Source organism: Miscanthus floridulus, chromosome 2, assembly GCF_019320115.1.
Source record: "Miscanthus floridulus cultivar M001 chromosome 2, ASM1932011v1, whole genome shotgun sequence".
Taxonomy (NCBI): domain Eukaryota; kingdom Viridiplantae; phylum Streptophyta; class Magnoliopsida; order Poales; family Poaceae; genus Miscanthus; species Miscanthus floridulus.
In genome coordinates, this window is record NC_089581.1 from 3,873,980 (window position 1) to 3,942,896 (window position 68,917).

Genomic DNA, 68,917 nt, shown 5'->3' on the forward strand with positions numbered 1-68,917 from the left:
AGATGTGTTTACAATCTAAGAACTTCACTTAAGAAGATATGTCTATAGCCTTAAATATTGCTCAACCTAACAAATGTCACATACATTTCATGTAGGAAACAGTTTACATAACCCCCAACGTTTGACAAGTTGTCTACTTAACCCCCTCACATATAAAACCACGTATCTAACACCTTAAACTTTGTAAAACTAGATAAATAACCCTCTTGGAGTACTTGACATGGGATAGTAATGCCACGTAGGAGCTCTGGGCCATTGTCTTCTTATTCAATCCACCAGTTGGTTTCTCTCTCTTGCCCTTTTCAACTTGTGCTGCAGTGCTGCATAGGCTGTGCGCTCTCGCTCGCTATGCATCGTTGGTCCGCTCGAGCACGCCGTTGTTCCCAACCGCGTTAGGAGGCAGCCTCGCTCGCTCGCGAATGTCGTTGCCCGCGATGTCTCCTAGGCGTCCAACTACGGTGACGGCGAGGGCGAGTATGAGGGCGAGGGCGATGACGAGGAGGAGGCGACGGTGGTCGTGCGCATGCCGCGTGGACCTGGCCTGCGACCTCTCTCTCGTGCTTCTCCCGCCCTCGGGCTCCCTGGAGCCCTCGTCAGGGTCCGTCGTCGCGGGGGAGGCATTCGCGACCACCGGAGCTGCGTCGTCATGCGCGTCAAGGGGCGGGATCTTGGTGGATCTCGTCTCGCGCGCCTAGGGCCAAGGGCAGCAGGGGCGGAGCGGGAGCGGGATAGGGCCGAGGTCGGCATGTCGGTCTCCGTCGACGGCAATCACGTGCTCCACGTCCACTGCCTATGCAGAAGGCCTCGAAGAGGGGCTGCATGCATGTGCGCCGGGACGGGGAGGACGGGTTTAGGGGCGGGGGACGCGTGCGCGGGCACATCGAGCGCGCGAAAGCGCTCCACCGCGGGGGCCAGCCGTGGAGGCACGCGTGGGCCTCCGGAGATGTGGCAGAAGGAGTCTGACAGCTGTGCCCCACAGCCAGCGTGTCTTTTCTTGCCAGGTTGGAATGCCAAGTAGGCAAAACCAGATGCCAAAACCACTCCAGGGCTAAATAAACGGTTTGAGAAACTATCAGGGGTTGAAGTAGTCACAGTGCCAAAGCTGAGGGGTTATGTAGACTTTTTTTCATTTAACGTATGAGCAAAATAATTGACTTCTAGCAGTCTGGTTATCTGTGTGGTCATTGGTCAATCCATGTGCTTTGCAAACCATTGCACTAACACCATCTGTTAGGTAATCCATAATTGATGCTGTTGATTGCATAGCTTGGTGTGAGTAATTGCCACTAACACCATCTGTTAGGTAATCCATAATTGATGCTGTTGATTGCATAGCTTGGTGTGAGTAATTGCCCAAGTTAATTTGCCTAAGCCGGACTATGCACTATCCAATCGGTCTTGCTCAAGTTAATTATCACTGCTAGTCCTTAGAATGTACCGAGCACACCCGACATCACAATTTCAGTCGCAAGTCGTACAAAATTATATTGATAACCTGTTCGCTTGAACTTATCAGCCATGATATAATATTTTTCTCTCACAACGAATCAACTTCAGCCGGCTTATCAGCCGCAGAAACAGGGTAGCAAGACGATGGTCATGCCCGTCCCGTATATCCAAATGTAAGCCACATCTCTGGTTGCATAATGGGAATAGCACTGTTCAATAATGGGAATAGCAATGTGAGAACTGAAAACATCCGGATAGTGTTAGCCTATTTGATACTTTTATTTCGTCCATTCACATGATGCTTTGCAGTACCACTGTGCACTACAAATTTTCTACTGGAAATACGGCTCCTTTTAGGTTGCAGAGGCTGCTGCTGCAGGTAACAGTGGATCTTTTAGAATGCAGCACCTAAAACCCGTTTATTAGACCGTCTCCAACAACTCATGCAAAGAGGGACACATACCTAAAATCGGTCATGCACAGTTTTTTAGCCGGCTCCAACGGAAGACGCAATCGGAGCATGCATTTTGGGGACGAGGTCGACCGGGAGGCATATTTGCGTCGTCCTTCTCCAAGACGCAAAGTCTTCCGCGGCAGCCACCGCCTTCGTCCTCTCCCCGCAGCTCCTCGCCCTCGCCAAGCTCAACTCCGGAACCGGCATGGGGGCCGCCACCGCCTTCGTCACAGACAGTGGTGGAGCCCGCGCCGCCGCCGTGGTGGTGGAGACCACGCCACCGCCGTGGGAGCCCCGCGCAGCGCAGGCGATCCGCACCGCCCGCCTAGCCGCGCCGGCCCCCGCGCTGGATCCACCGCGGGGGCGTGCGCCACCGATGCCTGGAGCCGCGTGGGAGATGGCTGCCGCCGCCAGGCGCGCGCGGGCCCTCGCCGCCGGGCACGTGACCAACAGCCGGGCGAGCACATCTCCAGCAGGGGCCACGCGGGCACATCTCTGCCGAGCCCTCGCCGCCACCGGGACCTCCGCCGGCGGGCACATCTCCACCGGGAGAGGTGGACGGAGGGAGAGAGAGAGTGGAGGGAGATGAGAGCCACCGCCGCCTTCTTCTGAGAGAAAAGGGAGGCGGGTTGTTGGAGAAGGAAGGATTTGGATAGGTGGCCTATTTATTGTACATAACTTAAATCCAGGTATAGGTCGTTGATTTAGGTATCGATTGTTGGAGATATTCTTAGACTGGTGGAAGTGGAACCTGCCTTCTCACTCACATGCCTTGAGCATACAAACCAAGTAGCAAGCATGTTAACTTCTGGATATCATTTTCGTTGCACATCATCACGGAGCCAGAACAGGCGGAGCGCGTCCACCATCCTAGTTGAAGATTAACCAGTAAACAACTTCCTTGGCAAAAACCACGCAATTGGCACTAACAATCTAGTTAAATGATGTCAGCAATGTTAACTAAAAATGGTCCCAACCAGGGGTGTTTTACACCAGATGTAATCAAATGGAGGCATATAAAAAAAATACTTATCTGAATGATGCAGCAGCAGACGAAGGCGACTACATTCAAATATCAAAATTTAACAGCACTGGTTGTATTGTAAGTAAAGAGTACAATCATCTATCCCCACGGCCTCCTGCACCATTCGTACTCTTTGTAAACACTTCTTTCATGGCATCACTCTCTGCCGTACCTTGACCGCTTGCGATCATCATGTTCCACATCATATTTGCGTCTTTCTGATTTTTCTTCCCTTCCTCTGTCGGATCTGTCATCGTTTCTCTGCCTCTCATCTCGTAATCTCTCAGGTGACTTGTCACGCCTGTATCTGTCCCGGTCATCTGCTCTTCTATCATCGTGCCTACTCCTAGATTCTCGGTCTCCATACCGCTCTGATCTCGATGGTTCACCATCCCTAGAACTCTGACGACTGTTTATGTTTCTCTGAAAGCATAATTCACAACCATCAGAATAGGATGACAACATGATTACTCTATACTCGCAGAAAAAGGTTACTGATAAGCTACAGGCTCAATTATACAAGGATACATATTTTCACCAAATAAAAACAGAAGCAAAGGGATCACATGATGTTACATTAGCATTAAAAATTTCCACACTCAGAAGCATATGCACATGTGAACAAATAACAGAAACTTTATCACAAGTGTGCATGTTTTTAATTTATAAGAAAAAAAACTTGCTTTGCATTTGTCTAAAGACTTGCAACTTGCAATTACAAGTTTGTAGCATATCTAGAAACAAGGAAACATGGGGTACACTTGCAAGAAACATTATGTTAAATTGACATGATAGATGATACCCATTTTCTAGCTAGTAATGCATCTGAAAATAATGTTTTATAAGAACACAAATTACTGCAAGTCAGGTATTGGTTTGCATACTGTGCATTCCCAGTGAATAATCCTAGAACCAAGGGCATCCATTGACCTACCTGCTCATCATGCGAAAATTTGCAGGATGGGCCACGACTACACTCGCCTTTCTGGAAAGCATAGCACATGCCTCGGCTCTTTGGTACATCACTGTGTTTGTCATGCTCCCATCGTGCACCGCTATCCTCTTTAGAACCCCAACCGGTGTTTGCATTTCTCTGAAAAACAATCCACAAACATCAGAATATGTCACCAAACCAATAACAATAACAAAGCAACATGTTGCTATGCTAATGATTAGCATCAGTATACATATAAAGTAGAAATATGAAATTTGAAATTAAGCACAGGCAATAATCTTTCAGTGCCTGTTTGGAACTTTGGATATGGAGTAACTGGACCCAAACAAATCCCAAAAAAAAATCTATGGTGACAACCCCCACCCCCGGTCTAAAAACGAACAGGGTATTTTGCACAAGCCATAGAATCCCACAACAGTGCCAAGGAATCTCACAGATGTAAATGTGGGTTTCACCCTGATTAGGCCATTCAGTGATTCAACTGGAGTACAGGTTAAGCCATGTCAATACAAAGACCTAGCACATTGAAGCTTATGTTGCTTCCAGCAATCACGAGAAACATCGGTAAACTTCATTAAACATTGGTTGTGAGATGACAGAATACCCAACTCCCCTCAGCGACCAAACTGATTGACAACTGATATATTGCTTCTCAAAGATATTACCAGCATTGGTTTGCTTACTGGCATTCCAATGGATAATCACACCACAGTTTTATCGATGCATTCACAGCACACTGACCTGCTCATCATGCGAATATCTGCAGGAAGCTCCCCGGTTGCACTCGCCTTTCTGGAAAGCGTAGCAGACTCCCCGGGCCTCCCTCTTCTTCTGCTGCTCCTCCTCATCTTCCTCCTCCTTCTTCTTGTACTTGCTCACATGGTCAACCCTTATGATCCTCCCAAGAACTTTAGCTCCATTCAAATTGTCTTCACCATGCGCAATTAGGCAAACAAGAATAATAGATATTAGGACTCGAGCAGGTAATTAACTGAAACTGAATACAGAAGCGACCAAAGAATAATAGGGAGAGAGGGGCGAAAAGGATGCTTACCAACAGCGAGAATCGTGCTTCTCTGGTCCTCGTACGCAAGGAACGCGAACCCCTTGGATTTTCCGGTGCCCTTGTCGCGCACGAGGTTCACGTCGACCACCTCACCGTACCTGCCAAAGGGGGAGACAGGGGACTCGTCAGATCTCCCTGCCGGTATCCATTCGAAGGGGAGGGGAAGGAAGAAGGGAGGGACGGAGGGAGGGGAAGAAAGGTAGGCGTGAAGTGGAGGAGGTGAGGGTTTGTGACTCACTGCGCGAAGATGGCAAGGAGGTCGCCCTCGGTGAGGTCGAAGGGAACGCCGCCGACGTAGACGTAGGCGGAGTCCTTGAACTTGGCGTGCCACGACGCGTCCTCGCCGATGCCCAGGAGCGCCTCTTTCTGGTTGATAACCTGCGTCCGCTTCACCTGCGTGAGGGGATTCATCGCCGCCGCTCCGGCCGCCGGCGCCGACTACTCGAACGGCGACGGATTGGGAGACGAAGAGGAGGCTTTTGGATCGGTGAGGTCGGGCCAGGAAAACCGTGCCCCCACGGCCCGCGGCCCACTCTGGCGGGCTGAAAATTCAAGTCTGGACCACTGGACCTGACCCGGAGATTTTCTGGGTCGGGTCTGCTCACTCGGTCTCAAGTTAAATTAACTTCTAGAATTATCATAAATCAAACTATTTTAAACTTGACAAATTTACAGAAAAAATAAAATTTTATGACACTAAATTAGTATTACTAAATACATCGTGAAATATGTTTTCATAATATATTTATGTGATGTTATTATTATTATAACTCTTTTATATAAAATTAGTCAAACTTAACGTAGAATTGATATCTCTCTCTATATATTCTTATAAAGTTAAATCCTACTGGATGATTTTTTCTTTATGCAAGGTGTCAACATCATTTCCCACTAAGTGACTCACTAGATGTTCTATCTTTTCATGCAAGGTGTCCACATCATTTCTCACAAAGTCCATGTCATCTCTTATTAATTACAAAAAATATCCACGTCATCTCTATCATGTGCTTTCTACCAAATTTGATACAATAAAATAACACACTAGTGCATAAACCTTAACGGAGATGGGCCTTTTGGATTAACGGAGGAGGGTAAACCATCTACCTTTGTCCAAAGGTCACGGTTAATTCGTGAACTACGGAAGCGGTTGCTTTGCACGCCTCGCCCACCTCAATTAATCAATTAACGGAGGCATTAACCGAGGCGGTCTCCGTTAATGTCCTTCAGAAAACCCAAAAAAATTAAAAACTTACGACTTTGGAGAGTCAAATCCATGATTTGTCACTCAACACCACCACGTCTCTACCACTACATCACATAGTCTTTCATGTCTATATGTAATATGATATCTTTTTATATTAATATTCTGTAATATTATATTAGATATTTTGGCTACTAAATGAACTCAAATAAAAAAAACTTTTAACTATAAAGTTTTAAATCTTGTCAAGTACTACAACTTGGTATAGAATCAGAGATAGTTTAAAAAAATCACAAAATTGGGTCTCAAAATATTTGAATTTCAAACACATATTTGAGACTCTAGATAACTTTAAATCAAAAACTTGTCAATATCAAACATGTAGATAAGGTCGACCACCATAACTTTAGTATTAATTGTATGAACATTTGAGATCATTTAGAAATTCTAAATTTTAAATTTCAAAATCAATAACCTTCGAACGCATATTTGGGACTCTAAACATCTTCAAATTAAAAACTTTTTAACTATAAAGTTGTAGATTCTATTGAGAACTATGACTTTTGTGTAGATCATGTCAACATCCAAGATCGTTTGATAATTTTAAAATTTAAAATTCAAAATATGTGCACCTACAATAATATTTTGGGACCCTAAACTATTTCAGTTCAAAAACTTTTGAACTATAAAGTTGTAGATCTTGTCGAGAGCTGCAATTTTGATATAAAGTTTGTCTTCGTTCGAGTTTATATAAAATAATTATGATTTTTTTGTTGTTATAATCAGCCTGTTCGCTTGTTGGTTTCAGCCAGCCCAAACCAGCCAGCCAACAGTGTTTTCCTCTCACAATAAACCAGCACCAGCCAGCCCAAACCAGCCCAGAAACCAACCAGCGAACAGGCCGAATAAGACGTCCGCCTCCAAAAATAGTCGATTAACTGAGGCGGTTGGCTTACGATGCCCGCCTCGGTTAATCCATTAACTGAGGTGGTTGTCTTAAGACAACCGTCTCGGTTAATCATTGCTTTATGGTGATTAACCGAGATGGTTGTTGGGGCGGCTGCCCTGCCATGAATAACTATGACGAGCAACCGGCCCAACCTCCTCGGAGGCCATTTTCCAAACGCATCACATAAATTTTTTTTGTAGTGGTGACATGCAAGTCAAATTCATATATATACAACATAATACTATATAGTAATGCTAAGTATGTAATATATTTATTTTTAAGAAAATCTCGCAGCAACACGAAGGATAGTCTTCAAGTTTTAAGACAGTGATAGTACTTTTTTTTAAGTGCATCGTGTTTTCTCAAGTATAAAAAGGCTATCTCTTCTCCTCATCAACTATTTCTCTCTCTTAATTGGTAAACCGGATATTTAGACTCCTCTAACTTTTGCTGATTTATCTCCCTAAATGGTTTACACGTGACACCACGAAAGAGATAATCGAACTTTCATGCTAATTCATAAGTCAACTAGAATTTATAAAAAAAAAACTATAGAATAATCTTTGATAAAATTATCTAATATCTTTCAAAAAAATATGCATTAAAATTACTCAAAATCTAATTTACTGTTGGATTTTTCGAAAATTTGAAGTGTTTTTAATATGGGGAAATTGTCTGTTGGGTATCGAAAGTGATGGTCATTTGCTAGCGGACACCCACTTTAGAGTATTTTTCAGAAGACACTCTGGTTCGTTGAAATTAGGCAACATGACACCGCGGGCCGATTTCAGCCGGTTGAGGAGAGAGACAATTTCATTTTGGACATCCGGTGCCCCTGAGCCACTTGGGTCCGCTCCCAACCTGGTCAGCCCATAAGAACCGTCCCCGACCCGACGTCGAACACCCCCCAGGGGCTGCCACCTCGACCATCTCCGTCACCTCTGTGTCCCTCCACCCGCCCTGCCTCAGGACGTGGCCCAGCCAGTCAAGATAGCTGTCAATCTAGTGTGGGTTCCTGGACCGCCGGAGGACCGCAACGACACGGTGGATGCCTCCGAGGAGGATGAGTCGTGGCGACGGCTGTCAGACGCCGTGTCGCTCCAGAACTCGATCCAGCGCGGCGCCTTGCCGCCGCAGGGCGCGTCGAGGCTGCGACGCGTGCACGACGTGGCAGCGCCGACAGCGGCCTCGCCAGCGTGCTGCTGTTGCGACAGCGGCGCCACCGACAACGGCGGCGCCCGTGGGTCCAGCGACTAGAAGCCGGCGTCGCGGGTGAAGAAGTGGAGGAGGTCAAGGCCACAACAGAGGATGTGGTCGTCGATGATGAAAAACACTGGGTCCTCCCAAAGGCAGGGGTGGTAGGGCAGGAAGCAGCGGTCGAAGAGCGGCACGAGCAGCGCCGCGCGTCGAATGGCGGCGTGGGCCAGCCACAGCGTGTGGTCGGTGTCAACAGGGCGTGCGCCCCAGCACGGGCCGCGCAGGCGTCGGCGCGCAGCTCCACTGCGCCACGAGTGACTGCGGCGGGCGGCTCCAGTGCGGTGGCCTCGGCGGCGCAGCGCTGGCGCAGGTGAACCTCCACCGCGGCAACGGCAACAACGACTAGACCTCGTACGGGTGAGGAAGCTGGAGGCAACGACGGTGTAGGCGAGGACGTCGTCTTCGGTCCTAGCTGGCTTCCCCGCGTCCTTTCCCTCCTCTGCTGGATTAGCGTCGCCCAAAGCTCCCAACAGGATCCATAGGCGCTGGATCTAGACCGCTCTCCTAGCTGCTCACCTCATAGCTGCTCGCCTCCGCGCTCGCGCCCGCGCCCATGCCGCCTCTTGTTCCACCGCGGAAGACGCGCTCGTCCCGACTTCGCCTGGGCTCTGCGGCTCGTTCCCCTGCTTCCACGGCGCAACGCGGTTCTTACGTGGTCCAACCAGACCGGGTTGGGGGCGGACCCAGGTGTAGCTTAGGGGCATCGAATGTCCAAAACAAAATTATCTCTCTCCTCAACCGACTGAAACCGGCCCGCGGTGTCTTGTGGCCTAGTTTCAACGAACTAGAGTGTCTTCTGGTAAAATGCTCTAAAGTAGGTGTCCACTAGCAAATGACTATCACTTTAGATGTCCAACATACAATTTCCCCTTTTAATATTGTTGGTAGACTAAAACAATTTTTCTTTAATTTTTTAGATGGATCATATTTTAATATTTTTAAATGCATATCTTCCTAAGAAAGAGTATTCGTAGTTCGTGTATCACATGCATAATACATTTTTTATATTTTCAATTTTTTAGATTAGTACTTAGCACATGCAATTATATATTCATTCAAGATATTTACATCATTAAACAATATCATTCACTAACATATTTTTAAGTTGTCCACATCATCCATTATAATGTATTATGATATTTCTCCGTTCATATAAGTAATATAAGTAGTATGATTTAATCGGAATTTCTACGGCAACATGCAGAGTATCGTTATAGTTGAACTTATGGGCAATCATCTCTTTGGTTCACTAGAGGTACGATCCATCTCTTTGGCAGGGGGAAAACTCCAGCAATCCTCCACAAAACTAGCACAAGTCCAAATGACTTAGGCTCTGTTCGGCAGGACTGGAAAAATAAGCTAAAATACCGTTCCGGCTGATTGTTGTGAGAGAAAAAAACTGTTCTGTCTGAAAACACTGTTCAGCCGAACAGTGCCTGTGTGAGTGTGCGCCCCAGCCCCAGCCCAGCATTCCAGCCAGCCGAACGCGCCCTTAGGGCATCCACAAGTAGATGTTGTCGATTTCGATAATGACGTGGAGCGATTCTGAAATGGCCTATAATTTTAATATCAAACACTTTCATTTATGTTGTATGGTCCTTGGCCCTCCATATTCTAAAAAAAAAGTTATATCTATGTTCTCTTGTGATTGATTGCGAGAGCAAAAAGCAACGTAGGTCCACCATATCATTGGGTTCATATATTTCTCGCTAGTGACGAACAAATTGCTAGCGTCCTTTATGTCAGTTTTTTAGCATAGTCAGCAATCAAATCGTTTTGTTAGGGACACTCTTAGTACCGTGATAAAATTAGGGGCTGCCTGTACATTCAATTATCCCTTTTACAAACATGTGGAACGATGTCAATTATTGCTTTGTATTCCATCGGAGATGTGCATTGTCCGAATTAAACAATTTGACGAGGTAAATAAGAAGCGGAAAGTATAGTAGGGGTGAACAGACCATGTTATGGACGGCATACAAACACCAATTTGTTTCACCATAAATCCATGGGATGTACTTTTATAATGCTTTTCTTTATGTTGAAATTATCACTGTATTTCCCCATACTTTTTATATTTAAAAGTTTTTTGAAACTGGATTTAAAAGTATTTTACTAGAACGCCAAGTCTAAAATATAAGAGCAACTCCAACAGAGTCCCTACTTAAAACCTTAAAATCAAATTTAACAATTTAAGACAAAAAAAAGAGAGAGGTCCAATAGGGTTACTACTGGAGCCCTCAAAGTTGAGAAGGCTCTCAAATCCTTCTTCGAGCCCTCATTCCTAGGGGCCTTCGAGGAGGCCTCCAAATTTCTATTGGGGTTGTTGGTCCCTCTTTGAAAGCTCTAGTTTGATTTTGGTTAATTGATAAAACCCTAAGTGCTAACCTAGTTTATCAAAATAATTATGAGATAGGTAGCACTACTCCAAGTGATGAAGCAATGGTGAAGATCATGACAATGGTGATGGCATAGTGATGGTCAAATGCTTAAGCTTGAAAAAGAAGAAAGAGAAATAAAAAACAAAAGGCTCAAGGCAAAGGTATAAAATGTAGGAGCCATTTTATTTTAGTGATCAAGACACTTAGTGAGTGTGATCACATTTAGGATAGATAGCCGTACTATTAAAAGGAGTGAAACTCGTATCGGAATGCGGTTATCAAAGTACCACTAGATGCTCTAACTCATTGCATATGCATTTAGGATCTAGTGGAGTGCTAACACCCTTGAAAATGTTTGTGAAAATATGCTAACACTTGTGCACAAGGTGATACACTTGGTGGTGTTGGCACATCTACAAAGAAGGTGCTTTCGGGAAAAATAGAATGCCTATTTTCTATTGCGCCGGATGCAAATTCTTGTGGTTGGCACATTTGAGCAAGGGTGAAGAAGTTAGAAGTGAAAACGAGTTGATCGTGAAGACGCTGGCGTCGGTCAACTGACCGGACGCTGGGTCTAAAAGCACCGGACCCTAGCAGCGTGCGTCCGGTCAAACTGATGGGTCTGCACAGTACCGAGGGTATTGCACCAGACACTGGTCTGTGTCTGGTCAAGGTGGACCGGACACGTCCAATCGAAGAAATACGTCTTGGGGAGCTTACTGGAAACGACCGGACGCTGAGGATTTTGCGTCCGGTCAGTTTAGCCGGAGCGTCCGGTCAACTACGTAGCCGTTGAAATCTGACGAATAGCGTTTGAAGCTAGTGACACGTGGCATGAATCAGTGGACCGGACGCTGAGTCCAGGGTCCGGTCTGTATGACCGGAGCGTCCGGTCAGAGCGCGTTTTGCCCAGTGAAGGGGTATAACGGCTCTATTTGATTGGGGCTCTATTTATAGCCCCATGGCCGGCTCAAGGGAAATCTCTTGCACATTTTCATTGACATAGCAACCTTGTGAGCTTAGCCAAAGTCCTTCCACTCATCTCCATCATTGATTCATCATCTTTGTGAGATTGGGAGAGAATCTAAGTGCATTGCTTGAGTGATTGCATCTAGAGGCACTTGGTATTCGTGTTGCGCTGCGGATTTTGCTTGTTACTCTTGGTGGTTGCCACCACCTAGACGGCTCGGTGCAGCGGTGGAGGATAGGCACGAGTTGGTGATTGTTCGTGGCCGTCTCCGGTGATTGTGAGGGGAGTTGTACCTTCCCCGGCGGAGCGCCGAAAGGTAACTCTAGTAAATTGCTCGTGTCATTGAGTTACCTCACTTGTGGGTCGGTTCTTGCGGTGTCCTATCGTGTGGACGAGGTTTGTGAAACACCTCTTAGCCGCCGAACCACCAAGTGTTGGTCGACACAACAGGGACGTAGCGTGTTGGCAAACACGTGAACCTCGGGAGAAAATCAATTGTCTCTTGTCTTTGGCATTCTTCCGGTGATTGGCTATATATTCATCTTGTGATTGGTTCATCCCCTACACGTCGGTATAATCACCCTACTCACTTATTTATATTCTTGCAAACTAGTTGACACAAGCTCTTTAGTGTAATTAGAATTGAGAGCTTGCTTTATTATTTACATTCATCTAGTTGAGCTCTTTAGAGTAGCAAGGTTGAGAGCTCTTAGTGAGTAATTACATAGCAAGTTTGTGTGCCTAAGTAATCATTGCAACTAGAATTGTTGGATAGGTAGCTTGCAACCCTTGTAGAGCTAGAGTAAGTTTGCATTACGCTATTTGTCATACTAATCAAATTGCTCTAGTTGATTTGTAGATTTTTAAATAGGCTATTCACCCCCTCTAGCCATATTAAGACCTTTCACTCCTGCTTGAGCACAAATCCACCACCAGATCTCTCCGTTGCTTCCCCATCAGCGATGCACCACCTCTACAACCTCTCCTCTACTTCCCCATTGCCGGCGGACCTCCTCCACTCGCAGCGTGTGGCGCTCACGTCTGCCTGTTCGTGGCGCCTTGCTCCCCACATGCGGCTGCCCTACTCGCGGCGAGTCCTGCTCCCCAGCCACGGTTGCCTGTGCAGCAAGGAACCCGTGCCCTGCTCCCATGGGTGCCTAGGGCCAACACCCTGCTAATTCTGTCCGTGACTACTTGCTACAAGCCGGCCCCTCTCTGCCCATGGATAGGGATGGCCCCTCTCCACCCGCAGGAGACGCATGGCCGAGTTAGTCGATGGGAAGAAGGTAAGAAAGAGGATGACAAGCGAGCCCCGCATGTCATTGTTTACTAGAATGGTTTTGAGGGCCATGCTTTGAGGCAACTGCTGGAGTACAAACGAAAAAATATGAACCTCACAAGTAGGGAATCCATCAAATAAAAAGCAAAGGCATTATTTTGAGGGCTCCTATTGGGGTTGCTCAAAGAGTATACCACACAAGGGCATCCCCTAGACCATGCTCCCGGGCCCCCGGCTGCACGCGCCTTGCGCCGACCCCCGGCCTGCCACAATCGTGTGATGCGACAGCGCGCTTGCTTCCCCTTTGAAAGGTCCTAATATAGCTAGGGGGGTGAATAGCCTATATAAAACTATACCAAATCACTTAGATCAATTTGTTAGTACGTTAAACGGTGAAATGCAATTTTGCTCTAGCTCTACAAGGGTTGTAAGCCACCTACCCAACAATTCTAATCGCTATGATCACTAATTCACACTCAAGCCTAGGTTGCTACTTGCTAAGCTAGTGAGCTCTCAAAGACTAACTAAATAGCCTCACTAACCAAACTAACAAGCTCTCACAACTAGCTACACTAAAGAGCTTAACACTAGGCAAGAAATTAAGTAATGTAAATGCAAGAGAGGGGTTATGATGATTATACCACCACGTAGAGGGAGATGAACCAATCAATATGAATGTCAATCAATCACCGAGAGAAATCCAATCACAAGATGACACATGATTTTTCTCTCGAGGTTCACGTGCTTGCTGGCATGCTAGTTCCCGTTGTGTCGACCAACACTTGGTGGTTCGACGGCTAATAGGTATCACACACCTTGTCAACACTTAGCGCCGTAAGAACCTACCCACAATTGAGGTAACTTAATGCCATGGGTAATTTACTAGAGTTACCATTCAGCTCTTCACCGAGGAAGGTACAAGACCCATCACAAATCATCGGAAGGCAGCCACAAACAATCACCAACTCGTGTCGATGCTTCTCCGCTGCTCCAAGTCATCTAGGTGGCGGCAACCACCAAGAGTAACAAGAAATCCGCAGCCACAACGATCCCCAAGTGCCATTAGATACAATCACTCAAGCAAATGTGCTAGGAATCATTCCCAATCTCACTATGATGTTAAATCAATGATGAAGATGAGTGGAAGGTGTTTGCTTAGGCTTACAAGGATGTATCATAGGTGAAAATATTCAAGAGAGTGAGCCCAAGGCAAAGCACTTCTATTTATAGAGCCCCTAAGACTCAAAGAGTCGTTGGGAGCTTGCAGACACGACCGGACTCACTGACCGGACGCACCCTAGCATCTGGTCCTCTGATGTCTGCCACATGTCACTCCTTTGAATCCCGTGTGTTAGATCTCCAATGGTCAAGTTTTCATGCGTCAGCACTTTAGTTATGACCAGACGTGACCCTTGAATGACCGGACGCTCGACCACCGCATGTCAGATCGACTCTAGAAACTACACCGAGAGGTTTTTCTTAGACCGGACGCATCAGGTCAGAGGTGACCTGACGCGCCCCAGTGTCTAGTCCTCACTGCCTCACTCGCTGTGTCACTAAGCTGCCTACATCAGTGAACATCACTTGCGACCGGACACAGCCACTGTGCGTCTGGTTGCGCTGCCGCTCCAGCGTCCAATCGGCACCTCATGCTACGCCTCCTCTAGACCGAGTGACCGAACGCAGCCACCGTGTCTGATCCCAATGTCTGATCACACTGTGGCCCTCTTGGCCAAGTCTGTACCACCTCGGGTCAACTGACCAGACGCATTTGGTCATATCGAGACTAGTGTCTGGTCACGTGTAGTGACCCCTTTCACAAAATCTAACTCCTCAAACTCTTTACCCTTGCTTCCAAGTTGCTAACCATAATGTGTATAACTTGTATGCACGTATATTAGCATTTTTCAAAGCATTTTATAAGGGTCAATTGTTAGCACACTAGGTCCCTAATGCATATGCAAGAATCATGTCACCTAGTGGCACTCAATAACCGCTTAGCCAAAAATTTCTCCTCTTTATAGTACGGCTATCAATCCTAAATCACTCACACCCTCTATGATGTCTTAAGTGCAAACCAAAAATGGCTCCTATCATTATACCTTTGCCTTGAGCCTATTTTTGTTTTTCTCTTTCTTTGTTTTTCAAATGTGAAGCACTTGATCCATCTTTTTGTGGCCATCACCTTCACCATGACCATCATCTAGCTCCACCACTTGGATTGGACTACCTTATCTAATTCACACACTTAGATCAAATGTTAGTCCTAGGGTTTCATCAATTATCTAAAACCAAACTAGGGCTTTCACCCTTGCATGTGTCATGCCCGCTCATGTAGTCTTGTGTGTCCCGCTACGCCGGTGACAACGCATCCGCACAGTTGTCATGTCCGCGGAGCCCTTGGATGGGAAGCCATGAAAGCCTACCACCAAGGACGTGCCTTGCTGAGGAGTGAGGATGCGACGCACTAGAAACTACTACGTTGTATGGTGCAGTTTCTAAACGTGATTTCTTGCCGACTCCTTTAAGCTATAGAAACTATGTAGTTTTAGAGTTGGGACTCTTCTAAGCTCAAAATGGCAGTGCTAGCGCCGGGACATCTAGATGGACACGCGTGTCCGGACGCCCACGCCTACTGTTGTAACACCCTTGGTGTTACACCATAAATCATTTACTAAAATATGTCATGAGCATCATGTTTATGTGTTAATGCAAGTGATAAAGTGTGTAGATCAATTTCTATAACTCGAAACGATCAACTAAAATGTGGAGCAAAAGTTGATTCGATAGTTATGTTATATCACTTAGGGTTTAAAACCAATTTTTATTAAGCAAAAATACTATAGAACATGTGTGTGATACTTAAATAAAGTTTGAAGTACAAACTTTATAGATGACAATGAAATACTTGCGGTCGAAAAATGATATTACTAGCTAATATTTCCACTAGCTTAGAGATCGCAAATGGAAATCAAATTCAGCTCTAAAACTTAGAAATTTTCAAGTTTGTCGACTGATAGACATTTCTATGTTTAGCAATTTATTGTGAGAGATTGGGTTAAGGAGTAGGGTAGTATTATGGCTTGTTTTAGTAGCCTAATATACCCTCTAAGGTATAGCAAAAGTGGTTGAGGATTGGATCAACAGTTTAGACGTCTCAAACGCTTTAAAATCCATGTATAACATGAAGTAAGGCCGTCTTCTTATGTTGGGCGCAGTCACCAGGCCATCTTGCCCCGACGTTGCGACGTCGGTGTGCCGGGCGCGCGTGCACGTGCGCACGTGGCCACGCTAGCCGATTGTTGCTGCCGTAGCCTAGGCACGCCGCTAGCCGCCAACCGTGAGCCGCCGCGCCCGCCGCTCACCTACGCCTGGCTGTCCTACCGCCATGCCGTGCTGCCGTCGCTGCCATCGTGCCACCTAGGCTTGGCCAAGGCCAGCCATAGTGAGCCACTGGCCCTGTGCCCTACTGCTCTGCCTCGCACTGCCATTTGGGTGCCACCACAGCCACGCTGCCCTGCTGTTGCGTCTGCACTGCTGGCACTACTCACATCACGACGCTGCTGTCATGTCGTCGTTGCGTCCGCACTGATCCGCTGCACCTCTGTGCTTTTGCTATCCCTATGCGTGTCACCTCTGCCATGCGCACATGGGTGAGCCACCGTCGCCATGCCATTTATGGCACTACGGCGCATGGGCCACGCCGGTCGGACGCGCGCACGTGTTTTCCACAGCGTCGACGCTTGGGCCTCCCATGCTCACCACTCGCGTCCTACCAATGCATGGATGAGCTAAGCCCACCTACCACGCTGTCTCTCTCTTTCCCTCTTTCTCTCTCTGTTTTCCGCCGCCATCGCCTCGTGTCACGGTGAAGCCAAAGAGCGAGCACCTCTCATCAATTCCTCGTGCTCGCATCTCCACCTTGATGCCCCTCTCTAGCCGACCCCACCCTACCTTGACTCGTGTCATGCCAAGCTCCAATTTTGGAGCTTTGCCCGCCGCCGTGCCATTAAGCCGTTAAGGCCCGTCGCCGCCCGCATCATGGCCAGTCTCCACCACTTCATCCCGCGCCAATTTTTTTGCACCACTAGCTAGCCTTAGCTTCCTCTTTGTCATGCACACGCTAGTCATAGCTCTAGTGCTGCCTCCTCACCACTGATGCGGTCGTGCCTTTGCGATCCGCCGTTCACCTCGTAGCGCGCACATGGCTAGCCTCGCTCGGGTCATCTCCGGCCGAGCTGGCTTCTCGGTAAGGTCACTGGTGAGTGGTCGTTGCTCACTCGCTACCCCTACTGCCTTGTTGTTGTTGTGGCTCGGCTGAACGCCGTCGCCATTTCCGTAGGGTGCCCACCATCATGGAGAAGTCCCTCTATGGCATCTCGGCTCGTGCAACCGCCGCCCATCGTCTCGCGTCGAACCCTAGGTGAGCGTCAGCCTCGTAGATAGGTCAGCGGGGGTCCTGTGTGGCCAATGTAAGCGCTAGTGCCACCGCTCGCCACACCAGAGCGAGCGGGGATGGCCGAGGACCTTGCCATTGAAAAGAGGAGAAAGATCCGAGGGTTCCATTACAAAGTCGTTGTCTATAGAAAAAGAAATATGGACTACGGGTTGTTTTGCTCATAGTTTAGGGGTATTTTTGCAAGAGTGCCGGCGCGCGCGGGCTTCCTCGACGTGGGCCGCCTACGCGTGTGGGCTATGCCTCGCCCGTGGGCCACCGCGCACGCGTTGCGCCGCGTGGGCCGCGTTGGGCCGAATTGAGTTTATCTTTTTCGTGGCGAATAGAAATAGCTTTTCATTTTAATTCTGAGCTAAACTTTGATAAGTCATATAAAATTAGGTAGGTATCCAAAAATTGTCAAACTAATTTGTTAGTTTCTAAAATTGTGCTCTATCTGTTGGTGTATTTAGTTCATATATATATATTTATTGATACCTAGAACTATTAAATCATTTGAATGTGCTTAATATTATTAGGTTAAATATTGTAGGAATTTTTGTGGCAATATGGTGATAGCTGTAGCTTTGAAAATTTTATAGTAGCTTCATGGTATTATTATGTGCTCACTGTAATTTTTTAGCTTTAGAATAGACATAACATAAGGGTAGTTAAATGCTCTTTGTTTTAAATATACATTAAATCAATAGTAGAAATAAAGATATATCCTTCATTTGTAAAGCTAGGTGTTTGTTAGTTGAACCCAACACTTTACTTGATGAAGATGATAGTTAGTTTAGTATTTTAGTCATTAGAGCTAGCTTAGTAGTTTACCATGTGTATTCTTAATTTAGGAGCTATTGTTGCTAAAATACTAAGTGTTGCATCATCATCGCATACATGTAGAGAATGAGTTGGCGGAGATCGTGACCATCGGAGACCACGAGTTCGAGGAGGTGATCAAGGACTATGAGGAGGAGATCCTCATGCAAGAGGAGGTCTTGAAGTCGCCACTGACTGACTGAGCTGACACCGCGCCTGCCCAAGGTAAGCCCCGGTGCATAACCCTTATTTTGAATGATCGCTGGATATATATATGTGATGTGCATTTATATTATAGGATTTATATTGAAACTATATGCATAGATATACCTACCTAGGAGTCCTACTAGCATAGGTCGAGTACCTGCTATGCTTAGGCTATTGGTAGCGTGAGTAACCTGACGTTACTCACAATAGGTGTGTCGGTGCAGAAAATGACCAACTAGTAAATATTTATAGTTTTGTTGTACGTTGTGATCGGAGGTGGCTTAGCACTCAATGACATAGGATCTATATTGGTTCAGGCAACGTGCCCTACGTTCAGTCAGGGTCGGTTGGTGACTTTATTCCTGAGCCTAGGTGCTCGAAGTTTGCAGTGGGGTTACAAACGAGAGGAAGAGAGATGGGGTGTACAAGAGATTCGGTTGGCTCCGACCAGAAGGGTTGCGGTCGGAACTTGGTGGTTCTACGGTTGTGGGATGTTGATCTAGTGAGTTTGAACTTGAAGAAGTCCGTCCCTTCGCAGGAGGGAGCGCATCCCTTTTTATAGATGAAGGGGATGGCTTTACAGGTGAGAGAAAGAGAGTACGGATGTTTCTAAGCCTTGTTGCCCATGCTGATGAAGACTGGATAATGGTAGGCGCCCTCAATATTGTTGATGTCGCTGTAGAATATCATATGCGCATGGAAGGTCGAGCTATCTTCTTTAGGAAGGATGGACGCCGATACCTGCAAATACTTCTTGATGCCTAGTGGCATGTGAGGAGCCGCGCTATGTTCACCCGGTATGGCAAATCTTGGAGCCCATACTGCGATCGATGTTCAGAGACACGCGGGGGGGCTTTCCGTATGGGAGTTTTTAGCGACCCCTATAACACTTTGTGTCAGGGTGCCTACAGAGCGCTGTTTCGTGCAGGGTATGGTCCCTGGTACAGTGGTTTTGACTTGTGAGCCATGCATTGCCTTTCTCCGCACGTTTTCTGGTTCCTTCCGAATGGGGTGTCCCCGGTTGGATGGCTCCAGTCGGTTCTCAGTGCACCGGTTGGAGAAGAGCGGTGAGCAGGGTTCCCATGAGCCCTGGTCGTGGGGTTGGAGTCGGAAGCAGTGTTTTGGGCCAGGCCTTCCGATTGGAGAGACTACTTGGAGACGGCTGGTGCCTGAAGCGAGTGCTCCGGTCGGAGAGGTGGGCCAAAGAAGTTGACGAACGGGCACTTGTTCTTTTGGGTAGACCTTCTGGTCGGCGACCGGACTGCCCTTTCGGCCTGTTTGTGTTTTTAGACTTTTGGGCCGGCCCATGAACTATATGTTGTTTTCCTAGGCCGAGCCCGAGTGTGGAAGCCGGTCCTCGAGGGACCCTGGGTTTATAAACCCGACAAAGGTGATTATTATTATCACTCTCATGATAAAATGGTGAAAGAAAATGGAGACTGGGCAAGGATATGGTACGTGTATAGATGGGTGTAAGAGATTATGTCCTACAACCAACGGGGCATAGCTTGGTTACACTATTTTCTCTGTCCATATCGGTTGAGGACCGAGCATTGCATTGGATTCTAGTCAGGTCATAGACTTATTATCCTGAGCACATACTTATTTATGGGAGCAGGGAAGGCTCGTTGCTCTCTTGTCATGGGTTCTGACTCTTTTCAGATCGACTGATTGGAGTCGGGGATGGTGGAGGTCTAAGCACCATACTGAGTCCAGGACTCATGAGTGGGGGCTTGAAGTCTAAGTTTAGATGGGGATCTGGACCCCTTGATAGAAGAGTGGTGGGTTAGTCCTGCTTGTGCCTAGGGTACAAGCGAAGCATGTGTTTCGGGGTATCTAGCTAGGCTACATTGATTCATGAATCACTGTATAATATGGTACGACTTGTCTATGATCTAGCACCATTGTAAGAACTGTAAGATGAAAGATGGTGAAATAGATATGATTGCTCAACTCTTGCTTAAAAGAAGAACATGTGCTTACATAGAATGGCTAGATAAATGAACTAATCATGACTGCTAATAAGAATATCCATAAGGATTCACTACTAGTATGGCTTTTCGCAAAAAGGAAACCTAGGAAACCATAAAGCTTATCATATCCTTTGGAGTCAGAAAGTTATTCCCACTAGTCGGGTAAGTCTTGCGAGTACATTATGTATTCAGGGTTTATTTACCTCTATTGCAGGTGCAGCTTGAGGAGTAGCTGTTGAGTGGTGGATTCTTCTGGTGGGCACAGACGGATCCTTGTATCTTATCGTTAGAAGTTTATTTCAATTCCGTTGTTTAAATTTCGTACTCTGAACTTGATATTGTAATAATGCATGTCTGAGAACTCTTGATGTATGAAATGGACTAAGTATTGTAAACTCGTTCTCATTATTGGATCCTAGAGAAAAAATGTGGATTGTTTGAGCTCTCTCTTGGGGTATGCTCGACGGAACCGTCCAATATAGCTTGTTTTCGAGGTGCTTAGTGTCTAGTGGAAGACAAGCGCCTCCAAAGGTGTGTTATTTTGGGTGGTTCTGCCACAGCTGCACACCCACACCCGCGCTTACTGCATGTACAGACAGGGACTACCCGCGTCGCTTCATGTGCTTTCCTGCTTCCCACACCCTCTCCTCCTCGTGCTTCCCTGCTGTGCCACTCCCTTCCACTCCAGCGACGTCGCTCCCTTGCTTTCCCACGCGCATGTGGGGACTACATGTGCCCCTACCACCATCCTCCTCTGCTTTCTACACGAATGCACGGTGCCCCAGCAGCTACAGCAGATGGCTGTGGCAGGTGGATCATATTGCAACATGTGCAATACCGTATCTACTTCTAGAACATCCAGATAAAACACTTGCAACATATCTCGTAAAACAGCTAAAACACTTGCAATAGACGTCTGAAACACTTACAAAAACGCCTGAAACACTTGAAAACACGTGAGTAGCCATTGCAAAACATATGCTACATTCAGATAAAACACTTGCGACATACGTATAAAATACTTGAAACAAATGCTTGCAACATGCATGTTATGCAACATCCAGATCTACTTCTGCAATATCTAGATGAAACACTTGAAACATAAGTCTGAAACACCTGAAACCCTCGAAATATATGCTTGCAACATGCATATATTGTCATTGCAACGTATGCAACATCCTAGATCTACTTTTGCAACATCCAGATGAAACACTTGAAATATCTATCTGAAACATTTGAAACACTAGAAACACGACATCGCGGGGCAACCATGACCTACATGGTGGGGAACTGTGGTAGCTTGCAAGGTCGGGTCAGGGGGGACCTCGAGAACAACGACCCAACGTACACCTAGGCGTAGGAGCACTGGCGGCGACCTCGTCCTGGTGGCGCTGGTGTGGTAGTTATGCGATGAACACTATAGCCACCATAGGCGAGGTGGGATAGGGGCGTGACGAGGGATGGTGTCCCGATGCGAGATGGGGCGCTGTAGGGGACGACAGTCACAACAAGGCAGAGTGGGCGCGGGCGAATGACGTGTCGCGGCCACGGTGGGTGGATGGCGCGGTGGAGGCAGAGCAAGGCAGAGTGGGCACGGTTGAAGCGGCCGCTACGGTCAGGAGTGTGGAAATGCTTGTAGGAGTTAGGGAGGCCAGAAGCTGGTTGCCTGGGCCTGTCCGCAGGCCCAATAAGCAAGCATTCGAGCGGATGGATGCTCGGGTGTAAGCATTAACATACAGAAATGCTATACAACACACATGCGTTTTAGTAAAAAAAACACGAATTTTTTCTCTCTGTCTCCCTCCGTTCTGCTGCTCCGATCCCCAGCTCCGCAACGCACGCACGCGTCTGCTTGCCCGCACCGTGCCGCTGGCTGGACGAAGCACGCAAGCACGCACGCGTCTGCTGGCTGGACCTGCTGGCTGGACGAAGCACGCACGCGTCTGCTGGCTGGACAGGTCTCTCCTCCTCCTCTGCCATCTGTGATTTGTCTTTCCATAGAAAAAAATTGTTTCTTGTGATCTGTGGATCTGTGATCTTGTGATTTGTGATTGTCTGGAGATAGAAGGAGAGTGGAGGTTGTTGAATCTTAATTCTATTGTGCGAAAAAATCTATGTGTTGAAACTGTATAAAACACATGGTTGTTGGGTAGACAGACTTAGCATAAGCTTATTCAATCCTACTACTAGGGCCTTGTTTAGTTGGTGATTTTTTTTGAGAAATGGTACTGTAACACTTTCGTTGTTATTTGGCAATTAGTGTCCAATCATAGTCTAATTAGACTTAAAAGATTCGTCTCGTGAATTTCGTCTAAACTGTGTAATTAGTTTTATTTTTTATTTATATTTAATACTTCATATATGCGTCCAGAGATTCGATGTGACGAAAAATCTTGAAAAATTTTATAAAATTTTGGAAACTAAACCGGCACGGTACTAAAACAAGGGCTACACGTCCATGTGTCGAAACCCTTTTTGACCTTCCTTGCCGCCTGGTGACTTGAGTTTGACTCCAACAGTTCCCGTCCACACTGTACTATTGTACTCCCGCCTCATTTGATTTGAGATTTGACCATCGCCTCCGCCTCCGCCTCGTCCCTCCCGCCGAGCCCGATCGACCTCCCTTCCGCCGCACGCCGGCTTCCCTCCTCCTCCGCGCCCCGAGGCCGCGGACCGCGGCCGCGTTGACCCCCGCGCCTCCTCCTCCTCCACCACCACCACCGCATCACCCCCTTTACGTCCTCCCCAAGCCCCTTCATGCCGTCGAAAGGCATCTCCTCTCCCCTTTCCCCACCGCCCGCTTCCCCCACCGCCTCTCCCTTTCCTCCCCTCCGTCTCTTCACCTCCAGCCACCGCCAACTCCGCCGGACGCCGCTCTTCTTGCTCTGGGGCCGGACGGCAGGAGGCCTCCTCCTTGCAGGTAACGCCAGCTTGTTCTCGTTCGTTCGATGATTTCGATCATGTCCACGGACTCGTGCATGCTGTGCCCGCCGCTGGTGTCCTGATGGGATGGGGGTGGACGCGTTGCAGTTCCAGGTCCGGCGGCGTCCATGTCACTGGAGTTCAGGTCCGAGTGCGATGACATCGAGGAGGCCAAATCCCCCAGTAACACAAGCGTCGCCGCCGTTGCCGTCAAGAACGCCGACGCCTCGGTCTACAAGATCATCCACGGCTACCTCAAGCAGAAGAACAACTCCATCATCAGAGTCGCCGCCAATGTCGCCAGGAAAGCGGCCTCCAACAAGTACGTTTAGTAATTAACACCCCGCCCAATTTCTCTGTGCTACGTGCCTACGTTCACCCGGGAATTGTTAGTTTACAAATTGGCCAATCGCTTCGCGTGATGTGTCCAGATTATCGAGGAAGACCTCTGATGTCTTCGACACCTTGCTTCAGAAGCAGCAGAGCAAGTTGGGAAACAAGGCCGGGCCGTTGCTTTCTGGGATCTGTTACTGCATCGCCTCCTGCAGCATGATATTGCTCAACAAGGTGGTTCTCTCCAGTTACAACTTCGATGCTGGAATATCACTGATGCTATACCAGGTGATTCGGTTTATTCTGCGGTTTATTCATGCGGCCTGAGATTTTGTAGTTCAATGCCAAGCAACTGATCATATTTCCCTTTGTGGTTCAGAACCTTATAAGTGTGGTCATTCTTCTGGTACTTGAGCTCTTCCGTGTCATTTCAACGGAGGAACTCACATGGAAGCTGATAAAAGTCTGGATTCCGGTGAATCTTATTTTCATGGGCATGCTACTAACTGGAATGTACAGGTACTTCCTGCTTCAGACTGCATATACATGTTACATGATGATCTGTTGGTAACCTTTAGGTGGATTAAACCTGGAAGGCAAATGTCACAGTATTCCACCTTTTTTTCATTTCAAGTTTAGTTGTCTCAGTTCTGAAGTAAACTTTATTGGTATGGTAGGCTTGCAGTAATATTGATTAGCCCTCCTTTTCTTTTTGTCTCTGCAATTCTTCAGTTTGAAGTACATAAACGTCGCAATGGTGACAATATTAAAGAACATGACAAATATTATAACGGCTATAGGAGAGATATATATATTCAGGAAGGGTCAGAATAAGAAGGTTTGGGCTGCACTGTTTCTGATGGTAGGTTCATTCTTGCTTGCAATGCCCCTTCTTTGACTTCCATATATCAAAGTAATGACTTCACTATTGACCTTCACGAAGATTTCACCTCCAGAATAGCATGAATTTTTTTTACCTGAGCAGTTTATGTCTCTCTTCCTTTGCAGATTGTATCGGCTGTATATGGGGGGATTACAGATCTCTCTTTCCATCTAGTTGGCTATACGTGGCAAATTCTGAATTGCTTTTTAACAGCAGGCTACTCGGTTAGTTCATCTTGTGCTAGTAGTTTTACACATCAGGTCTTTTTACAATCTCAATGGATTGCTGTGCAGAGGTTGCTGTGATGTATTCGAATCTTTGACTTTTAATTGTATAATCAATTAGTTCATATCATAATTCCTTAAAGTCCATAATCAACATCAGAACAATATAAAGCTTAATTGAATCTTATTAATTATTTTTTTTATGAGGTCAACCTTATTAGTTCTGCTGTGTCCCACCAGCACCTCTAATGTGTGATCCTTTTATAACAGCTTACACTAAGGCGTTTGATGGATACAGCTAAACAATCAACAAAATCTGGCTCCCTCAATGAAGTTTCTATGGTGTTACTCAACAATGCGCTCTCAATTCCATTCGCACTCATTTTGGTTGTAATCTTCGATGAGTGGGAATATGTTTATCAAGCGTAAGAATTTCATCTTGTTCCATGTTAACCATACTTTTTTTAAATAAAAATAAACTTTCATGGTGTGGACTAAATACTTGGTCTGAGCCGTTTGTTAATGTATTCATGTATCTATTATTTCTTTTTTCGAGGCCTGAGCATTTTAGAGTAGTTAACTTTATTGATTTGATCATAGACATGTTTTTTGGAAGCAGATCATAAACATGTTATGCATTAACTTTTACCTGTTTATTCCAGTTTAGTCAAAACATATTAAACTTCATTTCGTCATACTCCACATTAAAAATAAACTTCCTTTCATAAAAAAGCTTTCTGAATTTGCTCACAAAAGATGCTTTAATCTCTGAGACCAACTTTTGGGAACGAGCACTGGCTTGTTTGGTAGAGCGCTCCAATTGAGAGCGACGCCACCCAGGCTCGAACCCAGTGCCTCACCTCCTTTCTAGCGAATTGCCAGTACGCCCTGGCCTATCTTTTAAAAAAAAAAATTATCTCTGCGACCAACTTAAATATGAAGTCAAATGAGATGCACCAAGAAAACTAACATTTTTTTATCATCACAAATTGTTGCCTCTAGGGTACAACTATCACTGTCCATGCTTCTTCATTTGCACATATATATGACTTTCATTTGATTTGCAGTGAAGTTATCAGAGAGCCTATGTTCTGGGTTGTTGCAACAGCTAGTGGTTTGCTAGGTCTAGCCATCAGCTTCTCATCAGTGTGGTTTTTGCATGAGACTGGTCCAACAACGTATAGGTGAGACGGCAGTACTAATCTGTGGCGCCCACTGTGGCGCCCACAAAAATGTTTACTTAAAAAAGAGAAGAGATCTGCACTCCTGTGAGCAGAGAAGTCCTTATCATTTTGTTCTCTTTTTCAGTCTTGTTGGTTCTCTGAACAAGATACCCATTTCGATTGCTGGTATTTTGCTGTTCAATGTCCCTGTAAGCGTTGAAAATTTCTGTAGCATAGTTTTTGGTAAGTATTTATTTGGCCCATGATATTTTTCTAATGTCCTTCTTTTTACCCATGTTACCCTAACGTTGTCACATTTCTGCATGTTCTCACCAGGTCTTTTTGCTGGGATATTCTTTGCAAAGGCAAAAATGTCCTAATTGTCCTGTCCCTGTGTGGTTGTAAGCTGTAACATGAAAAGTTCCTGCGACAGCTCTGCCTCTGTACAGAGATATGATCAGAGTCTATCAACTGTACAGAGATATGATCAGAGTTCATAAATTTTTTACATCCTTTCCCTCCATTCAAAGGGTATGTGCCCTCAGTTTTGTAACATGACAATCAATGCCAAGGCAGAAGGAACTCTGCAAGGCGAATCAGCAACTGGAACTCCACTCATCTGATCCAGAAATTGAGCAGGACGATTATACTACACAATAAAGGAAGGACTTGTGTCTCCGACTTGGTTGTCAACCGATCATCTCCAGGAATTCCTTGCGAAAACATCACTGATCGATTCGGTTTATATACCAATACTTCTGTTGGGTTACTGGGTCTATTGTGTCTCTCAAAGAGAGGTAAACCTTTTTATCTGAGACTGATATATATATATATATACACACACCATATCTGGAATTCTGGAGTCAGTAGAGTCCATAATTCCTAAACTGTAAAATTGTAAATTGGCACAGCAAAGCCAATCGATACTTGTTCTCAAGTTACTATTGCTATACCAAGAGTAAAGTACGATGGGAGACAAATCAAACATGGTCAGCTAAATAGCTTAACCATTGTAATAACCCATTTGTCATATACTTAGCTGGGAAAAAAAGAATCACAGGTGCAGCGGGAAGTAAAGTATATTACATTATATGTCATCAAAGATCACTTGAGTTTTTGGGGGAGCGAGAGTAACCTCACACCACCACACGTATATATGCGCAGCCAAATTTTTTCCCCCCCAAAGCCAAATCCAGCTTTGAGTTCGACAATCCATAAACCACGCACACTTGACATGTTCAGCTGCTTTTCTTGGCGAAGAACCCGCCGAGGTTGAACCCGCCGCCGCTGCCGCCATCGTCGCCGCCGGCAGCCTTCTTGCCGGCGGTGGTAGCGGCGCCCCGCGGCGGCGGCTTGGCGCTGGAGGCGGCGGCGGCCGGCGCGCCGCCAACCTTGTTGAGGAGCGGGTCCGTCTCCACCAGCTGGTCCTTCTTGAAGATGAAGCCTAAGATGATCTCGCCGAGCCCCTTCTCCTCCTTGGCCGGCGCCGGGCCGCCCCTGGTGGCGGCGGGCGGCACGGCCAGCACGGACCGCCGCGCCGGCCGCGTCCTCCCCGAGGTCGGCGCCACGGCCGCCGCCACGGTGCTGCCGAACGCCACCGACACCATGCTAAAAGCTAGCTTCTTTGCGAGCGATCGGGAACTCGGGATGAAATGAAACAATGGTCTTTTTTTTTTCTCCGTGAGGCGGCGAGGGGTCGGCATATAAGCGGGCGTGGTGACTGGGTGGTGGTCGTGATTGGGAGGGCGAGGCGGCCACAAGCGGCTTATCCTGCACGCTGCCGCTGTGGGGTGGGGGTGCGGGCAGGCGCAGCGGACGTGGTGAGGTCGGCGCGCGCGCGCGTTGCTTGCTGCCGCGACTGCGAGGAGCCGATCGGGCCGCGGAAACAGCGGAGGTGGACGTGGCTGGACCACGGGCACAGGTGCGGCGGGCCAAGTGGCCGGGGCGCGCGAGAGGACCGTGTGCAACGCACGTACGTAGTCTTGTCTTGGCCTCTTTGGGGCAGTCCGGGGGGCGATTCGTCTTGTTCTTGTTCCCAACCTTTTTTTTTTTACAACAAGTCTTGTTCCCAACTTGAGCGCAAGTACCGGCACATACGACTGGAACCACTTGTGTTTTTCAGCGGAGACGCAGTGCTGTGCATACGGAGCACAGTACTGCATAGGCAAAGTGCGTTTTTGAGTTTTCCAGATCGATGTACAGCGAGCGTGGTTCTACTTAGGATTAGGAGTACATACTGCAGACTTCAAATTATGAATTCGATTCATATTAGGTTGCTATATCAACTTCCGTTTTCGTATTTAGTTGAAGAAATCGGTTAGACACAAAAACAATAATTGTGCAGAAAATAGTGCCTCCTAGCGATTGTTGCGTGTTGTGTTATACTCCATATGTTCCAAATTATAAGTCGTTTTGACTTTTTTTGTTCATCCATTTTTCTATGTATCTAGACATATTATAATACCTAGATGCATAGCAAAATAGATGTACCAAAAAAGTCAAAGCGACTTACAATTTGGAACGAATGCGTCTAATTCAGAGCGGTGGAATACCTATGCGTTGCAATAATACAGAGTAGAACTCAACACATGTTTCTAGGTAATTTAAATACAAACTGTTATATATCATAGAAAGGTTAACATCATGAGGCATAAGAATGGGGGTTCTCATCGTTAAAGAAAACCTTTCTTGCCATAACCATGTATGAGGATAGCGATGTCTCATGGATTTTGATCATCAGACTTCACAGTGCAAGACAATACGAGCAACCACTTTAAGCTTTTTCCCTTTAGTAGTTGAAAAAGGAGGTTGTTGACGGGTTATTTTGAGATGTATCTTTAGTCCGAGATTCTGTGTTGCTTAAAGCATACTAGGTCACATTCTTCCTTCCTTATTTCTTTTGCAATAGTTGTGTGTAGCGCCTTGTTATATACTGTAAGTTAAAACTTTTATTAAAAAAAACTCCCTTCACCTAAAAAAACCATATAGTAAAAATAGAACTTGTCTACATAGGAGACTACCAAAATTGCTACAAATGGATTGTGTAGGTACACCCATAGGCCATGGCTTCAATAATTTCTTTCCCAATGCCACCTGAGTTGTACTAACGTGTAATCATGTCGAGCTAATCATCAAAGGCTTTTTCTTATAAAGTGTATATTTGCCTTATATTTCTCTACGCAAACTCCCATTATGAAAGAAAAGAAAGAGTAATGTGTAGTAGTTTCCTTTGGCCAGTTTAGCTTTGCATATAACTCTATATAATACATTCTTTATGCCAACTTGAAAATGTCCTCATCTCTTTGGATAAGTGCTATTGACATGGTTGAATAGTTTGCAACAGATACTAATGTCATAAGGATCGCTATCTACAGCAGTAGGACCATTAACTTTAATAGGATTTAGGTCATAGCCATATCTTATAGTTCTTGTACTGAGAACTTAGACGAGAAAAAGATTATCCTTTATCACCGACCACTATTATCTACCTAAGTTTGATCCTAAGTAGCATATAAGTTAGGATGGTTACTCTATTTCTAGGATATCTGTCCAATGCCACTAAGATTGTACTTTGTAAAAGGTAGCCTCAACTATTCAATGAAATTTCAACAAACATGTGACAATGTACTTCGAGAAAATCAACTAATTTTAGAACATTTGCTACAAATCAACATGGCTAACTAGTTGTCATTGTTTTTCATCCATTATTAATCATTATAGAGAAGACCACATCGTTCGACTGATGATCTAGTGGTGATATCCATAATACAAATGTTGCACTAATCATCATTGATATGTTTGCCGATCTTATCACTAATAGATCATAGAAAAACTTAATCATTTCATATCAAAATTCCACATCATGTCAACAAGCACGAGGCAAAGTATTTTGTGACAACACTTACTTTAGATACTTGTGTATCCAAGCCATGACTGGTTTTACAACACTGACTATAGATAGACATGCATGGTTTGTCATCATGAGTTTACTAATGTACCTTTGGAAGGACCGAATGATCCAAGATGGGGTGTGAATTGGGCTCTAAAAACTTAAAGCAACAATAATCTTAACTTATGTAGATCTACTTCACCCTTTTGCACTAAGGAACCTAAGACTAAAAAGATCACACTAAGGAGTCCTTTGGCAAGGTTCACACTAAGAGTAGGATTCTTAAGTGTAAAAAATAAACCTCTCATTAAGCATACTCTAAGATACAATCCTATTTATCACATAAATGAACTTGCACACAACAAGAAGCAAAACATAAACCTAGGGATGCAACCGGGTTTATCTGCAAACCCACAAGCAGGCTTAACTAAGCCTATTTGCAGGTTTGCAGACAAACCCACTCACATCCCTACATAAGAATAAGACATGCAAGTAATGCAAGAACATAAAAGAGGCAAATATATAACTTGATTTCCCCATAGTATCAAATTGTTGCCACAACCCCCTATTTTGTGTTGGAGCACCATAGAGTCGCAAAGACTCTATTTAGCTCCTTGAGTCACAAAGTTTCAAGTCTTCTTCATTGGTGCATACCCATTGTCCACTCTAGAACGACGGCTTCAAACCGTGAACACCACTAGGAGCCTCCCAATAAGAAACTCCACTGGGAAGGTCACCTAGTTCTCCACCAGACCATCTAGGTGCTAGTAAACACCAAGAGTAACTATCTTCAATGACACTTTGATGAAAACAAAGCTAAGAACACCTGATGCACATAAAAGCACACACTCCAAGTTAGTAATCTAAGCTTGGATGGATCGCACACACTTCACAAAAGTCCCTCTATATTAGTCTGACAACCGAGGTGAAAGAGTAGCTCCAAATAAGTTAGGGAAAGTCACATATATAGCGTGTGAAGGTCATGCTAGCATTTGGAAAAAGTTTGTAGACACCTAAAATCTCTGGATGATCTATCGGGCATCATGGAGTCATACCAGATCATATAGAGATCATATACAGGCCAATTTTTTCAATGGTCGAGGGGGAATTAAATATGCCTCACTAGATGATTTACGAGGTGTCATAAAGTCACCACCAAATTATACGATGTAGTCTCATGACTTGTCCAACTTGATACATAGCTGAGGCACACTATCACTAGATCATCGTCATGAAGTCTCCACCAGTTCATACAGTACATACCACCAACAGAATCAAGGAAAGGCCTCATAGGATGATCCGCTTGGGTGTCATGAAGTCACCACTAGATCATACGTCACATACGAGTGAGTTTGGCACTTGACACATCACCAAGGGTGGGCCTCACCGGATGATCCACCAAGGTGTCATGAAGTCACCACCAGATCATACATTGATCACTTAGTTACCAAGGCCAAATTTGAAATTGACTATGCATAGTGCCACATGATGATCCACTGGGTAAGTGTATACCAATCATCCGGTGCACTCTCCACTACATATTTTGAGCTCATTTTAAGTCTAATCTCACTCAATTCAACTTCTTTAAGATCCTTGGCTTAAAACATATCTAGTGGGGCCACTTAGGTTCTTACTTGGTGAGAATGCATGCACATCCAAATGCTCTCAACTCGAGCTCCCATCAACTTGTGTCTTGGACGCCCATTATAGTACCACCAAAGGAAAAAAGCCCTATATAGTCTATGTTAAGTGCCTCCGAGCGCCAAGCTTGCGCTTGACTCTACAGAGTTCTTAGCCTTTACAAATATCCTTTGCTTCATACCTGTCATCCATTCAGATCATCCTCGATGATGAGGAAACCATGTGGCCAGAAGTGATTAGCTCAATGTGAATGCATTCCTTGCAAAAATACAGGTTAGTCACAAGCACTTGTATTCATCAATCAGAAAAAACCCAAATTTGAAAATGGGTGAAATGATCTAACAATGCCTAGAGGGGGTGAATAGGCGTATCTAAAAATTTACTGCAAATGCTAAGTTCAAATCTGTCAGTCAATGTTGGAAGTCTCGGCGTTTGGGTCGGAACTCCCGACGTTGTTAGAAGTTCTAGTGCAAACGTTAGCAGTTTCGACGCCTACGTGAACTACAAAAGTAGTGCCAAATTTAACTTTGCGGATAAATAATTTTACAACCTCACTTCCTAGTGGTTTGGTAAAGATGTTGGGTTACTCCCTTGACGCTGTAATGCCTCCAAATCGTAGATCGAGTCCAAACCCTAAAATGGAAGTTTGGGAGAGAAAGAGACAAACAAATACAAGTAATCTCTAGCAATCGCAACAACAACAACAACAAGCGGGACACAAGGATTTATCCTGAGGTTCGGCAACCCCACAAAGGAGCTCCTACGTCCTCGTTGTTGAGGTGACCACCAAGGTCAGAGTCTCTTCCACCTCCTTGCCTCTCTCAAAGCGACCACAAAGGTCACTTGAGCTTTCCACTAAGAAATCGAAGGGTGATATAAACTTCCTAAGGCTCTTCCACAAGATGGAAGCTCTTGGGCAATGCCTAGCCGGCTAGGGGCAAAGCCCCTAAGAGTAATAGACACAAAATCAACCGGCTTGACGAAGAAATCAAGTGCTCAAGCTTGCCAAAGTGATTCTCTCACTTAATCCGCTCTCCTTTCACTCAAAACCCTAAGAGAATCGAAGATTAGAGCAAAAGGGGAAGGAGAGGGGTGCTTTAGTTGCTTGGGAGCTGTTTAGCACGAAGTGGGTCAGCTATAAATGAGTCTGTAATGATTAAAAGTGAAGAGAGGGGTATTTATACTCCAAGTGAAAATTTAACCATTCAGATCTATGTCAGAAGTTCTGATATAGATCTTGGGACTTCCGACGTTAACAGAAAATACTGTTCACATAGGGTCAGAAGTCCATGCATGCAAGTCAATGTTGGAACTCCCGACAAATGTCGGGACTTCCAACGGTTGGAACTTCCGACGTACGTCGGGACTTTTGACGTGCGCAGTTAAACAACCAGCCAGCACCGCTGATGCCGGGACTCCCAGCTTGGGTCGAGAGTTCCGACGAGCGTAGACAGCCGGCCAGCAGAACCACCGATGCCGGGACTCCCGGCTTGGGTCGGGACTTCTGATGTCCATAGTCACCACATAGGCTAAGTGACTGGGAGTCAAAACTTCTGGCAAGAGTCGTGACTTCTGACTGTCGGGAGTTTCGGCTTACATCAGGACTTCCGACACCGACAGTCATAGAAAAATAATCTATGTGCTTGTGGAGTGCTAGAGCGTCTCTCTTTTGATTTTATTTTTATGCTTGAGCACTCTATCTTCCTCAGACCAACTAAGTTTGCATCCCTCTTTATAGTGCGGTGGATCCTAAACTCAAAACCAAAAATAAAACCTTTGAAGAGCGCTTTGAGTTCGTCCACCTTTACAACTTCAAAAATTGAGGGATATCATTTATCTTTATCAACTCTTTGATTCTTTCATGGGACTAATAGCTGCAATATATCTCATTAAGATCACATTAGTCCCTAATTTGGATCTCATCAATACACCAAAACCCACATAGGGGGCAAATGCACTTTCAATGGGGCCTAGATCTATTCAACCTTGTAAATTATGAGGCCGAGAAATTCTACAAGATATAATCAATCAAGTGATGTTATATATAAGAACATAATCTTTATATTGATCACTATAGATATATATAGGTGACTTCATGCTATCTCTTCTATCTAAAGGTTGTTGACATTCTTGACTTGTCTGATATCACATATACCTCAAATTTTAGTCAATGTTTCACCATAAAACCCTGAAGAATGCATGAAAGTGTAGGATCTTTGGTTAGCCTAGAGGGGAGATGAATAGGCCTATTAAAATGAACTTAGGCAAATGTTAAATTTCACCTAGTGGCACTGCCACTCTGAGCCTGTGGCACTGCCGGCCCAGAACAGTGGCATTACCACACCTGCAGACCACTTCGAGGCACAATTCAAAATCTATGTATGAAAACTTAGATCAGATAAATTACTAAGGTTCCTACAGGCATGTAGTTCACAGATCGATAGCTATAAGTGGTAGGCACACCATATACAAGTAGATCGGCCACACACCCTAGAAATCACCTCAACAACAATATGAAATATAAGTGAAGAAAATCAAGCACAAGATGACACAAGGATTTATCCTATGGTTCAGCTCACTACCAAGGCTTGCCTAAGTCCACACTATTGAGGTTAGTCACTAAGGCTTAGGGCTTTGCAACTCTTCCTCGTTCTCAAGTCAAGAGGGTTAACTCTTGAGATGAGGGGTGAGTTGACTAGCTTGGCTAGGAGCAAGTTTCAAGAGTAACAAACACAACCACTAGCCAAAACGTGAACCAAGTGCTCTTTTGAGTTTAGGAATTAGTGGATCTGCTCTCTAATCAAGTTTGGCACCTTTTTCTCTTAAGGGTTGATGGAGAAATCACAAGGGAAAACTTGAGAGCTTTGAGCACCAATAGAGGGGAGAGAACAAGAGCTGAGCCAAAAGGCGTCAGTCTGAAAAGCTAGGCGAGGAAGTAGACCATTGTGAGGGAAGGGAAGAGATATAAATACCTCCCCAGATCTCAATGGCCAGATAAGTCATGGCAACGCCACGTCTTACCCATGGCAGTGCCGCTCTACGGCATAACCATGCCTCAGGTGGTGCACTACCGCACCAAGCCTGACAGCAGAGATAAAAGAGTGTTGAGCAAGCTGTCATAGCTAAACTTTTGAGGATGCTTGTGTGAAAGATTGAGCACTTGGTAGCATAAGTTGGCTTAAGCATTGTGTCACCCTTTATAGTATGGCTTTTCCTATACTCAAATTCGAAATATAAAAAAATATAAACCTCCATTGAGTTTGAAGTTGTCAACATTTGTAGTTGGGGGCTCCTCCGTTTTGTATGATATCCTCGATTCTAAATTCTCTGCTTGTCATCTTGATAAATCTCATTAGTCCCCTAATTGAGTGGTCATTATCACCAAAACCCACAATTAGGGCTTGATTGTACTTTCAGAAAGTACTTAACACAAGCAATCTAAAGTTTTACATCATATAAGTAATAAAGTTTAATATCACAAACATTGATATTATGTACAACTTTACAATCACATCACTCAAAGATGATCCTTTATACGCAAAACATGGGACCACCAAAACCGCTACAAATGAATTATGTACACCCACCCACATGCTTTGGCTTACAAAAAGTCATCGAAGTTGTAACATATAATCTGGGGGGGGGTTTGATGGTAAAGGCTCTTTTCTTTTAATAAAGAGTATACTTCCCATACATTTCTCTTTACAAATATGGTGTCCCATTATAAAAGGAAAAGAAGTAATGTATAGTTGTTTCTTTTGAATAGTTTAGCTTTGAATATAGTTTTATCAATGCACTCTTCCATCCATTCATAGCCAACCTCATCTTTAGGCTAAATCTATAACTTTTCAATACATTCTTTAGGACATTCATAACCATCCTCATCTTTAGGCTAAGTGTATAACTTTTTAATACATCTTTAGGCTAAGTGTATAACTTTTTAATACATTCTTTAAGTCATTCGTAATTGTCCTCGTCTTTAGGCTAAATGTATAACTTTTCAATACACTCTTTAAGCCATTCGTAGCCATCCTCATCTTTTTGCTAGGTGCTATTGATGTGTGGTCTAACTAGTTAGCAACAACTATTAACATCGTAAGGCTCGCTACCTTGTGCTATTGATGTGTGGTCTAAATAGTTTGTAGTTATATGTTACAATTTAGGCGACAAAAGATTACCCTCTTAAGATGTCATATATTACTACTATAAACTTGAGTTTGATATTAAATAGCATAAGCATAGGATTGTTATGAGATTTCTAAATCTTGACTAAGAGAAATAATATTGAACTTTGTAGAAGGTAACCTCAATAATTCAACAAAATTTTAAGGACAAAAATATACTTTGGGAGTCTACTTCAAATACACATAAACATAAAACAAACAAGTTTTACAACACTTGATATGGATTGACAAGCCTAACTACTTGTTGTGATTTATTCATCTCCTTAACATAGTTTTTTAAGAGAGACACACCATAATACATGTTCAATCTAGTGGTGATATTTATGATAAAGGCGTTGCAATTAATCATGGTAGGTATATTTATTTGCGAATTCCATCATGTCTCTTCCATTAAAAGATCATAAAAACTTAAATCATGTCTACCGCTAAAAGACTCCTTTATTTTAACAACCAAGCGACAATGTATTTTGATACCACATAACTTTAAATGCTTGCGTATCCTAATTCCAAAATGTGATTGCCTTTACGAGCTTTACAATACTAACTATATCGAAAACATGATCAACTTTACATCAATGACCGTATCCAAAACGCGACCAACTCATGGTTGGATGCTGTGGTTTTATTGATGTGTCCAACAAATTCTTAGAAATCCAACAAACCAAGTGGCGTCATCAATGGTATAAGCAACGTCCTATTAATCACTCTAGGTATATTTCTTCGACAAATAATCTCTTTATCATATCTATTTTTATCAAAAAGTTGCCAAAAAACTAGACTTATGTGATATCGAACACCACTCGGTCACGTGAGCGGCTCTACAAGCTTTATAGCATTAACTATATCGAAAGCGTGACCGCCTTTATAGGCTTTACAACGTTGGCAGTATCCAAAACAAGGCCAGCTCATCGACCATATACCGACATCCATGGTTAGCCGTCGTGGTTTTGTTAATCTACCCTATAAATTTCTAGAAATCCGACCAAACAAGCGGCGGCATCAATGGTATAAGCAACCGTCCTATTAATCACTATAGGTATATTTATTTGGCAAATAATCTCTTTGTCATATCTCTTTTATAAAAAAAATTCACCGAAAAACTAGACTCGTGTGATATCAAACACCACCAAAATGTGACCGACTCTATGAGCTTTATAGCATTGACTATATCAAAAATGTGACTGGCTGTATATCATTAGCTATATCCAAAATGTGACTAGCTCATTGACCATAGACCGACATTCATGGTTGGCTGCCCTTGTTTTATTAATCTGTCCTATACATTCTTAGAAATATGACCAAATAAGCGGTTGGCCACCGTGGTTTTATTAACCTACCCTATAAATCCTTAGAAATCCAACCAAACAAAGGGGCTGGCCACCGTGGTTTTATTAATCTATCCTATAAATTCTTAGAAATCCGATCAAACAAGCGGCGGCATTAGTGGTATAAGCAACCATCCTATTAATCACTCTAGGTATATTTATTCGACAAATAATCTCTTTATCATATCTCTTTTATAAAAATTCATCAAAAACTAGACTCATGTGATATCTAGCACCACCAAAACGTGACCGGCTCTACGAGCTTTATAGCATTTACTATATCGAAAACGTGACCAGCTTTATAGGCTTTATAGCATTCCCAAAACATGACTGACTCATTGACCATAGACCAACATTCATGGTTGGCCGCTGTGGTTTTATTAATTCGCCCTATAAATTCTTAGAAATCCAACCAAACAAGTGGTTGGCCGCCGTTGTTTTATTAATCTGCCCTATAAATTCTTAGAAATCTGACCAAACAAGCGATGACATCAGTGGTATAAGCAATCGTCCTATTAATCACTCTAGGTATATTATTCGGCAAATTATCTCTACACCCTATCTCTTTTATCAAAAGTCGTTGAAAAACTAGACTCATGCGAAATCAAACACCACCAAAATTAAAAAGGGCCAGATCATTTCCACCGTAGAATCCTTACCGGGGGGGGGGGGGGGGGGGGGGATACTTATCATGACTCATGTTCATGCCAAAGGCGCATTCTGAGGTTGCCGATTTAGGAAGGCAGCGCAGCCAGCCGGCAGCCACCGCTAGAGGCGGCGTCCCTCACAAAAACCCACTCCATCCCAAAGACAACGGCAAGCCAAAAAGAGAGCGGGACACCAACCCGGGCGTCAAAAGCCCCTGTCCAAAACCACGCCGCGCCGCCGCATTCCAGCAAACACCTCGCCGGCGGAGGCGGCGCCCCGGATGGTCGGGTCCGACGTCCCTCCCGGCGGCTCCGGCGCGCCCCCGGGGTCCCCGGAGCGTCCCAGGAAGCGTAAGAGCGGCACCTTGGCCGCGGCCGCGGCCGAGGACGCGTCGCCCAGGCGCGCGACGCGGAGCTCGGCGTTGTCGTCGGCGGCGCAGGTGGACGTGGAAGGCGCGGTGGCGTGGTTGCGGCGCACGGCCGCGGGAGAGCTGTGGGCGGTGCGCGGGCGCAACCGTGGCATCGACGTCGACTTCGAGCCGCTGGGGGCGGTGATCCTGGCGGTGCGGCACGTGCGCACGTACTACAAGGTGACGCTCTTTCCAGGCCGACCCGCGGGGTTCTTCTCTCGGCGCGTTCGAATTCTTGGGATTTGCGTGCACGAGGATCGCCGTCTTCGCGGCGCTCTTGTCTAGTTTTGTTCTAAAATGGATCAAATATTTGCCGGTGTTTTCAGGTTTGCCGTAGTTCCCGTTCGGGAAAAAAAGTTTCGTTAGGTGTCTTTCACTCGTCACCATTGCATGCCGCTGTATTCGTTAGGACACGGAATTATCAGGTGTTGTCTCTCCATGCGTCTCGCTTCCTGAAACCGTTGCTTCAGAGCGAGATTCTCGGCTGTCTGGATGGCAATTAGTTCGTCTGCATCTTTCATTTCTCGTGTCAGATTCTGTGTCCGAATCCGAATAGTACACGTCATTATTAGTTGGACGGGCCAAGATTGTCTGTATCTTTCATTTCTCGTGCCTTTTATTCTTGTTAGTAATTCTGTTATTGTTTGATATGATTAATTCTGCCTCTTGAGCATGTTTAAGATGATCAAATAGAGAGTGGTGCTATTATTTTTCACATTATTGTGATGGAATCATCTTGGTCATGGTTCCCATGTCAAGATTATATGTCACATTGATGGATGGTGGTTTTATTGGATGAAATTATTGACTGGAGTTGTGTGTTTGTGGAAGATATTGTTAAATTGTTGCCATCATCGTCAAGTTCTGCTGCTGCCTTGTCATTAACGTTTTTTCACTGTTACCTTGTTTCAGATTTCTGATGGTGTAGTTATTGTTATTTTATTATTTCCTTGATTGAGATTTTTCTGATATTTGTGTCACATGATACCCCTAGCTAGTATATATACTGGAAAATTGCATTGCTAGTTTTATTACCACTCTCATTGTCGACGTTGCAATTTCTAAAAGGTCTACTGTGACTTCGTAGGAGGAATATTTTTGAATTACATTATTATTATGGTTAGATTTTCATTGATTATGTAGGAAAAGGATTCGGGCAAGGCGTTGTTTCTTTATGTTTTATTCTATCACTTATCATGTGTCCTCCGATGGTTATATATGATAAACGAAGAAAGAATACAAGGAGCCATGACCTGCGCAAGTGCAAGTGCTTGTGTATCCCCCTTTCAGATGTTAGTTCATAATAATTTATTTTTGGTCATGCTTCAGGAAATAAGGTATCATAGCTGTAGATATGTGCTCCTGGTCATGCATGAGTAGATTGGTTCTTAGGTTTGCTAAATTGTCATATATCAAGGGTCTCAATACCCCAGTTCTCCTGACTAGTAATAGTAAGTAGAAATGTGTGTGAAAATTGTTTGCCATAAGACTGAACATTTTTTGTGCCCATCTCTGCTGTCAATGAAAAACATATATCGCTGATCCTGCTTCCAATGGCAGTCTTGATAAATATTTGTTGTTATTACTGTTTGGTGCCTTCCAATTTTTCATCTACCATTTTTAAGTTTTGTTCAACTCATTGTTAATTCAATTCTGCATGCTGACAGAAACAGAAAAGACATCACAAACAAGACACAAGGAGTTCTGGAAGGAGAGCTGGTGAACTGAGTCACTTATCTAGTTTTCTTGAATCAACGAGGAAACGTATTGGGATAGACCCTGTCACATGTCAAGCTGCTATCCCTGAGTATAATGACCCATCTGAGGAATGTAAGGCTAACTACAGAAATGATAAAGATACCTTACAAAGGATGGGCACGGTGGTCAGGCTGCCACCCATTGTGGAGCCACCGAAGACAAGGAAATGTTCTCATCCTGGATCTGAGGATGACAATTGTAAATGTTCTCATCCTGGATCTGAGGCCTGCGTAGAAGTTCATGTAAAAGAGGCCTGGAAGAGGGTCAAGTATCAATTGGATGATCAGGCTTTCAGAAACTGTGGGTTCGGTGCAATGGGTGAGCGAGTTCTGAAGTTATGGACTGCAGAAGAGAATAAAAAACTTGCTGATATTGAGAAGTTGATTCCTCAGAGTAAGAGTTCTGATGAAGACTTCATGAAGGTTGCCTTGGAGCAGTTTAGCTCAGAGAGAACAACAGATTTGGCTAAGTATTACTACAACGTTTTTCTTCCAAGAAGGTTGGCCAGCCTGAATAGAACAGAGGCTACAACCTCCATAGATGTGAGTCCAGATGATGAAGGCAATAATCAAGATGATGACAACAAAGTGCATCGCTCTGAAGAGAAGAGTAAATGCTCTGGATCGTCTTCCAAAAGGTAGCAATATCACTTATGCCTTGAAAACCATTTTACTTTGTGCAACATAGTTCTACCAATCATATGCTATCATTTTCACAGAATATTTTCTGACTAAAGAGCAAGTAATTTCTGTCATTTATTAGGGTGTATGTCAACCTTGTTCATTGGGTTTTCCATAATGGTATTGCTGTGTTGCATCTGTAAATTTCCGAACAGAGACACTACCTGCACTATAATAATATCAGCGACCATTTTGGAAGCTGGTAAAGGTCCTTGTTAGTAATATATATATTTAATCAATTAAGGGTTTGTACGTCCCTGAAAAATGAAAAAGGGTTTATAACTACATGGAGGTTGGCTATTGCTTTCTACTTATATTGCTAAACCCGCATCAAATTACAATTTGATACTTCTAAAAGGGGATGAGTAATCCAATTTTTCTATTGATCCCGTCAAATGACTTTGAAAGTTTTGTGTATCCTGTCTGTGTACATATCGATTGGTTATGTGTGTGATTCTTATAGTGATTTTTCTTGCTGTAAACATCAGTCAATTGTGACAGTACTTTATGTCTCTTCCACTTGCGAGTTGAACATGTCTTTTCTCCTTGCTAGTTTGCTAATTGCATTCAGCTTTCTTTGACAGGTCCCGGAAGTAGGAGAAATGCCATACATGTGGCTGACATTTTGCTACGAAGTAATAGGAAGTAGGAAAAACCTGAAATACCTTAATTGCCTTGGACAATTGTCCATTCTATTTTTCAAGTGGAGCTGGGATAGTCTTCTAGGTTACATATCTCTGGCTATATGCAGTTGGAGTTGGAGTAGAAAAATATCATTTTTGCAGCGCTTGATAGTGAATGGTTATTAGGTATCGAACTTAAATCAGCTACCAGTGAGTAGACACTGGAGTAAACATATGCTGATGAGTTAGTCTAACCTTTTTTTCTCCTCGAGAGAGCGTATATGTTCATGCATCGTGCCATTTTGTATGGACGCACATGATAGCAAATCGAGAAAAAAAAAATACATGGTATAGAGATGCAGAGAGTTTACCAGATATGTTGGTCACCATTTATGGATTGTTATGACATACACCTTGGTAGCGAAATTTTGCTCAGGCGGTTTGATGGTTGTTGGAAAATCTCATATTTTTCTCTCTGCTCCTTGATGAGTTGCTTTCTTATAACTTGTCATGCTTATTGGCAGACTGTGGTATGCTGGCACAGAGAGATCATTATGGAAAACTCACTGATGCCACTGGGTATCCAATACCCGTACCCATCCAATGACCCAATACACAAACAACTCATACTTGCGGACATCTCAGAAAAGAGTAAATGCAAACGGTATATTCCACAAGTAACTTTCTCTAGTAAATGGTTGAAACTGGTGTACCTGGTAACTATACTATACTACGAGAGAGGCCTTGCAGGCAAGTAATTATTCCCTCGGTTTCAAATTATAAGGTGTTTTTGTTTTTCTAGATATATTGTTTTTACTATGTATCTAGACATAATGTATATTTAAATGCATAGCAAAAACCATGTATCTAAAAAAGTCAAAACACCTTATAATTTGGAACGGAAGGAGTACTAATCAGTGTACTAATTAAAAGTGTTAGCAAGTAGAACTCAAAATAACAAACATCTTAACAATTTGTAATTTCTTGTCTAGTAATCGCTAGACATTGAGCAACTCCAAGAAGCACTACAGTTCTGCTATACACTGATATTAATACCAGCGATAAAATAGAGTGCTACAATAGTTCATGCTACCCAACACAACAAATTAATCGGACAAAAGACCACCTCTCTTGCACAAAACAGTGGCCACAAGTAGAAACATTCCATTATACAAAAATCAAGTGAATTCCATGTTCTGCAATACTTGGCCACTTCATAAACCAGAATCAATTGAAATGATTTCATGCTTTTGAGCTAAACAACAATTCAAGCTGTCGTTAGCACCCATTTGTTTGATTAAAACTCACAAGATAAAGCTAGTTTGTTCAATAAGGAGAGGTATGACCATTGTATGGCAGTACAAATTAGGACATTAGTTGAATGTCTTTCTATGATCACAGGGAGGAAAAAATAGTAGAGAAATTCTTCTGTGACTAGTGACTACAGTACATCTGGGATACAATAGTGATCTCCAAAATTGAATATTAAGTATGAAATTTCCAGACAATAGAGAGAAATATCTTGAAATTGAATTGCCTTAGTAAATAAAGGGCCATTTAACTTCGACTAGAAGACAACTGCAATCAGTTGAACTCGATCAATGACACAAAGGATTGTACAACAATTGGCTTCAGACCCAGTTACCAGATTATCAATGTGGGTGACAGTATATATTCAACGTAACCACTGGATGCTCAACAGTAAAAAAGTCATTTCAGTAGATATGGGCATCCTAGAAAACTTCAAGAAAATTTTACTTTTAAATGGCTAGACAAACTGTCCATTTCATTCAAAACAATGGCAGACCTCATGATAGAGAAGTCATTTACAGGTGCATGTTTGTAGGAGCAAATAAAAGTGTGCTTTGCCTAAAAAAAAGTGTAATTCAGAAAAAGGATCGGCATGTAGATGTCAATTAATATCCTGTAAACCATGCGGGAGGTGGTGTCCACAAACCACAGTGGCCTTATATGTCTGCCTCATGCTCCAGTATAAACCATTTGTTTACACCCTCAGAACTCTTTGTTTTCCTTTCTTTGCTATTAGATCCGTGTCTTAATCCATCTCTCTAATCCTGATTCTAGAGTTTTTGATGCACTGCATTACAGGATCTCATATAGTTTGAAATTTTTGGTTATTCCTGACTGGGCCTGGTGTCCTACAGCTCTTGTAAATTATAGAAGCATCCACCAACACTCACTGCCTTTCTTCTCCTCTTTATCTGTGGACACATACATAGGCTTTGCAAATCTGTCAAGTGTGTTGACAAGAAGATTGGACAGATCAGCCTCACCAGTGAAAGTGAAATCATCTTCCTTGATAGCCTCCTCATCTGCAACTGCTGCCTTGTCAGAAGCATCTGCTGCATTGGGCTTGGACACAACGCCCGGTGAATCCTCCAGTTTTGGCAGGGAAGCAAACTGGCAAACATTACTGATTTGCTCTCGTTTTTCTGTGGTTTATGGCAAAGATGCATTAAGATACACAATTAATTGATAGAAAGGTTCACAAAAGCACAGAGTTCAGAAAATCACAAAGTTGGGAGATATAAAAAAAGCAAAGATCAAATCTATGAATTTAGTGACCGGTGAGGCATCTCACCTTCATTGGGCTTTGTTGGCCCTTCCTCCACCACCTCACCCACTTGCTCTTCCTTAGGATCATCACTTACTGTAGGCCCGTTGACTGCATCAGAAGAATCAGCTGCACATTCAGAAACAATAATCACCAGTGTCCCCACGAAATCTACAATTCGATATCAGTAAACGAAGGAATACAAAAACCAGCATTCAAGCAATAACAAAAATACACGAGTTAATCAGGAGAAGCGAGAACTTGACCTCACCTTTCTGACCCTTCCGTGCTGCCACCCTCACCTTGGATCTTACTGACCTCCTCCTCTTTGCCGTGGCCACTTCTTCTGCCTCCACAGCTGCCATAACCTCTGGTGCCACTGTCACCTGGCCTGGCTGCACCTCCTCCCGTGCCTTATACACTGTGGCCCTCCTTGTCTCATTCTTGCCTTCCTGTGGTTTTGCGGCCTCCTCCACCTTGGGAACAACTTCATCCGCTTTAGGGTCAACTTCAGGCCCTATGGTTGTGTCAGAAGAATCAGCTGCACATTCAGAAATTAGCAGATAGCTCATGAACAATACCAAGTCTACAATTTCAAATTACAACATACTACTAATAATTCAGCATCAAAATCAGAACTAAGCAATCGAAGTTAATCAGGGGAGGCGAGAACTTATCCTCACCTTTCTGCCCCTTCCGTGCTGCCGCTGCTACCTTGGATCTTGTGGACCTTCTTGTCCTTTTCTTCGTCGTGGCCACCTCTTCCGCCGTCCTCTGATCCTGCTGCAAATCCTCATGTGTCTTATATGGCGCTGCTCTCCTCGTCATGTTTTGACCTTCCTGTGGCTTTGCGACCTCTTCTTCCACCATAATGACTACTGCATGCTCTTCAGAATCACCGCAGCTCTTATCTGAAACTACTGCAGACGCAATGGCCGCACCGGAAGAATGAACTGCATATTCAGAAAATTAGTTTTTTTTAAAAGAAACTGGAGGGGCCGAAGCCCCTACAGTATTCAGAAAATTAGTTTTAGGGACTGTTGACCAACATTAGCCAAATTAACCTTTCACAAAGTATGGTAAACGAAGGACTCTTACTTGTAAATTACAGGAAATCAGCACGGAAATCAATCGATACAAGTTACGCAGGGGAAGCGTGAACTTGTCCTAACCTTTGTGCTCCTTCCGGACTGCCGCTTGTACGTCCTCCTCTTTCTGATCCAACGCGATCTTCACCTTGGATCTCGCTGACCTTCTCGTCCTCATTCCTATGGCCACCTCTTCCGCATCCACAGCCTCGTCTGCCACCGTCCTCTTGTTCCCCGGCAAGGCGTGTGGGGCCGGCACCACCTCCTCCTCCATCTTACGTGCCCCGGCCTTCCTTGTCTTCCCACGTGCACGGCCACCGCGAGGGAGCGGACACCCGAGCTCCTGCTCCTCTCCGATAGCCTCTGCTGCCTCCGGGGCCACCGCGGCCTTCCGTGCAGCAGTCCTCTGGCACCCCTGCAAGGTTAGGTCTGGCACATCCTCTTCCGTATTACCCGCTGCGATCATCCTTGTTTTGGCCCGCGCACGGCTGCCGCGGGGGAGCAGAGACCCGTGCGTCTGCTCCTCCATGATAGTCACCTCCTTCATCGCCGACATCGGCGGCGCCGTCCTCCCGATCTCGTCGGTCCTGTCCACCTAATCAACACAGCAAACAACCTCCACGCGCATCAAATCGACCACCCCAGTTGCCCCCAAACGCCCCACGAACACGCATGGGAATAGATCCACAGAGATTCACCACGAACAAAAGGAATAAAATTGGGGATGCTCACCGAGGGGAGGCACCGAAGCGCTTCCGCCATAGCCGCGTTGGACATGTTCGCGCGGATGCCATTGCTCTTGCAGAGCGCCTGCAGCTCTCGACGCGAGAGGGAGTCCAAATCCATGGCCGCCGCCGCCGCCTCTCTCGCGTTTCCCCTTCCTTTTAGTGCCTTCTCATCCGGGCTCCTCTCGATCCGCTGCTCGTTTGAATATTTGAACGTTAGAAGAGACGCTGCTCAGTGTGGGCCGGGCCCTCATGGTGGCGCTTGGTGTAACCTACCTTCCGGGGCCGCTGCATGTGGGCCAACTCCAGGTCGCCTTCTTTGCCATCAGCGGGCCGGGGCAAACGGACGGCCGCGATGCGTGGGCAACTTCACATGGTGGCAGTGGCGTGGCACACCTGCACACACTTTCCCCGGTCATAGACGAAGAGAGTTGGTTGCATCGTGCCGCTAATAAAATAGTTAATTATTAGATGGATCTCTAAATAATAACTATCACACTAATTGGATCAAGTTAGATAATAGCAGCTAATAGTTATCTTAGTTAATAGTTATCTTAGTAACGTTTTTCATGTGCATCCAAACATACTCTAACTGATAGTTAGCTAGCTAATATTAAGTGTATCTAGGTGACGTTCAGTTGATTTGACTCTCCCTGTTAACTGAAATTTTTTATACACTTACACTATCATCTAGCTATATTTACACTCTTCTATTACTATATTTACACTAATTTCTTCAGTGTAATATATAGAACAGAGTGGTATAATTTGAGGATAACATAAGATCTCAGACAAATATAAGCCAATTTTTTAAACAAAAATTACAAAAAAATTTCTATGGATTCTAGATACTAGAGAAATATATGTCAAATTATTTACAAATATCATCAAATTGTTCACAAATATACAAATTTACAAATAGAAGAACGGAGAGAGAGCAAAGAAGAACAGACACCTGAGAGCACATCTCGTCTTCCAGCAGCAGAAAAGGGACAAAAAAAAAAGCATAGGACGGCGCCGCCCGCACCAGGGACACCCGCGCTGGGGACGCCCGTCGGGGACGCTCCACCCGCGTCCGCACCGGGGCGGCGGCGGCGGCCTACCCGCCGGGGACGTCCGCGTCGGGGCGACAGTGGTAGCCTGGGGCGGGGGCAAAGGAGCGACAAAGGAGTGCGCGCCCGCCCGAGTAGAGGAGCGTCCTTAGGGCGGTGGCAGAGGAGCGGCAAAGGAGCCCGAGCAGATGCCGACACGTGTAAGATCCAACAGCCTAGAATTCGGTTGAGGATGAACCAAAATCACTCGGTCAAGAGTTAGCAATTCTGTATTAAATATGAGTTATTAGCCGCTAACTATTATTAGCGGATAGTGAATCTAATTGAAAAAAAAGTAGATAGTGAATCCAAACAAGGATCTACGTGGTAGCAAGCCAAGCGCATCCTCAAGCAAAATCAATGGGCGTTCATGTAATGTTGGCGACAGCAAATCAGCCATGGATGCAGGCGCCGGCGCCACCGACGGCCCCAGGCTTTCCGCCGGCGCCCTCGCCAGGACCTTCAGGCGCGAGGCGTGACCGGCTGGCGACGTCCCCAGACGGGCGGCCGTTGGATATGGCACGACCTCCATCTCCATCGGACGGTCATAATTGCTTCTGTATTATTGTACTGCAATGATCCATCCGAAAGTTTTGAATGTACTCCCTCCATCCCAAATTGTAAGTCATTCCAAGAATCTTGGAGAGTCAAAGTTTTTCAAGTTTGACCAAATTTATATAACAAAATAATAATATTTATCATACCAAGTAAGTATCATTAGATTCTTCATTAGTTATATTTTCATATTATACCTATTTGATGTCATCAATCTTTGTGTTTCTCTCTATAATTTTAGTCAAACTTGAAAAAGTTTGACTCTCCAAGATTTTTGGAATGACTTACAATTTGGAATGGAGGGAGTAGCTTCCAGCAAAGCACGTATTCCTACATTCTTACACTACGAGCGCCTTTGAGGTGGCAAACTAAATTCTTGATATATGTAGAGAGCTAGTAACAAAAGTTCCTCATTCTTGTGTCCCCTTGTTGTTTCTTCACTAACAAATTTTGATTACGAGTGCGTTTTTTTTTTTTATTTTGAAGAACGATTACGAGTGCGTTGAATTGGACCAGAAAACTTGATTGCAGTATACGGAGTACAAGATAACAAAGTTTTACATACAAAAAGATTTGTACTAATCTGACCAAGTCTGATTGCTACGTCCGTTCCAACCAAACCGTGACAGCGCAGGCAGGACGTTCTTCTTCATCCTATTCCTACCTGATTAACGTTTCATTTTTCTTTTCATTTCAGACGTTCTTCCATTCCCTAAAAAATGGCATGGCTCACATGCGTACCCTTCCTGGGCAACATAGTTTAATTCCAAAAGTGTTCATATGACAATTGTATAATTAACGGTCAGTCTGGTACTGGTACCTTGTCAAGAAACCATTGGTGCTCCGCTCTCAAGAAAATGGACCAGAAAGATGCAGCAATAATGCGCAGGCCATCATCCTCGGCATGCCATGCGGGTCCCGTTGACCCAGCGGCCGGACGGCGACAGCAACCACGCCCCGCTCCGCTGAACAGCGTCGAGTCGTCGCCCCATATTAACGCCCTCGCAGCGCCGGAGATGGAGCGCAGCCGGCACCAGATGAGAGCTGCCTCCCCCGATGGCATCATGGCCAGCAACATCAAGGAGGCAGTCCAGCAGCAGCAGTAAAAGCGCCGAGCTTTCGGGCTCCAGCGCTCACAGCCACAGCCGCCATGGCCGGGCGGCCTCCTCCCCTGGCGCCTACGGCTACGGCCGGCAGCTCTCGTCCTACAGCACCCGCTCCTCCCAGGTCAGCAGCAGCGTCTCCTTCAGTACGGCGGCGCAGCGGGTCGCCGGCGCCTTCACCAGCTGCTTCGTGCCGCGGAGACAGGTCACGACCGAGGAAGAGGAGGAGGAGGAGAAGAGCAGGCGCTCCGGGTGCCATGTCTCCATAGATTCAGGTATCGGTGCAGTCATGTTTCCTCTTTCCCCTCTTCTTCAGTAGCAGTAGGTTCATATCAATCCCGTGGAATCCTATCATGGATGAAATGAAGCAAACTTCTCTGCTTAAAATTAGCACCAAGCAAGCATTAAACTTTCGAATTACGAAAAATCTGAGCGTGTGGAAGCTTCGCAAATTTCGAGTGCAGCAGGATCATGGCAAGAAGGAAGGGCTCTCACCATTGCTGACGTGTCCAAGGCAACATCAAACTTCAGTGAAAAGAACATGATAAGGCAGGGACGCTCAAGCACCATGTACAGAGGAAAGCTCAAGGATGGATCTCAGATCGCCGTCAAATGTGTTAGAAAGGTTAGGAACCGAAGATCATAGTCATCCGTGTTTTGGATTGCTCATAGAGCAGGTGAATTGCAGTAATGTTACTAATTAGCTCTCCTCTTCTGTTGCCTCAGCTGAACGGTCAGAATCTGACAGCTGAACTCTGGAGGGAGCTTGAGACTCTTGAGAAGACTGAGCATAGGAATCTGGCGAGGCTCTTCGGATTCTTTGAGCGCACAGCTGATAGTCTCGTCGTAGTTGAGTATGTCAGCAATGGTTCCTTGAGGGAACATTTGGATGGTATGCATTGTTGCTATGGATCATCCTATTCATTGTGCTAGTTTTTCATCATCGTTATTGCAGCTGCCAGTAGACCACTGTTTTAATATAAACTGTTCTGTTCTATACTTCTGCCATAGAATCTGCATCCACAATCCATGTTGCTTTTGTTTCCGCCGGATGCTGGAACTGTAATAATGAATGGTCGAGTGCATAGAATCTGATACTGATCCATTTTGCGGTGCGGAAAAAAAAAAACCCTGCAGAATCCTGTGGAAATGGTTTAGAACTCGCGCAACGGCTCAACATCGCGATCGACGTTGCTCAGGGCATCACCTACCTGCACGAGTACAAAGGTACGAAGCCGATTCAGTATATGTTCTTCAGATCAAACTGTTGTGTGATTGTTGCAACGCATGGTCAAACAGAGTAGATTGGTATGCTACTATGCTAGAACAAGAAATGGAACCTGTCTGATTGTCTGAAACTCACAAGGTATCATGGTGAGTTGCAGAGCATCCGGTCATCCATGGAGGCATCCGGTCGTCGAGCGTGCTGCTGACCGACGCACTGACGGCGAAGGTGGCCGGCTTTGGGCTGGCCGGGACGGCGGCCTCGGGCTCGGGCTCAGGCTCAGGCTCGGATGCAACGCCGGCGAAGGGCGCTGCCGGGTACGTGGACCCGGAGTACCTGAGCACGTACCAGCTGACCGACAAGAGCGACGTGTACGCCTTCGGCGTCCTCCTCGTCGAGCTCGTCACCGGCCGGCCGCCCATCGAGCGCAGCCGCGGCGGCGAGGCCCGGCTCACCACCAGATGGGTAAGAAAAGAAACAAACAATCCGAGAATTGCATATGTAAGCGCAGAGCTGCGATGCGCACAGCCATGCCGTGGCCGTGCCATGCAGGCGTTGCAGAGGTGCAGGGCAGGGGAAGCCGTGGTGGCCATGGACCCCAGGATGCGGCGGAGCCCGGCGTCGGTGGCCGCGGTGGAGAGGACGCTGGCGCTGGCAGCGCAGTGCGTGGCGACGGCCAGGGATGACCGGCCGTCGATGCGGCGGTGCAGCGAGCTGCTGTGGGCCATCCGGAGAGACTACCACCGCCAGGATGAGCCGCGCTGCGCCGCCGTCGCGGAGGAACGAAGCGACGAGTGGTTCGTCAGGTAGCTTAAGTTTGTAAACCATTCAGAGGCTACAGTCGGATTAGATGATGCGTGCTCTGGATTGATTGCTATGGAAGTGTAACTAGCCTGTAAGTGGTGTTTTTTTCTGAACTGTCTGCCAAATGGCCCAAATGGTTAACTGCTCATAAAAATTATGCTCACTATAGATTTCTCATGCGTTCGGAGTATGTGCATGTAAAATTTTAGAAACTCATGCCATGACAGTTTTTCATGGTGCCAGGGAATATACATGAACTAAAAAGCAGCACACATACTGAAATGCTGTTTAGATCAACACACCAAGGCAACAAGAATACTGTTTCCCAGGCTACACGATGCCCAGTACAGTGACGCTATGCTTGTTCTTCGGGTGAGCCAATATAATGCATACCAGTTTGAAAATGGCTCATGGTGTGTACAAAATTCTTCTGCAGAACTAAATGGGTCTATTGTGTAACTAAAACTATAATCCTTGAACTGGTTAACTCTTGGGAGCAATACATTGCATATTTTCTATGCAGATTAAAATCCCCCAGTATATTACAGTGTGAACAAGACATTTAAGTCATGGAGATGTTGGGAACTCTAACTTAAGTCACTTTATCTGCTTCAATGCCCCCCCGGCATTTCACCACGTGAAGCACTAGTCAACATTCTATGAAAATGTTGGGGATACTCTGAGTTGCTTTCTCAGCTTCAATGGGTCGCCGGCATTTCACCACATGAGTCACTAGTCAATATTCCGTGAAAACGATGGCAGTGGTGCACCTTCTTGGGGGCGCAAGATGACAAGAACACCAAACATTCCAAGCATTGGCAGTAGCAGAAGCCATTTCAGCAGCTTATAGTAATGCATGTGGAAGGTGAGTGAGAACTCATCGGAGAAATACAGCCCATTTTTATCAACCATCTCCACGACTACAGTTCCAGTAGTTCTAACAGGAACAGTGGGAAGCATCATTCTTTGCCTCCCTGGTTGATGATACACACCACTGACCACAATGCGCCTATTTCCTTGGTAATTCCCTGGAACAAGTAAAGTTACCTGAAATTGAACCATCAAACAAAGGTAGTCGAAGTTAGTGTACATATTTTAGCTCATTCCTCACGCGAGACTTTGGGGGTGAGAATATACCGTAACGTTATAAGGAGCTTGATTCCCATAGGGCACTCTGTACTTGTCAACGATTTCAAACTCTACCCAGAAATTCTTGCCCTCTTCATCACGGAAGGTCCTGGAACCATGCCTAACATAAATACCTTCACGGTTGTACTGATATGCAGCATTATTCCTTCCTTGGTTTGATGACCTCCATTCCTGCCATCAAATTAGAATGAGAAGCTTGGTTGAATGAGAAATTCTCTCTATCATGCTAACCAAGTGTTTTACAAAGTTTAAACATCCAAAAATCGAAAGAATAAAAATCTTAAAGGAGATATGTGATTCTGAAGTTCAAACAAAGTTCAAGCATAGGTTGCAAAGGGTTAACCGAGAGACCAATGCTCTATCCGAGATGAGTTAAATAATGTAAAGTAAAATGAAGACCAGCAGAAACAGATTGCCAACCTTAAGTGGATGGTGTGGTGACTGCGTGGAAAAGCAGAAGACGTTTCCATTCATAGTGGTAACAATAAGATCAAGGTCATCTCCACCATCCACATTGTCAGCCAAAACCATAGTGTACCTGCCAGTCAAAGTGCAACAATCAACCGACTTTATTGAAGTGCAGTACATAATCCCCAACAATGATATCAAACATCTAGCAAAGCAAAGAAGATATGGCATACGAGGTCTCTCCAATGTCAACAACATCAGCACAGCCACTTGATCCCTCAATCAGATATAAATAACCATCAAAAGATGTTGTAGCAAGAGTTAGCCCTTTTGCATTTTCTCCATGTTTACTCATGTCGAGCAGTAGAACAGGACTCATGATTCTTCCATGTGTTCTATATGGGAAAGGTTGGATTTTTGAGCCATCCTTTCCACTGAGAACATAGATGTTTCCTGACACAGTTGGTACCACAACATCAGTGTGGCCATCTCCATTGACATCACCAACAGTAGGTCTCTGTCATCATATGATAATAATCAGGCTGCATTATAAAAATCGTAGCCAAGGAATAACAAAAGGAATATAAAGTAAATGAAATGGTGGGGTGAAAGTATATATGATATCTTCTTTTGGCCTGAAACTGAGTTATAATGTTCTCAGTCAGTATAGCATTGACCCCATTTGGGGGGAGCTTCCTGGGGAAGCAAAAGCTCCCACAAACAGGGCCATAGCATAAGTTTAAGACGAAATAGGAGAATCTCTAAGTAAACAATCTAAGCAAGATTTTGGATGTACGTATTGCCTTGAGTTAAACTAAGAATGCATCTTCAGCACATGCGTCACTTGCAGTGTACAGATAATGACAAGACGTGTAGTGCCTTGCGATATAGATAAATAACGAGCTAACTAAGCAACAATCAATCATCTTATACAAGAGAAATACATGAAGCTTGCCTGTGGAATCAGACTCTTTAGATGCACTTCCCAGATTTCTTCTCCCTCAGCAGTCCATGCTGCTACATTTCCATGGGAATCAGTGGTAACCATCTCGATTTTGCCATCATCATTGATGTCCGCAGCAATGACTGGTGCATGGATCTCTGCCATCTCAAGGGGGAATTTGTTCCTAACCTTACCTAATTCACAGAATCAAAATAAGAAGAGGGCATATATACTTTTACGTATATAAACAGTTTAGCAGCGCACAGAAGGCAAGAGGTGTGTGTCATTTCATTCAGATTTAAGAAAGGGTACCAAAGTACAACACCACATACAAGACACCTAGAAGGCTAGAACCCAACACACCAATACAGAACTTATATTACATTCCCCCCTCCCATTCAATCAACCAAACCAATGCGATTTTTCTCATAGATGGGCCAGAGAAGCTTGATTCAATATAGGCCACTAATTTCATTCAGTAGTCTTCTGTTTTACTAGGCAGCAAATCCCTTTTTCTCTAGCCAGGGAATAAATCATATTTTTCTTTCAAGGTGGTGCCTTAGTCAGGAATGGAATACAGACCAGCGAACTGGTGTGCTCTATCCTTTGCCAGGGTGCATTATTAGTTATTATCCCACTATTTGTAACTACACCAATAAATACCACTATTCTAGTAATGAAAGCTACTCCCTCCATTCCAAATTATAAGACGTTTTGGCTTTTCTAAATACATAGTTTTTGCTATCACTTAGATATTCACTATGTCATAATAAAATGTATCTAGAAAAGCCAAAACGTCTTATAATTTGGACCGGAGGTAGTATTATTTAGAAACTTGATATGTAGAAAACATAGAGAAAAAACAGCTTAGAACAAAGCTTCCTTTGGATTCAATCCTTAATTAATATATTAAGAGACTACAAACTTACCACGATGATCGATAACATAAAAATAGCCATAGGCAGTTCCAATAAGGATGTCCAAATATCCATCACCATCCAAATCAACCACAGTTGGAGAGGAAAATACATGAGCACGGAAATTTACAGTATCTGTGCTCAAATCAAGCTCTGCAGCCCATTTAACTTGCCGAGTGTCAAGGTTAAAGACAACTATACTGCTTGCAACATATTTTCCAATGTCAATTCCTTCCAGTTCTTTTGCATGATCTGAATCACGATAATATCTGCAAATAAAAGCCAGCAAACACAAACCAAAAATTCTCAAGTGAGTTTGTGGTAGCAAGTTCTGTTAAAAAAACAGTTTTCATCAATCATAAAAGCAAGACTAACAAACACCTAACATTGGTACCAAAGATAACACATCAAGTTCACGACTAACACCCGATTTGGCACATTTTTGCTGACAAAAAAATCTGTGCCTGCCAGTTTTGTGAAAGGAAAGTACAAAATCTGGTGACAAAGTTTATTACAAGAACCAGGGAAGCTAAGGTTCAATCTGAATAAGACCTACACATGATGATGTAGAAATAAAGTTATGTGATTTTATTCTTGGGACACAAGTTGCACATATGTTCCTTTTTTTTCATTTTCAAGGCCACTTAAGTTCAAATTCACATTGATAGACAAACCGTTAAGCTTCAATTTTATTATGTAAGTAAACCAAATTTTAATCAATTTGAAGTCATTATTAAGAAGTCATGAGTAACTTGAACAGGATGTGTTTGTAGCAAAAAGAGAAGCCTCACTCATGATCAAAGAAGTATGATACAGCAATCACCATTTCTTGTACACCATCTTTGTCAATATCTGTGATTACCTGTAGCAAGAATGTGGATAATAACTCAAGCCTATTTATGAGATGGGTAGAAAAAACATAAGCAAAAGGAACTAAAGCATCACTTACTGGGGTGGACAGGATGTGGGCATCTATGCTGACATAATCTTCCGCTTTCTCATGTTCTTGTTCTTTCCAGTCCTCATCTCCCCACAAACCATCATCAACATAGTCATCATAATCATAATTGTACTCATCAGGTAGATCTTCTGGATCCCGAAACAAGTCAAATGATGCATCTGCATCTTCATCTAGAGGCTCACTATTTTCAACAGTGGCTGCTACTTTTGCTCCCGAATCACTTTCATGAGTTTTTGAGCTTCCTGTTTGCTCGTCACTTTTGTCAGCTGTTTGAAGCAAGCGTCTCTGAGTATGTGATTGTGATGTATTCTCTGCTTCAGTAGTAACACTAGTGATGCTCCCAGAATGAGTGTCGTTTACATTATTCAGCAACTGCACATTCTCTTGCACTTGGGTAGAATTAAGTTTTGTTTCAACTGAGTGTTGTTCGGATGTATTTTTCAGGGCCTCACCTCCCTCCATACTTCCTACAATGATAAGCATATATAAATAACAACAAAACAGATAATTCTTGCATATTTTACAAAAATGAAATGCATAGAAGGTCCATATCCACTGCAGTTAGAATAGTTGGTCCTGGTGCAACATGCATGCAATTCTTTTTTTTTTCCTTAAAGCAAGTTGATGACATCAGCAGTTCTGCTAATTGATAGCAAGTTAAGCTTCATCATGAGATTCAAAAACCAAAAAAGACATTTCTATCAATAAAGTAACATACAAGATTGCATTCCTATAGAAGATTCTTGGATACCTGATTTATTCTGATCTATTACGGGAGTTTCCTTAGAAGTAGCCTCCTTGGCGATTGAACCGTCATGAACATCTGGATGGGAGCGGTCAACTGGATCTGGATTTAGCCCAACATACCAATCTTTACGCACTTTTCTACGAGGTACCTCAAGCTTGTCCATCATCATATAACCTGACACCCTACATAATAAACAAATAAATATTGCTGGATTTAACAGGGAAACATAAAACTGTCTGTCATAGAGTTCCTGACCTAAAGAAATTTACAACACCGTTGTAAGTAGCCAAAGCTATTTCCCGTACACCATCCTTGTCAATGTCATAGAGAAGAGGACTTGAATGAACATTTGACTGATGAAATGCAGGCCATCCTGAAAAGTGTATACAAATAATAACCAAACCAATTTATTTTAGCATGTCTTAAAAGTTCAGGAGAAATTTTCTCAAAACTCTTTCAGGAGCTAAAAGGGTATTACAACATCAAAGACAATAATTAGGTACCGATGAGACTTCTTTTCAGAATCTGTAAGGAAGAACTAAGAATATAAAATGGCAATGAAACAACACCTGGCACTTTGTCTCCATCAGTGCCTTCAAGAACTTCTAAGTAATGAACAAATGATGGCACCACTACTTCCAATTTTCCATCACTACACAACAGAAAAAGATTCATTAACAGTGTGTCTATTATGAAATCTTATGCAGGAAAAATCATTAAAATACTAATAGAAAGAATGGAAACATATGTGTTTGACCTTTTGAAAATCAACTTTGTGAAAACTGCATATATAAATACAACAAACCATATGGTCTAGTGTTGGTAATGGCAATGCTGTACTCATTCAATGTTGCATAAAACACTAATAGTTAAAGAATGCTTGTTGTGAAGTTGACAGTGTTTCATGGACGACACAATATCCTCACATGAGCAACAAATAAAAGACATAAAATGATTAATGTGTACAGAAACAGCAGAAGATAGAGAGAAAGATCTCTGACACAGATAACCAGAATTGGTGTGATGCTAAAGACAGACGCCAAATTAAGTGACAAATACCTGTTGATATCAGCGACCAAAGGAGTTGCATAAATGCTGGAACTAACTTCAGTCTGCCATCTCAGCTCCACATGCTTTGGACATTTGGTTTGCAATAAAGCATCTTCATCTCTATAATACAATGTATAGATAAACTTATTGGGTGCATTAAGCAATTCATGTGGATGACCACTATTACTTAACTGACTTTAAAGGTGTCGTTTCAATTGAGATAGTACTTAGACATGTGTCAAAAAATTAGCAACAAGCATAATTGAACTTACATCCTAAGTCACTATTGCAGATGTTAACTTAGCTTAAATTAGTTGAATGCATAGAAGGTCTAATTCCTATGACATATGAACCAAAAAAAAAAAGAATAGGCCTTGCATCAAACAACTAGTACATAGTTTGCTCATTATTTGGCTTTTATCAGATTTCCATGTGCCATGCAGCAAGTATCAATTAGATGCAGGTAAATCTCTGTCAGAGTGTCAGCACTAATAGTATAATCGCTGAGATGACCTGTACGAGAACATACTACTAGTAGAACAGATGCTTGCAGTTGCCACAGGTTCAGACATGATCAATCCAAAAAAATTAAGTGATACTCAGATTACCCACACTTACTTCAACCAGTTTATAAGATCAGCTCTGATTAGGCTGTGGTCGTAGTGTGAGCCTTACATTAAAAAAATGTTTCACTCTACTTTCTAAATCCCGTTGGAGGACCACAGTAGTTGCTATCTCTTTTGGAATATGAACAGAAGTAGCAGCAATTTCAAGCTATTCAAAAGCGACCATAATGGTCAAACCAAACAACAGTTGTTCACTATCATTTTCAAATTCACTATACCACTGGTGCTTAAACCCCCTAACCGACAAACAGGTAGACAAATCCAACGCCAAAATCAATACCAGCGGCACCCTAGCATATTAGCACCCAAAGGCTCGTTAATCTCATCAGTCGCAACGCCCCCACGTGAACCCACAAGGAACATCCGATCGCTCCAAGCCTCTACTCCAAATCTAGAGCGGCTCGTAAATCGCGGACGGAAGGGAGGGAGGGGATTTTGGGAGAAGCGCGCGGTGCTCACAGGTGGGGGTAGGCGAGCATGTCATCGCTCGCCTCGCGCTGCCGGAACTTGTTGGTGGAGTTCTTCGCCTCCTCCGCCGCCGCGGCGCCGGCGGCCGCGAGGAGGGCGCACGCGGCGGCGAGGGCCAGAAGGGGACGCATCTGCGGGTAAGCCAGACCCCAGCCCCTCCGTAGGGCAGGGCTCACGCAGCCGCGCCGGAGTGCCGGAGGCGGGCGCGGGGGAAGGTGGATCTCGCGCGGTGCGCGAGTGCGACTAGGCGGCACGGGGCGGAGGCAGTGGTCGCCTGGTCGGAGCCAAGCCAAGCCAGGAGCGAGGCAGGGTCGGATGGTCACTGACCCTTTTTCATTGCGCAGGTGAAGCGGGTTCTGGCTTCTCCTACTATAACAGAGCCTAAAAGAAAGATCTCTGGTTAAACTAGCAGTGCACGTTAATTTAGGAGGTGTGTCGAGAGAACGTTGCATGGGTTGTTTAGATACTAATAAAAAAATAAATTACATAATCCGTTAGTACTTCACGAGACAAATTTTTTAAACCTAATTAATTTGTCATTAGTACATGTTTACTGTAGCAAAACATTGTTAAATTATGAACTAATTAGGCTTAAAAGATTCGTCTCGCAAATTAGTCGCAAACTATGCAATTAGTTTTATAATTAGTCTATATTTAATAATCTATGCATGTGTCCAAACATGCAATGGGACAGCAACTAAAGTTTAGGAGGCGCAGCCAAACACCCGCTTAATTCGGACGAGAATTGATGGTGCATGTTAGTATAGCTCAGTGCCTTTTGTCGGGTTTTGGTTATGGCTTGTCGTAAACGATCATAAATTTTTAATCGAAACAATATTTTTTCACATAGATCAATAACAATACTTCCTCACGAACTAGCGACGATATGAACCAGCCAACCGCACCCGCACGGGCTGAAGGCTTCCCTGTTGTCGGGCTGGCCTCTTAAATCCACGACCCACCCTCACACCCGTTCCGTTTTGGACGGCATCTTTTCCGCCCCGCTCTCCCACTCCCCCACGCGGATCACTCACCCCCACTCAAAGCAAGCAGCTTGGCCGGCCACAGCCCACAGGGAAGGCTCGGTCGCAGCGCCGAGGAATGGCGACCAAGCCGGTCACCGTCGGCGACCTCATCCACCGCGTCGCCTCCTCCTGCCTCTCCAACCGCCTGCCCTGCAACTACACCCTCCGCGATTCCGTCGATAGCGACCTGGACGACGACGACGACGACCCCTTCGCCGACGCCGTCTCCAGCAGCGAGAAATGCCGGCGGTCCCCGTCCGCTGCGGAGGCGGAGGAAATCGAGGAAGAGGAGGGGGAGGAGGAGGAGGAGAAGCTCAAGATCTGGGAGGAGGGGGAGCAGGAGAAGGAGAGGCTGGCCGCCGCGGCCAAGGGCGCCGAGCGCGCCCGCGACGCGGACGCGCTGATGGCGGAGGTGTTCGACGCCGTCTCCGGGGTGCGCCGCGCCTACGCCGCGCTCCAGGGAGCGCACTGCCCCTGGAACCCCGACAAGATGCGCGCGGCGGACACCGCCGTCGTCGCCGAGCTCCGCCACCTCGCGCGCCTCCGCGACCGCTTCCGCCGTTCCGCCGCCGCGGGCCACATTCCGCCCCCGAACCCTTCCGCGCCTCCTCTCCGCGAGGCCGTGGCGCCGTACGAGGCGGCGCTCGACGACCTCCAGCGCCAGCTCCAATCCAAGCAGGCCGAGGTGGACGGGCTCAAGGAGAAGCTCGCGGCGGCCACCAGCCGCCGCAACGGGCGCCACCACCACCACCCGCTCTCCAAGCAGAACGGCCCCGGCGGCGCGCCGACGGCGGAGCTGTTCACCTCCTGTGCCGAGCAGGCCCGCGCGGCGACGCGGGCGTTCGCGGGGCACCTCGCCCACCTGATGCGCGCGGCGGGGCTGGAGCTCGCGGCGGCCACCCGGTCGCTCACCAAGATCCCGGTGTCCTCCCCGCAGCTGGCCAAGCACGCGCTAGAGGCGCACGTCACGCGCGCCCTCCTCGGCGGCTTCGAGCACGAGTCCTTCTACCTGGACGGCTCCCTCTCGTCGCTGCTGGACCCCGCCGCATTCCGGCGGGAGCGGTACGCGCAGTTCCGCGACATGCGCGGGATGGAGCCCGCGGAGCTGCTGGGCGTGCTCCCGACCTGCGCCTTCGGCCGCTACGCCGCCGCCAAGTTCACGGCGCTCCTGCCGCCGCGCGTGGAGGAGGCCGTCCTGGGCGACGGCGAGCACAGGAGGGTGGTCAACGCCGGCGCGCACCCGCGGACGCCCTTCTACGGGGAGTTCCTGCGCACGGCCAAGGCCGTGTGGTTGCTGCACCTGCTGGCCTTCGCGCTGGAGCCGCCGCCCAGCCACTTCGAGGCCGGCCGCGGCGCGGAGTTCCACCAGGAGTACATGGAGAGCGTGACCGGCGCGCCCCCGCACGCCGGCGCAGGCATGGTAGTCGGGTTCGCGGTCGCGCCCGGGTTCCGGCTGGGGAACGGCGCCGTCGTGCGCGCCCGGGTCTACCTGGTGCCGCGTGGTGGCCGACCGTGACAGACCGATGCATGGCGCGGCGCCACGGTCCACGGATCACCTCCTCCGACAGAGTTGGTGGGTGCCAATGCGCCCTGCTGGACCTGGAGCTGGACCTGGAGTAGCTGCTGCATGAAGAACAGTCGTAGTGGTAGTAGCGCTGTACTGGTGACTCCGTAGATTTTTTTTTTTACTTCTGCTGGTTAATCTGATTGCCGTTCTCTCTCAAGTAAAGTAATCACCCATGTGTAAGAGGACTTTGAATTGAATTTTCGTATCATCATTGTTTGGTAATCATCACCTGTTCATGATTTGATCAAGATGCAGCCATTGACTTTGTAGTGAGGGGTAGCTGCGGACTTGCAGTGGCACTCATTCATATGGAATTCAGTTCAACAGTGCAGAGCGCGTTCCAGCCTCAGGACCACATCTCTGCCGGTCTGCCCTCCTCATAAAAGGGCATTCAATATTCATGGTGACTGTGCTTGCTGCTCTGGCGCTCGCTGCTAGAGTACAATTCTCCTCTTGCAGTTGCAGGAGCAGGGGACAGGGGACATTTTCAGGATGTTGACATGGCAAGCACGTAATCTGTCTGAAAATTATTGCAATTATGGCCATGATAGAGCAGTTCGGGTGAAGGGAATGCATATTTTGTCTGAACATTAGGCCAGCCCCAACGGTTGACGATTTCACTAGCTATTTGTTGACGTGGAGGCGAGAGAACGTAAAAATGCATCTCGCTAGTGAGTTATGAAGCAGTAGTCTCGCACAAGTCCCCAGGACCACCTCTCTCTGTGCACGTACACCCAAGCTATTTCCTCTCTTTTTTTTTTCTCCTAGCAAGACTTCGGCTCGGATCAACTATCATTATAAACTAGTTTATCAGTCATGATATAATATTTTTCTTCGAGTAAATTAGACCTAAAAATCGGCACAAAAGGAACCACACCGTTGCGGACGCCCTTACTAGTACTGGTTGAGGGCAGATCTGTTGAAGCTGCCCGGAAGGCGAAAAGCAAAAGGAGGAAGATTGTCTTGTTCCTAATCGAAAGCTTTTGGCACAAACAATTAAGCTGGGTATTCTTTCCACAAAGCCATCTCTCTGGTGTCTGCCATAGTCCAGGAACCGAAGCCAACGAAGCCCCGGGTTGCTGCGTGCACAGCGCGTAAGTGCAGTCCAAACTACGTATAGTTTCTATACCTATTAATTTTCATAGACACTATGTATAGAAACCATGGTTCCAATGGATAGTTTCTACAGAACAACTTTTTATCCAATCACATACACTCTCTCTCCATTCGCTACCAATCACATCCCTTCGTGTCTTGGTTCTCGTGTAGACATGGTTTCTAACTTAGACCCGGTTTCTATGATTTTTGTTCTCTCTCTTCAATAACTACCTTGCCACATCAGCAAAATGCTTAGGTGGCAGTACAATTAATGCCCATAGAAACTATAGTGGTTTCTGCATTGGGAGTGCCCTAATAATTGAAAAGTGGCTGGTGATCCAAGTACTCAAGGGAAAAACAATCTCAGACAAATTCGAATTTCTATTTCGATTTTAACTAATTTATAAATGAATACAGGAAGATTAAGTATGAAATGAATGGCCTAAGGGACTGACAAAATTGAAATATTACTTTCTGCATTTGAGCAAAATGTTAACAACCTAGTGGAAGTCAGTGAGTATTCTCAACTTCAGCATCCTCATTGTTTATAAACTTGCATTTCAGTAACTGTCGATGTTTTACCACCGATAGCCTGCCACGGGGGTACCCGGGGCAGTATGTTCGGGCTTCGGCGTGTGCCGAACTCGATGGTTAACGCAAGACACAGTCGATTTATCCTGGTTCAGGCCCTCGATCGTAGATCGAGTAATAACCTTACGTCCAGTCGGCCTTAGCCTTTGCGTTGGATTGATTGTCAAGTGTTGTGTTGTACAATCGTCGTCCCCGTCTTAGAAGCCCTGCCCTCCTTTATATAGTCAGGAGGCCAGAGTCCTAGTCGGTTTATAATGAGATATCCTAGTAGGATTGCTTAATAGTTATACTACTAAGATTACAGGGGAAGAATCCTAGTTAGATTAGATCTTCTCTGTCCTTCGCGGGGTATCCTATGGGTCCCGCATCGACAAGCCCCCGAGCACTTCATGGTTGAGCTCTGAAAGTCTCGCTCTGCTCCTTCAAGTCTTGTTGAGTAGGAACAAAATGTCATCCGAGTGCTTTCTGGAGTGAAACCTTGTAGCGCTTCTTGGGATCCTTGAGTCGCGAGTGCTTTTTTAAGAAAAAATACATCCATCTAGTTGTAGCCCCCGAGCCTCTTGCTATTTGGAACAAGGAGCTGGAGGATCTTGTCTTGAAGTTGCTCTGATTGTTCGTTGAAGTTTTTTTTTTAAAAGAACTCGAATATGGATCGTTCCGGGTTCCTTTTGTCGTGATGTCTTGAAGTGGTCTGTGTTGAGGAAATCTTTTGGTAACGTGCGCTTTTTCGAGGAAAAAGTGCACTCACTGAGTGTAGCCCCCGATCCTCTTGCTATTTGGAACAAAAAGTTGGAGGGTCTTGATCTTTTATGTTGTTTGAAGAATTTGTGTTCTGAAGTAGTCCCCGAGACTTGGATTATTTCGTTATCCGAGTAGTTTCGCGGCATGTAGCCTCCGAGCTTATGTCCGGGTTCTTTTTGTTTCAGGAAAAACTCGGATGCGAGGTCTTGGCGTATTCTTTGATAGTCTGCTGTTGCCAGATGTAGTTGTATTGTGGTGGTTGAGCGTAAATGCCTTTTGTTCACGGGTTGTACTGTGCTAGTATATTCTTCCGAATATGCCCGTCTTCGAGTACTGCTTCTTCTCGCCTGAGTCGTCCATTACTGAGTCCTATCTTTTCACTGTGTCTTTTGTTGGTCTTATTTCGTTGGTGCTCCTGGTCCATGTGCGCCGATCCTTTGGCCTATAAATACCGTCCCGGAGTGCTTGTTTTCATCCATTGGACATTCTGTTGAAACCTTCTTGGTTGTGAACATGGTAGTTTGTGAAGTAGAGCAGCCCCCGGGCGTATTTTGTAGTTCCTGTGTGTCTTGTCGTAGCTGGAGGAAGTCTTGTGATAGGGATTAGAGGTAGGCTAATCCCGCGACAGCATTGTGCCAGGATGTACGTGGTGGTAGTTGGAGGAAGTCTTGTGATGTGGGCTTCGTTCCTTCATCCGGCAGTTCTGGGTTGATCCTCGTCGCCTGTCTTGAGACCGTCCGGTGCAGATCAACACCATATCCAGCATCACATCGGTCTTGGGTAGACAGATGCCCGCCGGCCTTCTCTGCTCCATGTTGCCCTGCCGTGCTACCGATTTCCGCCTTGGATGCACTGCGTTCGTCCTTTGAAGAAAACAGTGTAGCTGATGGCGGTCTGTCCTTCCGAGTAGCAATTTGGGACACGTAGTCGTTCCAGAGCCTAGTCGTGTCCGTGTTCCTCTTTGCTACTTTGCTTTTCGTGGTGCCGAGTTCGTTGGGTCTTGTAGGGTTTGTAATCTTCTATTTTTGAAGTCGCTTGTAATGTAACGAATCTTGTCTTCTGAGTTGTCTTTGATTCTTCTGTTGTGATCCCTGTCATTCATTAGACAACCGAGTTCCTTCTTACATAACCGGGTTCTTTTATTACTCGTGAGGTAGCCCTTTCTTTCTTCTTGGTTCAACGAGTTGTTCCTGTGGTCATCTGATAACCCTGCTGTGTTGCTGCGCGGATAAGTCTGAAATCTGCCCGTTGGTTCGTACTGTTGTGTGGATTCGTGCCCTCCGTCGTTTTAGCTGCGTCGGTAAATGGACCGTTGTTTTCCCACGATGTGCTTTAATGGGCCTTATGGGCCGTTTGTATCACTGAGAAATCTATTTAAAGACCTTTTATCTTCTTTCCCTTGTCACCCAGCTCTTTCCTTTAAACCCTAGTTCTCAGAAAACCGCCGCCGTCATTGTCGTTATCGCCCGAGCTCCATCGTTCTAGCTTAATCCTCCTTAGCGCCTTTGTTGCTTCCGCCAATTCATGGGAAAGAAGAAGACCGCAGGCAAATCTCAGGCGACTTTTGTGGACGAGGAGTCGTCGCTTTCTTTGATCGAAAACCAGGAGTTCGTGGCCATGAGGGCGGCTCAGAAGGTTTGGCCGGCTCCAACAACCAGCGAAGACCAGCTGCGCGAGCTCGTTAGTGATGGCTTGATCCAGAACAAAGTCATCGCTGAATGGAGAGTTCCGGGCGAGCATCGGGTTCCGGCCCTGGGTCCTGGTGAGATTGTCCTTTTTGTCTCTTTTGTCCACGCTGGTCTCTGTCTCCCTGCTTCTGTCTTCCTTCATCAGTTTCTTGGGTATTTCGGGGTTAGTTTGAACCATCTAACCCCCAATGCCGTTCTCCATCTTTCTGTTTTTGTCCATCTTTGTGAAGCCTTCCTTGGGATTCCTCCTTCTCTATCTCTTTTTCGTTTTTTCTTTCGCCTGAAACCTCAACCCCGCCGCGAGGAAACCAGTGTCCTTGGCGGTTGCGGGATTCAGTTTCGCCAGGGTCTTAAAATCAAGTTTTTTGATTATGACCTGGTCGATTCTGTCAAGGATTGGCGCGCCGAGTGGTTTTACGCTGCCAATTTGATCCCTTCTCTTGTTGTCCACTCCAGATCTGGTCCTGTGGTGAACGACCGGTGGGACAAAAAGCTTGAGTCTCCTGCTGAGATTCAGGCGATCCAACCTCTCCTTGATAGGATTAGTACGCTGAAACAGCAAGGATTGACCGGCTTTGGTATTGTCTCAAGTTTTCTTCGTCGTCGGGTTCAGCCCTTGAAAGAGCGGGGACATCTCGGCTTTGAGTATTCTGGGGCCGAGGATTCTTCGCGCATGGTTCCAGCTCTTGAGCTGACCGGTGAGGAGGTACTCGAGCGTCTCCAGAATATGCTGAAAGGAGTGAGCGTCATTCCTCCTGCCGTCCCTAAGTACTCGGCCAACAACCCGCCCCCAGCTGTGAGTTGTCTATCCTCCTTTTTCTTTTTATTTGAGTTCTTTATGTACTCTTTCTGCGTCCGTTCTTGCTTAGTTTTTCTTCGTCTTGGTGTTTTGTCTTTTCTTTGTAGGTGCTCGGTCGGAACTTTGTTGATCCGATCCGCCTTGATGTTCTCCCTGCTGTGGCGGAGGCTGGGGATCATTTAGCCGGTACTTCTGTAATTAGTAAGTCTCAAACTTTTATAGCCCTTCCTGGGGTATCTTTCAGATCTGATGATGTATATGAAGAGTATGTTCCTCGTCTAGTCCCTCGCGGCCCTCGCAGCGTCCCGAAGAGGGGGCGAATGGACGGGTCTTCATCTGGCTTGCCTGTCTCCAAGAAGCCTCGCAAACCAAGTACTCCTTCAGGTACTCCAGTTGTTGCTAGCATGCTCTTAGGTGAGCACATTTAGTACTCTTTGTTCTTTTATTTTCATGTTTCTCTCTTGAACCGAGTACTTTTCGTCTCTTTTTCAGCGGGTGCTCTGGTTTCGCTGGCTGAGGAAGAAGAGGATGATGAAGTTCCCCTTATCACGCGGCGGTGAGTTGTTTTTCATATTCTTGTCGCATTGAATTTCTCCTCTTTGTTTTTAATCTTAGTCTTGAACTTTTTTGAAGTAATCGGAGGTCGGGTGTGAGTTCTTCCGATGCTCTTGCGTCGACTTCTTCCGAAACTCCGGGGTCGAGTTCTTTGGCTTCTTCTGCCCCGAGCTGTACTGCTCCTCCGGTGCGGAGTTCTTCCACGGCTCCAGCTCCGGCTTCTTCCGTGGCTCCGTTGTCGGCTGTCCCGCTCCCGTCGCTGGGTGACGGGGACGTCTTCGCCGTCGTGGTTCCCCCTGCGAGGCCTTCTCTTGGCTTCGCAAGGAAAAAAGTAGTCAGGTGAGTAGATTCTTGCTTCATCTTTTTGGCTTTTATCTTCCTTCCTCTGGTTCTTATTGGTGCTTCCTTTTATCACTTTTTTAGTGCTTCGTCTTCTTTAATTTCTCCATCGACTTCTTCTCTGCTTCCCGCCGTGCCAATGAGTTCTGAGCCTCGAGACTCACAACATTCTGTTGATGAAGTTGCGGCGGGGGCTTTAGAGCTACCTGGCGGAGTTGCGGGCTTGGTCGCTCCGGAGGTAACCGTGGCCGTCGCGTCGAGTTCTTCTGGGGATTTGGCTCCGGCTTCCCTGGAGGTTGCTCTGGTCGCTCCTGCTTTGCCCCGGCCGGCTTCTCTTTCCCCTTCTTTTGCCTCCGGCGGCCCTTCTCTGTCCGATGACGTGGTGCAACAATTCGATGCCACTCATCGGTTATCGGAGCTGACCGCAGCCTGGGGGAGCTTGTCGACCCTCGCGACTTCTTTTGGTGAAAAGCTCCAGGTAAATTTTACTGCCACTTTTCTTTTGCATGCTTGTTTTTCTTCTATCCTTACGCCCCGTTTCTCTTTGCCTCTTTCTGCTCAGTCTTTTTCTCGTGATCATTCTGACTTCTTTTTCTCATCTGAAAATGAGAGGAAGTTGTCTTCGGAGGTGGACGCTCTGAAAGCCGATCTTGGCCTTCTCCGGGCTGAGTTGGAGACGGAGCGTCTGTTGCACCAAAAGGAGGAGAACGCCCTTCGCGCCCGGGTTGTGGAGACGGAGAAACAGAGAGATGCTGCGGTGGAGTCTGCGAAGAATGAAAACAATGGTGCCGTGGGTTCTATCTGTTCCTTCTTGTGTTTTGACTTCTTTTTCTGCTGACTTGTTCTTTGGTGTTCTGTTCTAGCTCTTCGAGTTGAGAAACAGAAGCTCTCGGAGAGTATTGATGAAATGAAGGCCCTTGTCCGTTCTAGTCATAATAGAGCTGAGGAGGTAAATACTCACGCTGAGGAAGAACTCGCCCTCGCTAGGCTGATTAGGCGTGGAGCTGACAGAGATCTTGTGCAGGCCCAAAAAACCATTGAAGGCCTATCTGGGAAGCTGGCGACGGCTACCGAAAATTGGAATGCCTTGTGGAAATCTTTTCGTTCGGTAGCCGACGTCCTCCGGACTTCGGCGGATGACGGGCAATCTTGGGCGCAGTTCATTCCTCGGATTCCGACTCGTTTCCAAGAGTTCGCGAAGAGGTGCGCCCAAGTATGTACCAAAAATGTGCTGGCCCAGGTCCGGGTCCTTGCTCCGGAGGCGCCTCTCTCCAAGATAGCGGAAGAAGCTGAAAGCCAAGAATATCTTGACGCCGTTGAAAAGATGGAGCCTGAGGTCGAAGATCTAGCCAGTAGGATTGTAGATGGTCTAAATATTGACCTTTCCCTCTCTGATGACAATGCCTGACTCGCTTGAGCATCCCCTTGTAATATTACACTCCTTTTTAAATGAAGATTCTTTATTCTTGTTGATGTATTCTTTGCTTGGGTGCGGTTGAAGTTATTTGACTTGTTGAGTGCCTTGTTCTGTTCCCGTCTCTGCTCCGCAAAACGGCTCTATGTGTTATTCTTACGGGGCCCCTTGATTTGTCGGGTACTTTTCTTTTATCGTTCCTTTTGTGATTCGTCGAGTGCTTTGTCCGTGTGATGACTTTGTTAGATGTAGATCTTCACGTTAGCAACCTTTCGCCCGCACTATGTAAAACGACTCGGTATAGAATGCAGCTTTGATAAACTTCGGCATCCGAGTGCTTTCTTGAGTGGTGCTTGTGCTCTTTTGAAGAAGAAGTACATCCATTTGGTTGTAGCCCCCGAGCCTCTTGCTTTTCGGAACGAAGTGCTGGAGGGTCTTTTAAAGTTAGACTTCGGTCGACTTGGCCAATTTGCTTTTTGTTTCGGGTGTTAGCTTTTAGCTACCCTCATCGGCGAGCTCAAGTTTCTTTTCAGCTATTTTGCTTTCGGCCGGGATGCTCAGGCATGTTTTCAGCCATTTTGCTTTTTTGTTTCGGGTGTTAGCTTTTAGCTACCCTCATCGGCGAGCTCAAGCGTCTTTTCAGCTATTTTGCTCTCGGCCGGGATGCTCAGGCATGTTTTCAGCCATTTTGCTTTTTCGGGTGTTAGCTTTTAGCTACCCTCATCGGCGAGCTCAAGCGTCTTTTCAGCTATTTTGCTCTCGGCCGGGATGCTCAGGCATGTTTTCAGCCATTTTGCTTTTTGTTTCGGGTGTTAGCTTTTAGCTACCCTCATCGGCGGGCTCAAGCATCTTTTCTGCTATTTTGCTCTCGACCGGAATGCTCAGGCATATTTTCAGCCATTTTGCTTTTTGTTTCGGGTGTTAGCTTTTAGCTACCCTCATCGGCGGGCTCAAGCATCTTTTCTGCTATTTTGCTCTCGGCCGGAATGCTCAGGCATATTTTCAGCCATTTTGCTTTTTGTTTCGGGTGTTAGCTTTTAGCTACCCTCATCGGCGGGCTCAAGCATCTTTTCTGCTATTTTGCTCTCGGCCGGAATGCTCAGGCATATTTTCAGCCATTTTGCTTTTTGTTTCGTGAAAACAACTCGTTGGAAGTCATGACAAGACATGCTGTGGATGAATATCATCTTTATTGATCATGAGTATAAACTAATACATATGTTTTTGAAGAGTATTGTCTTTCGTTGATTGTGAACGTAGGTCCCTTGTGGCTTGCATGTCTGTTTTTTCCTGAGTTGTTTTTATGCATGGAATCTTCTTAGCTGGCTGATGTGCCATGTATTGCTGACTTCTTTTCCATCTTCGGTCATTAATTTGTATGTGCCGGGTCCGGTGACTTTTGTGACAATGAACGGGCCTTCCCAAGGACTGAGTAGCTTATGTCGTCCATCAGTCTTTTGTATCCTTCTTAGCACTAAGTCTCCAACTTGTAGTGATCGAGGTTGGGTACTCTTGTTGTAGTGCTGTCTTAAACCTTGTAGGTATCTAGCTGATTGGAGG

General features: G+C 45.5%; 8 protein-coding genes and 1 pseudogene across 16 annotated transcripts; 5 read left to right on the top strand and 4 right to left on the bottom strand.

The window, feature by feature from the left end:
- Positions 1–2,951: 2,951 nt before the first annotated feature.
- On the bottom strand, positions 2,952–5,448 carry LOC136537688 (zinc finger CCCH domain-containing protein 25-like). Its single transcript, XM_066529645.1, has 5 exons — positions 5,187–5,448; positions 4,937–5,046; positions 4,624–4,811; positions 3,862–4,020; positions 2,952–3,350 (listed from the first exon to the last, which is right to left on the bottom strand). Exons 1-5 carry the CDS (start codon positions 5,357–5,359, stop codon positions 3,084–3,086), a joined length of 897 nt encoding a protein of 298 aa, XP_066385742.1. The 5' UTR covers positions 5,360–5,448; the 3' UTR covers positions 2,952–3,083.
- A 17,731-nt stretch (positions 5,449–23,179) lies between these two features.
- Positions 23,180–26,785, top strand: LOC136537689 (GDP-mannose transporter GONST1-like; annotated as a pseudogene).
- Positions 26,786–27,008: 223 nt separating this feature from the next.
- LOC136537690 (uncharacterized) lies at positions 27,009–27,676 on the bottom strand. Its single transcript, XM_066529647.1, has one exon. The coding sequence runs from the start codon at positions 27,648–27,650 to the stop codon at positions 27,186–27,188; it is 465 nt and encodes a 154-aa protein (XP_066385744.1). The 5' UTR covers positions 27,651–27,676; the 3' UTR covers positions 27,009–27,185.
- Positions 27,677–37,914: 10,238 nt separating this feature from the next.
- LOC136537691 (uncharacterized) lies at positions 37,915–40,442 on the top strand. Its single transcript, XM_066529648.1, has 2 exons — positions 37,915–38,223; positions 39,711–40,442. Exons 1-2 carry the CDS (start codon positions 37,915–37,917, stop codon positions 40,440–40,442), a joined length of 1,041 nt encoding a protein of 346 aa, XP_066385745.1.
- A 2,404-nt stretch (positions 40,443–42,846) lies between these two features.
- LOC136515390 (methyl-CpG-binding domain-containing protein 10-like) lies at positions 42,847–45,848 on the bottom strand. Of its 3 annotated transcripts, none has more exons than XM_066509000.1 (7): positions 45,769–45,848; positions 45,500–45,685; positions 44,852–45,362; positions 44,363–44,599; positions 43,951–44,220; positions 43,707–43,808; positions 42,847–43,557 (listed from the first exon to the last, which is right to left on the bottom strand). In XM_066509000.1, the coding sequence occupies exons 1-7, from the start codon at positions 45,784–45,786 to the stop codon at positions 43,280–43,282; spliced, it is 1,602 nt and encodes a 533-aa protein (XP_066365097.1). In that variant the 5' UTR covers positions 45,787–45,848; the 3' UTR covers positions 42,847–43,279. The 3 variants fall into 3 exon arrangements, with proteins under 3 accessions (XP_066365097.1, XP_066365094.1, XP_066365090.1); XM_066508997.1 differs by having other exon boundaries at positions 43,707–43,790; positions 44,363–44,632; XM_066508993.1 differs by having other exon boundaries at positions 44,363–44,632.
- A 2,186-nt stretch (positions 45,849–48,034) lies between these two features.
- On the top strand, positions 48,035–50,442 carry LOC136515420 (calmodulin-binding receptor-like cytoplasmic kinase 2). Of its 4 annotated transcripts, none has more exons than XM_066509025.1 (6): positions 48,039–48,516; positions 48,706–48,866; positions 48,968–49,133; positions 49,379–49,468; positions 49,608–49,931; positions 50,019–50,442. In XM_066509025.1, exons 1-6 carry the CDS (start codon positions 48,195–48,197, stop codon positions 50,150–50,152), a joined length of 1,197 nt encoding a protein of 398 aa, XP_066365122.1. In that variant the 5' UTR covers positions 48,039–48,194; the 3' UTR covers positions 50,153–50,442. The 4 variants fall into 4 exon arrangements, with proteins under 4 accessions (XP_066365115.1, XP_066365122.1, XP_066365112.1 ...); XM_066509015.1 differs by having other exon boundaries at positions 48,040–48,516; positions 49,627–49,931; XM_066509018.1 differs by having other exon boundaries at positions 48,035–48,516; positions 49,608–50,442.
- A 211-nt stretch (positions 50,443–50,653) lies between these two features.
- LOC136515379 (protein DEFECTIVE IN EXINE FORMATION 1-like) lies at positions 50,654–57,849 on the bottom strand. Its single transcript, XM_066508988.1, has 13 exons — positions 57,532–57,849; positions 56,456–56,566; positions 55,966–56,048; positions 55,652–55,769; positions 55,400–55,578; positions 54,637–55,115; positions 54,479–54,549; positions 53,700–53,956; positions 52,783–52,964; positions 52,061–52,344; positions 51,840–51,957; positions 51,408–51,590; positions 50,654–51,317 (listed from the first exon to the last, which is right to left on the bottom strand). Exons 1-13 carry the CDS (start codon positions 57,669–57,671, stop codon positions 51,003–51,005), a joined length of 2,520 nt encoding a protein of 839 aa, XP_066365085.1. The 5' UTR covers positions 57,672–57,849; the 3' UTR covers positions 50,654–51,002.
- A 257-nt stretch (positions 57,850–58,106) lies between these two features.
- LOC136515411 (protein GRAVITROPIC IN THE LIGHT 1-like) lies at positions 58,107–60,441 on the top strand. Its single transcript, XM_066509006.1, has one exon. It carries the CDS (start codon positions 58,642–58,644, stop codon positions 60,079–60,081), a length of 1,440 nt encoding a protein of 479 aa, XP_066365103.1. The 5' UTR covers positions 58,107–58,641; the 3' UTR covers positions 60,082–60,441.
- A 2,192-nt stretch (positions 60,442–62,633) lies between these two features.
- On the top strand, positions 62,634–66,514 carry LOC136537692 (uncharacterized). 4 transcript variants are annotated; one of them, XR_010779130.1, is made up of 3 exons: positions 62,634–65,250; positions 65,332–65,433; positions 65,542–66,514. XR_010779130.1 is itself a non-coding variant. In XM_066529649.1 (2 exons), the coding sequence occupies exon 1, from the start codon at positions 64,087–64,089 to the stop codon at positions 65,230–65,232; it is 1,146 nt and encodes a 381-aa protein (XP_066385746.1). In that variant the 5' UTR covers positions 62,634–64,086; the 3' UTR covers positions 65,233–65,250; positions 65,332–66,514. The 4 variants fall into 4 exon arrangements, 1 of the variants encoding a protein (XP_066385746.1); XR_010779128.1 differs by having other exon boundaries at positions 62,634–65,463; XR_010779129.1 differs by having other exon boundaries at positions 62,634–65,433.
- Positions 66,515–68,917: the final 2,403 nt, after the last annotated feature.

Coding starts and splice junctions, on each gene's coding strand:
- LOC136537688 (XM_066529645.1), bottom strand. CDS start 5,359: ATGAATCCCCTCACGCAGGTGAAGCGGACGCAGGTTATCAACCAGAAA. Junction 5,047..5,186: donor CTCCTTGCCATCTTCGCGCA/GTGAGTCACAAA, acceptor CCCCTTTGGCAG/GTACGGTGAGGTGGTCGACG. Junction 4,812..4,936: donor AAGCACGATTCTCGCTGTTG/GTAAGCATCCTT, acceptor CGCATGGTGAAG/ACAATTTGAATGGAGCTAAA.
- LOC136537690 (XM_066529647.1), bottom strand. CDS start 27,650: ATGCCGACCCCTCGCCGCCTCACGGAGAAAAAAAAAAGACCATTGTTT.
- LOC136537691 (XM_066529648.1), top strand. CDS start 37,915: ATGGTCGGGTCCGACGTCCCTCCCGGCGGCTCCGGCGCGCCCCCGGGG. Junction 38,224..39,710: donor ACGTGCGCACGTACTACAAG/GTGACGCTCTTT, acceptor GCATGCTGACAG/AAACAGAAAAGACATCACAA.
- LOC136515390 (XM_066508993.1), bottom strand. Junction 44,633..44,851: donor AGTCCGGAAGGAGCACAAAG/GTTAGGACAAGT, acceptor CTGAATATGCAG/TTCATTCTTCCGGTGCGGCC. Junction 44,221..44,362: donor AGCACGGAAGGGGCAGAAAG/GTGAGGATAAGT, acceptor CTGAATGTGCAG/CTGATTCTTCTGACACAACC.
- LOC136515420 (XM_066509012.1), top strand. CDS start 48,195: ATGGCATCATGGCCAGCAACATCAAGGAGGCAGTCCAGCAGCAGCAGT. Junction 48,867..48,967: donor CCGTCAAATGTGTTAGAAAG/GTTAGGAACCGA, acceptor CTGTTGCCTCAG/CTGAACGGTCAGAATCTGAC. Junction 49,469..49,626: donor CTACCTGCACGAGTACAAAG/GTACGAAGCCGA, acceptor GGTGAGTTGCAG/AGCATCCGGTCATCCATGGA.
- LOC136515379 (XM_066508988.1), bottom strand. CDS start 57,671: ATGCGTCCCCTTCTGGCCCTCGCCGCCGCGTGCGCCCTCCTCGCGGCC. Junction 56,567..57,531: donor ATGCTCGCCTACCCCCACCT/GTGAGCACCGCG, acceptor ATTGTATTATAG/AGATGAAGATGCTTTATTGC. Junction 54,550..54,636: donor CCCACATCCTGTCCACCCCA/GTAAGTGATGCT, acceptor TTCTTGCTACAG/GTAATCACAGATATTGACAA.
- LOC136515411 (XM_066509006.1), top strand. CDS start 58,642: ATGGCGACCAAGCCGGTCACCGTCGGCGACCTCATCCACCGCGTCGCC.
- LOC136537692 (XM_066529649.1), top strand. CDS start 64,087: ATGGGAAAGAAGAAGACCGCAGGCAAATCTCAGGCGACTTTTGTGGAC.